This window comes from Ambystoma mexicanum, chromosome 1q (assembly GCF_040938575.1).
Source record: "Ambystoma mexicanum isolate Mex_15411 chromosome 1q, UKY_AmexF1_1, whole genome shotgun sequence".
In the NCBI taxonomy this organism is placed as follows: domain Eukaryota; kingdom Metazoa; phylum Chordata; class Amphibia; order Caudata; family Ambystomatidae; genus Ambystoma; species Ambystoma mexicanum.
The window spans coordinates 462063422-462135510 of NC_090922.1; the positions used below are offsets into that span (position 1 = coordinate 462063422).

Here is a 72089-nt window from a genome sequence, read left to right on the forward strand (position 1 = left end):
ATACGATAAAACAAAAGCCACCCTCGTTTGGTCATTAGGGAAGGCCCCAGGTCTACATAAAAAGTGTAAACAACATTGGTTCATGAAAACAGCGTATTTCTTGGGGTCCCCCGCAAAACGATCAGGTGGGGCCAAAGGTGTGTTTCCCGGCAGGTTAATTTGCACCGGGTTAGTGGAAGCCATAGGAGTGGACTCTCTCCCGGAAGCAGGTAATGGCGTTTGTCCAGCCTGATTCTGCAAAAGCTTTTTAGCCAGGTCATCAGTTCGTTCTTTGGACAAGATCAGTTCTCTTTCGAAGAACGTTGGTTTCTTGGCTGGTGGCGTGAACTTCTGCCCGTAATTCCCCCAATAGTTGGGCCAGTTGGTCTGTTTCGGAAGTCTCCATGGCGCCTGGGTGGGTAATTGTGGGTAGGCTTCGCGTTCTGTAGCGCTCACCTGGTTCCCACGGAGGCGCAGGCGTGATCTGGACGGCAGTGGCCTCTTCAAAGGAGATGTTCAGCACCCTGAAGATGGAGTGGGCTGGGTTCCCAAATCCGGCTTGTCTGGCTCGGATGAATACCCTTCTGTGAGCGAAAAGGAAGGGTTAATACTCTGCGGGTTTTTTGTTGATCTCCCGTTCCCCTTCTCACCCTCCTTACAACCCTTCTGTAATTCCCTGTGGAGACTCACCTTAGGGATTGAAAAGGCGAGCTCTCCATCCTGCTTCTGATGCAGGGGCGCGTTGGGATCCAGTTACGTCACTGGATAGTAAGTTCGAGTTTGCTTGTCTGTTCCTGTAAGTACCGTAAATGTTTATGGCAAGCTTGAGTCTAAACTGTTCCTCTTCTCTTTTGCAGGTAATGGAAGACTCCGGGCTGAGGGCGGTTTCCGTCGAAAACCTGATTTCAGGTGAGTTTTGGTGTAGGCCCACTACTGTCTTTTCCTGTCTCTTTTTCCTTAGGGGCCAGAGTTCGAGAATGCCAGAGAAATGGAGCCGGTACGAAGCAGAAGCTGAGTCCAACCTGTAAGCAGGTAAGTTTAAAATAGTTTGTTTGCTACGGTTCTTGCATTCACTAATGTGATGTTTGCTTTTTCCCCATAGGGGCCGGGGTGCTGAAATGCCCAAGGAATGGCATCGACCTGAAGGTAAGAAGAATTAGCTTGGCAGGTAAGTGCTTCTTGGTTATTTTCCCCTTCTCACCTTGCTTTCTTCTCTTCGTCTCCCCGTAGGTGCTGGGATGCTGCAGGATATCCGGATGGGCGTCGCAGAGCCGAAGGCGCCACGTGCAGGTAAGAGAAGTGCGCCGAGATGTATGCGATGCAGTGAGTATTTAAAATGATGTCTTTTTGCAGGAACGTTGGCGCGCTGAATCCGGAATGCAGCTTTAACAGGTAAGGTTTGTTTTCACCTGTTTCTTCTTCCCTTTTCTATCCTTAGGTGTTTCCAGGATGCTGGCAGGCGTGGTCGAGGACTGGAGCAGGAGCAAGCACGGTGAGCGTCCAGCTGCTATGAGCAGAACAACGCGAAGCGTGGTTTGCTGTCTGGGCGTGGCTTAAATAGCCTTTCAATTAGTCCCAGGTATGTATCCTTCCATTGAAGGTATGTATCCTGCCACCAGCCACACCCGTGTGGTTAAGTAGTTCCTTTTTCATCTGGAAGTTGTAGAATGATCTGCCAGGTAAGGAAATTGCAGCATGGTCTGCCAGGTAAGTTTGCACCAAACACATTTCCTTCCATATCTTGTATGAGCCTGGCGCCGATGATGCCAGGACTGTTATCCCTTATGAGCCTGACGCCAACGGCGCCAGGACTGAGTCCAAAGAGCCCCTATCTGGGGTGGCTGGGACTTCCCTAGTATACATGTTGCCTGCCTCTGAGGGTGCCGGGCCCTGTCTGGCTCCTTGGAGGTAGGCATCATGACACACATAAAGGAGAAAAGAGTCAATCCAGGCTAAGGCGTTGTCACTAAAATTGGCGACTTTGCAAAGTCTTCGGAGGAGCAACAGGTGAGCAACCAAATCAAATACCACAGACATATCTAAGGCCATTAACACCGAATTATGTCCTTCATTAATCCTTCTCAACATATTGGATTTAAGATCCAAGAGTGCTGTCTACGTACTAAAATGCGGACGAAAGCCTGATTGATATTTATTTAGGATGGAATTGCCAACTAAGTGAGCCAGCACCTGTTCGTAGGGAACCCGATCCAAAATCTTGAGAAGGAACAGGGAATTCGTAATAGGCCTATAGTTGGCCAGACACAGAGGGTCAAGGCCTTGTATCCTTAAGGGAGGAGTCAACCATGCTTGTTTAAGGCAGGTGGGAACCTTCTATGAGCGAGGCATTCACAATTTTGGTCAAGGAATTAACAAGAGAATCCAAGCACGATTTCATAACAGTAGCCAGAAAAATATCTCCTTAACAGGAAGATGGTTTGAGCTTGGCCAGTATTGCCTTCAGCTCTGCTACTGAGACTGGTCTAAAGTTAAAAACAGGGGCTTCACAGGGTGTGTCCATCTCAGAATTATATGACAGGGTGGCATCAGTGTCAGGCGGTGGAGTACATTTTAAGATTTTCTCATTGTCAACAGTGCTTCGAATTTTTTCAAGCTTCTCTAACATAGCTTTTTGAATTGCAGTGCACGAGTCTACATCTTTAATATTACTGTCCACTTGGCCAGATTCTTGTTGTGCTTTGTCATTTCTACCATTGTAAATGGTTTTTTTCGCTGTGATAATTGCAGTTCTATAGTTTTTAGCTGAGACAATGTACCTTTGTTTGTCAGAGATACTCTGAGACGATTTCCAAAGATAAAATTCTTTCCTTTTCTGCATCTTAAGGAGTCTGAGTTCATCCGAAAACCAAACATTATTCGGTCTGTCAAGAACCTTTCTGGCTTTGACCAGTGCCAAACGATTGGTTATATCATCCAATGTATCCAAAAAGTGGTTGGTCATCTCCTCTGTGGAGACCAGCCGTGGGATTAGATTATTAGTTAAAATCATCAGCTCCTTTATTACATTTGGGGTTAATTTCTTCAAGCTTCTAGAAATGGCTAAATGTGCTTAACCATCTTATTTCTCAGTGGTGGTAATGACATGATGGTTCCATTTGTTAATTCCGCCACAAAAATATTGCAATGTAAAAATATCACCATATTTTTGCAGCGAAAATTCACACATGGACCCAGCGGGGGACACCCCGCAACCCCCGCATAATTCTTTCATGTGCGGTTGTTAGGGCGAATTCTTATAAATGGCTGACTTCCCTTACCTAATGAGTCCCTCAGCAGCTTTGCTGGATTTCTAGGGTTTATTTTTTTCACCTGGTAAGAGTGTGAGCCTTTTTTCCCACTCTTACATGTGTTTTGCTGTGTGTGTTTTCACTTTTTGTGAGATCTTGGGCACTGGAGCCTCACCTACTCCATGGCCTCATTTTTTTCATGTGTGTTACATAGCACCTTCAGGGCATTGACACAGGGTTGTCTTTGAGACTTCCCACTGACTCCATTTTCTGAGGCTGACTACTGTCCCCCAGAAAAGGTAAAGTTACCATTAACTTTATTTTAGTCACTTTAAACCACAGACCCAGTACACCCCATCTTACATGGAGTATTGGAAAGGGTTCATTCTTATCCCTTTTTGTCCTTGTCTCTTGGAGCATTGTTTCGCTCCCTTTACATTAAGACTTAGCTGGTGGCAGTGGTAACTACCCTATTTTTTATACAGCGGTTAAATAACCATGGTATTGTTTTGGGCTATTATATTAGCTTCAAACATAAACCAGCTTGACCATATATATTTTATTATGGTTCCGGCTAGGTTTATTCACCATTTCTTTTTGTAAATGTCTTTCTCGTGTTTTACTCTGCGCGCCAAACCAGGTTTGGTCCCTTTGTTCGCCGTCTTTTCACGGGCTTCTGCGCAGAAGCCCTCCTTAAGGCGCCTGAAAGTCTGGGTAGGATGGATGTGAGGGAATGGTCTTCAGACCCCTGCCATGGGTTCCCTTGGTAACCCAAGTCGCACTCCTGTTTGATTGGCTGGGTGACTGTCCTTACAAGGACAGCCACCCTGCTGTGTGATTGACAGCCAGGCTGTATGAACGGGAGAAAACTGCATAAAAAGCAGGTGTCTGGGACTGGAAAGGCAGAGTCGTCACTGGAACGAAAGAACCAACGAGGAGCTGATGGAAGAGGACCCCTACAATGCCTGAACCGCCCGGTGAGGACCTGCTGCAGGTCCGAACCTTCAGAATCCGACAACAGAGAAGATCCTCCAGGAAACTTCTTCCCTTGAGCTGGTGGGACCAACCAGTTTTCCCAAACTGCAAGCCAGGACCCCTCCTCTGGTTGAATTCGCTGTACAGAGCTACAGTGGGCCGGATAGCCAGGAAGGTCAGACCCTGCTTGGGTTTTAAGGAGCGCACCTTTTATTCGTTGCTTTGCTCTGCTGCTGGTTTCTCCCTGGGTAGTGCAGGACCCTCAAGTCTTCCTACTTCTTGTCAGTCCGACAGTCGCTTCAGGAACTGTGAGCCTGCAGGAACTATCAGGAACGTCGGCCTCAGCTACAGCGTCCTCTCCGTTTTAAGGTACTGTGCAAATCCGGTTGTTCGTTTTGTTCAGCCGCAGTGAAAGTGTTTGAAATCATTCTCCAAACTGAGGGCTTGTCCTTCTCTTCTCTTTGAACTAACTTTTCTGCCAACCAACCTCGTTCAGAATCCCTGGCACGAACTTTACCGCAAACTACCCTGAACTGTGTGATCTTGAGCAAAAGAATTTTGACCCATTGACTTTGGCCCTAAGCCTTTGCTACCTCATTCTATCACTGTAGTTCCTCTTGCTCAATTTCCCTGAGTACTTACCTGTTGGTGTGGTTCAATTTCTATTAATTCTGTTTTTCCCTCCCTTTTAAATTGCTACAGTGCCATTTTGCTCCCACTTCATTTTGTCAGCTTAACTTGTCTGGAACTTATTGGGAGTGGTGTGGTGTATTAAGAGTGTGAATTTTAAACTGCTTATAATAGTGTAATGTTATACAACTGAAGAGTGAAATAAATGTATATTCTTTTACTTGACTAAAGTAGACGGACATACCCATGAAGAGGTCCCTTTTTATGACTATTTGGGGTTCAGGTTAAATGAAAATGGATCTTGGTCCTCACAGGTCACGAAGGCTTGTGCACATTTGGAAAATATAGTGGGGGAGTTAGGTCTTTTTTAACAGGCATGGCAGAAGAGCAATTGCTCCAGCAGTAAATGTGTACAAGAAGCAGGCGGTCATGTCAGCTTCCTTTGGAGCTGAACTATGGGGTTATGTGAAGGCCCCTGAGTTAGATAAAGTTGAAATCAACTTCTTGAAAAAACTTACTATGTCTAACCAGGCGTCACCCAATGCCACAATGCATATGTATTTGGACCTGTGTCCAATGAATATTGAGCTCCAAATGAAACCAGTATTGTAGTGGCTGAGATTATGGTCTACATCATCTCTGACCCAACATCATGATGTTCTTGTCTATCTGTTAAACCTGGATGGGGGCAAGGGTCTAATGTGGGTCAGACAAATGAGGAGATTGTTGTTGCATCTAAATCAACAAGCAATATGGACAGATCCTATGTCCATTAATAAAGCTGCTCTTGCAAGTTTAGGAAATAAATAAAAGTGTATAGCAGGAGGACCATGGTAGTGAACTGCAAGCAACTAAAATGGTGGCCTGCCTATCTGCGCCAAAAAGATGATTTTGGTCATGAAGTGCATTTGGATTTCATGTAACCCTCATATGCACGTGCCCTGTACCTAGATTCTCATCTGGGGACGTTGAGAGGGGTGTCATTCATGAAATCCTGGAATAGTTGAGGAACAAGTATCTGTCCATTATGCGCCTTTGCCATAGAAACTGTGTGTCATTTATTATTATTATTTTGTGTTCAATTTAAAGCATTTCGAGCTATGTATCTAAAGCCAATTTTGAGAGCAGCAGAGGTAATGACCATCTCAGATGCAATGTCCTGTTTGGCCAGTACACAAGGTCTGTTGCCACATGCATCCACGGGGCTTTATTGGTGAGGCAAACATTTTAGGGGGACCCATGTTGTTAGAGGGACTGTGCTGTATGCATTTTTAGAATAGTGGAAACTGTCATTCTAAGTGAAGGTGTTTAGATAGATTGCCATTCAGGGATGCAAGTCATTCTCTCCCTGTAATATTTTGTTTTGATTATGAACATTGTTTTTAAATCTTTTCGATTTTGTTTTGTTTTTATTATGTCTTAACTGTATGTTGCCTTCAATTATTAGGCTTAGATATTACCTGATTTCTTTATGGCTGTGAGTTGAATAAAGATGAACAGCTTTACTTCCCCCAGTTTTAACGTGCACCATTCATATATCCACAGATCCTCTGAGAGACTGAAGCATCGAGTCTCCTCTAGCTGCCTGCTCATCTCCATGCCCAGCAGGGCAGCCTGTGTGGACCGGGCAGGGCTCTTCCATCAACGGGGGTACCTGCTGACCCTTCTTCTGAGATGTGCATTTATCTCCACTGTCCACAGACCTGCCACCATGTGTTGAGGAGGTGCAGAGGCTCACACAATCAGTAAGGAAAAATATGCAATGTTGCAGGACTCAGGTGCTCATCAAAACCCAGCTTTATTCAGGCAACAAACCTAAGCCAGGCAGTGCTTTAAGTGGGCCGGGGCCTGCCGGGGCCGGGCCCCGGCAGTCTCCAAAAAGTGAGGCTGATCCGGGGCCCTGCCGGGGCCGCCCAGACCCACCACGCCATGGCAGGACGCATTATCCTGCCACGGCCGCAGCCGCAACGAGAGATGCGCCCGCCAGTTTAACGTCAGGCAAGCTGACAGAAGTGCCCGCCAGCCACAGCGTCGCTGTGACTGGCTGGCACTTCCGTCAGTCTCTTACCCCACTTAAAGCACTGAAGCCAGGACAACATAAACACATGTCCTGGTTTAGCTCTCGTATTCAAAACAATTACAAGCTGGATTTGTTAGACAATTACAACAAAAATGAAATCACATTACATTATCAATTTACAAAACCTACTGGAGATTGGGGTAGGTTAGTAAGTCAAGCTGCATATAAAATGTTTAGGGATTAGTCACTTAATTGGGGGATACTTATCTGATTGCTCCACCTGGGCTCATCCTACCTACAGATACTATTTGTAATACATCCCTATAGGGCTTATTGATTGGTTGGCGCTATTCATCATGGGCGGTGTGATAAGGAGGCTTCCTATTGGTTGCCATTTAGCATGCCAACCTTGGAAACATTTACAGGACATCAAGATACGAGTGAGACACAAGTGGGGGAAGAGACTCCGATGGTCTGGCATATTTCCGATTAAAGAAAACCCCTAATCATCCCAAGGCAATGAGGCCTTCCCTTACCCTTTGAACTTAGCCTTGTGTGCCATCTGGTGTCTGTGTGCATGCTGAGGGAGTTATGCATGTGGTTTATCTACGTTTGGCACATAATGATTAGGCAGTGCTTTTCATATCTGGGTAACATGTTAGGATAAGATGTTTGAGAGTGAATTTCCTTCCATTTATTAAGGTTTTAGATAATTCTAACCTGCATAGTGTGTTCTTTGTGGCCACTCATGGCGCTGGTTAGTTACTTTCTATAAAGGCTTTTGGTGTGCTCATCTTGTGCCCCTGGACATCAAAGGTTGTTTTTGTGCTCTTATGAAACTTTATTAACTGGGGAGTCTTCCATGCCTCTTCCTGGGAACTATCTGGTGTCTGTGCTCCACTCATCCATGACTCCCTTCCTTGTTCCTGACCTTGGCTCTTGCTGAAAGCTACTGTCTTACTCTGCACGAATGTGTGTTTCTGTGGATTGATGCTTTTCAGTTCTTTGAGGCCTTGAGGCCTGTGTTCATTCTGAGACATGCTGCCGCTTCCACCATTGTGAAGATGGCTGCCCAATTGCACTCTCGATTCCATTTTAGCGAACTATATTTGCATGTCATTCATGTTGCATTCACTTTATTGGTCATGTTAATGTTCTTCATATCTTATGGATGCTATATTAGTATTCTTCAAATCTAACTGCATATATTACATATTGTACTTGTTCTTCATGTGGAGTGCATATGTTCTTCATGTCTAATGCATGCACCTCCGATGTGTGTACTTTGTGTATATGTACAGTTATATATTTACTCTCTATATCTCTATATATAGTAATGACTACCTATCACTCTACTAGTCAACTAATCTGTCTTTTTCATAACAGTGTTCTGGTTTTAGTTGGTTTCATCTTCCAAATCTAGGCTCTTGGGGTCATAGGGCTGTCTCAGTTGGTACCATTTCTCCCCTCAATGATACTGTTGAGGGCCAGTAATTGAAATTGGTACTTTCATATTCATCTGAGTATGGACAGTGGGTATTACCAGTTTATTCATCTGCCCCCATTACACATGTTTGTTTTAAGCTCTGCTTCTTTGACAGAAATAAATGCTAGCTTTTTTCTACAATGTCAAAGCTTTTTCTTCACATCATGAAGAGCAATCTGTAAATCTGTGTCAAACAATTGCTACAAACTTGTAACATTGTTACAAATGTTGTTTTGCTGGGTGTGCTTAAATCTTTAAAATACAGTAGACAACCCAGAACATATCTTTTAGTTTCCCTGACATAGTCTTCTGATATTTGTAGTGCTTCCATTTATGACAGAGAAAATAAAGCTACAATCATTCTTCTTTTGAACAGATTTTAAATAAATAACTTTGTCATGTTGATTTATCATGTGATTTGTGTACCTTTCATGTCAAGTCTGCAAAACAGAGTCATATTTTTAGTTAATGAAAGGCAAACATTCACGAATAATGGCACCTTGCTGTTTGATAACAATTGGGAAATAATGTGGTCAAGTGCCAGGATTGCACACCCAGCACAAAGTGCGAAATCCTTGGCAACTCATTCAGTCTCAAGGTGTCTGACCTTTTAAAATTCCCTAACCCTAATATTTCATAATTTTCATCCCATAGAAGTAGTTTACTTTGCTGGGTATGCTCTTCAAAAAATCCTCATCCATTGTTTAAATGGCCTGATTGTTGCTTCAGATATAATAATAATGAACATTATTGCTCAGTAAAGGGTGTTTCTTAGCAACACTCATGGCAAACCACTGAAACAAACATGCTAATCTAAGTCTATATTCGGGTAAATGCAACTTCCCGGTAACCTCTCATCTGTATTCTCTCTCTATGCTGTGGTATGTGTGCATTAGTCTTTGCTTCCAATCTTTCGCCTTTATGAATCCTTCGGTCATTGTAAAATCCGTTAGGATGCTAATCTAAACATTCTATTTATGCTGGATTACGTGTATCATGGTCATACCGCCACTGATCTCTGCCCTGACTCTATGCTGCAGCCTGTGTACCTTCGTTGTGGCTCTTAATCTTGAAATGTGTCTTGTGCCTAGGCTAGAACACAAGTTGCCTCATCGCGGTTAGCTGATGCTGCCTTTGTAAAGGCACTTTATTTATCCTTCTCATTCCATTATGGATGATGGGGATAAGGTGAGTTCGAGTTCTCATGACTATTTTAATCTCTACCAAGGCGACCTATAAAGCTATGAGTTGTGATTGTGGCAAAGAGTGGGGTGTTGGAAGGCCAATTAGAAAGTTAAAAAGTCCCTTCATTTTATTTGTTTTTGTGGACCCCAAAGTTGTCTATGCCCGGGCCCCAAAATACGTTGAGAGGGCCCGGTCTTGAAAGGATTAGACACAAACTCAGAGTCAACAAAATACAGACCAGGCAGGAAATACATCACTAAACCCCATTTAATGTGCAAACTTCTTAATTTAACATGTTGAGTGTCTGGGAAATATAAATACTTCTGCAGTTTTAACTGTGTAACGGGACTATTACACTTTTATTGTGAAGTTACTAGGACGCTGCAGGTAAGCGGCTTGTCCTCTTTCTATTCCTGCAGTGGGCGGTCTTTGCCTCACTGTCAGCTGCTTCCCCGGCATATTATGTGCTGTGGCTTTTGCCCGCGCAGCGGACGGTCACAGCGGGCGTGCTGTCAGTGCGCCGAAGGTGCGCCGAAGGTGCACTTAAGGCAAGCCTGTCTGTGCCCATTCGCGCACAGACTGTGCAGGACGAAAAGACCAGGGTTAGTACCTGCCTAAATGCTAAGGTCTCAGAGCGTAGTGCACTACTGTCTCTGCCACCTCCCCAACACTAATGGCCTCCTGGCTTTCAGAACACCCCGGGTATTTTGGAAAATATGTCTATTAATGACCTTCACTGTGGTCTGCTCAATACCCGCTCCCTGCCTGCGCGCTCCATGGAATCCTATGGTCTTATTTGTAGCAAGCAGCCTGACTTTCTGTTTCTTACGGAAACATGGCTCGGAGAATTATCTGGTCCAGCTATTGTACAGACCGTCCCCCCAAACTATGAATTAGCACATGTGGACCGGATAGCCTCTCACTGAGGCGTAGGAGTGGTTATGATTTATAAATCCAATTATAAGGTCACTTATTTGGTTCCTAACCATGCCCTAAAAATGGAATGTGTTCTCATTCGCATTTCGGTCTCCTCCACACGCACACTTAAAGTCCTGTTAATATATCGGCCGCCGGGGACTGATAAGGTGTTTTGTGCAGATGATCGTGCCCTTGTACTGGAATTACAAACCAAATATCCTGACCTGCTCATTATGGGAGACTTCAACCTCCCTATGAATACTGCTAATCCAGGGCAAGTATCTAACTTTATGTCCCTGGTGCAGGATTTAGGCCTTCCCCAATGAGTTACTGATCCTACCCATCACCAAGGTGATACCTTAAACTTGATTTTTGCCCCTTTGACGTCTATCTCCTTAGCTTCTGTCAGTCCTGTGGTGTGGTCTGACCACTTTTTGGTATCCTTTTCCATTCCTGTTAAAGTCCCCTCCTCCCTTCCTTCCGAACCTGCTACTCCTAAACACAGTTGGTCCAGGGTGTCCAACCCTGAGCTGATTAATGCGTTACAAACCTACTGTAGTCAACCTGAAGACTGCTCTCTATCCGCACTGGTGACTGCATTTCTGGCAACTGCCGATCTGCTGGCACCTGTTAAGCTTTGCAAATAGAAAAACCGCCTCCCAGAACCCTGGTTTTAGCCATAAAGGCGAGGTGGCCCTTTACAAACCAAAGGCTCTTTTTGACCTCGTTCAATCACTATCCTCTCCTGAGAACGCAGGCATGCTGGACCCGCCCTCACAGGGCCTATGTGGCTCTCTCTGTACCTGGAGCGTCTGGTAGACACAGGGGGTGTTGGAGCAGTCCTTTCATTAGATCTTTCCGCTGCTTTCGACACTGTCGACCATTCCATCCTGATCTCCCGTCTCTCAGACGCTGGCCTGTACGGCTGGGTCCTTGACTGGTTCTTGGCCTTTTTGTCCGATCGGTCTCAGTCTGTCTCTCTCCCTCCTTTCCGCTCTGTCTCGGTCTCATTTTCCTGTGGTGTCCCCCAGGGATCTGCACTCTCGCCCATGCTGTTTAATGTCTATATTAGACCTCTTTTGCTCCTCATCCAGGCTCATGGGTTCCGCTATTATTCTTATGCGGACGATACCCAGATCCTTGTTTGTCTCTCTCAAGCCGACACAGCTACTTGGCTGAGGAACTGTCATGAGGACCTGGGGGCATGGATGATGAGTAACTGGTTAAAGTTAAACGGTAGCAAGACTGATTTTCTGATTGTGGGCACAACATCTCCCCATCTGTTCTGGACTGCTGAGTTCTGGCTGACCAGTCTGGGCCCCCTCCCTGTGCCGGCTCAATCAGTGAGGAATTTGGGTGTGAAAATCTCTGCTTCTCTTGTTATGGACAACCAGGTGACCTCGGTTTGCAAGACGGTCACTTTAACCTTTGCATTCTGTGTAAGGTTCTGTCTTTTATTCCAGCTGAATGTCAGGCTCCGGTGGTGGCTTCTCTGGTCTTGAGCACTCTAGACTATAGCAACTCTTGGTATCTGGCTCAACCGCGTTATCTGATTAACAGACTCCAGCTACTGCAGAATGCGGATGCCAGATCCATACTCCACCCTCCTTTTGGATCTCATATGTTCCCCCTGCTGAAGAAATTCCATTGGCTTCCCATTGCCGCTTGGATCTTCTTTAAATCCATGTGCATTGTGCACCGTGCTTTCTATGGCTTGGGAGCTGAGTATTTCAAGGCCAAATTCGCACACTATGTGCCGACTCGCTCCCTGAGATCTCAATCTGCTCTTGTTGTAGTAGTTCCTCGGTACCGACTGTCACATAAGGGGGGGGGCGAGCCTATTCGGTGGTGGCCGCAATGGCCTAGAATGCTCTTCCTTTAGCACTACTGAGCACTGTGGATCATTTCACCTTCCACAAATTACTGAAAACTACTCTGTTCTAGATTTGCCCTGGAGTTCTGTTATAATGCAACTTCACTTATTCATGCGACAGCGCCAAGATGCCCTTGGGCGAACGTGTGTTTTGACAAGTTCATTTAACATAACATAACCTTTGCACCAGGGCCCTGTCTGCAATTCGAATTTCACTATTAGACAAAATACAATCATTTCACCAATTTCTGTGCCTTCCGTGTGTGCAAACAGAACCTGGGCACAGGAGTAAATATCTAGTTGTGGAGTATTTCCCGCCTCTGACCGCAGGCTGTATGGTATCCATGCTGCAATGGACACGTTTGCATCGAGGCTTCACATCCATATTAAGAGATTACCCCTGTAGTTCTCAACCATTAAGGAAATCATTGGGCGCACCTGCAGAAATAGCACTTTGCTAATACTAGCTAACATAATGTCCAGTAATTTCTGTGATATTCACAGCTTTACCCCAAGCAGGAGGCTTTCACTGTTGGAAGGGATTGACCACCTGTAACTGCAGCTTTACATATGCCTATGCATGCGTGCTATGCCTTGTACCAAAATGCTTGCATGTGTCAATCCCTAACAAGATGCAGGTGACAATGACACAGACGCTTCTGGGTTGTAAGTCTGAAAGAAGCACAGCCATACATGGGGTAGTTTGCAGTGATCAATAGTTGTGCCATATTGCATGTCAAATAATAAACCGGTTCTGGCTTTAGGTTCACTTCCTGTTGCATTGTAGCATGTGAGCCGTGCATTTACAATAGGCACAGGCATTCAACATGGCATGTGGTTTAGATGCCAGGACTTCATATGTTTTGAGAGCTCTGTTTTGGCATATTTTTAAGAACCAGGATAGCACGTGATGGAATGAGTTTAGGTGAGAACATGGGGCTGTGTTTTTTTCTGTATTTCTACCTTTGGCAGGCTCGTGAATTTTCATATACGCCTATTACTTTACCGACATTTTTCTGACCCAGAAGAGAAATTATATGATATGATATTTTATTTATATCACGCTGATACACAAGTGTTTCAGAGCGTGAATATGCATTTGTTGAATTCTAACAGAGCCACCTCTTTCTTTTATCTTTACACAAGAAATTAAATTATTATAGTGCAGATTGGCAAAATAAGCAATAATGTATACATTTATTAATCTATTGGTTCTCACTGTAAAACAGTGAATTTGACTGCTTGCCTGTGACAATTCTTTCTGCTGAGTGTGAATGCTTGAGTTATTCACACTGCAATAGGTGCAACTCGTTTCAAAATCCTTTTGTGAGCAATAAAATAGTTTTATCAATACGCTCAACAGCTAGCAGCATGAACTTGTCAATGTCTACAAGCAAGTACTCTTATCACACACTGCCCCTTAATATGTTCCCCGGGCAGTACAGTGGTAAAACCAAGAAGACAATATTTTTTTGTTGGGGGGGGGGTCACTGTACTTTATGTTCTAGGACAATGGATTGGGCCTTTGGTTCATTTGTGTCTTTTAACTATTTCTCCCTATGCTGTAGCCTAGACTAGTGCAAACCTTTCCATGGTGCACAGGATCCTACGAACGAGAACACCCCTATAAAATGAATATATCTCCTTTAGTTGCGGGGGCCATTGCCCTGGGCCCACGTGTATCTAGCGTTATGATTTAAACTCTTCTGACACAAGTTGTGGTACAGGTTTGGGCACAGCACATAAGACATATGTTCTTGCCCTGGTTCTGTTCCTGGTCCATACGGGACTTCGTCACATGAGGCTATGGTGATTCTAAACCACATTGTCTGCTTTCCAACACACACATCAGCTGGGTGGGTGTGCACTCACATGAGGGGCTAAACAAAGAATGGTGTAGAAGAGCCCTTTGCTTCACCTTTGGACCCTGACTGCACCCTCATCAATAACCATTGAAGTGTGTTCTCACCTTTGGAGAATATTCCTTTAATGTTCTAAATACAAGATCATCTGCTTGGTGCAGGTATTTGCTTTAGAGCAGCACAATCATAATCAAACAAGAAGGTTTTATTCTTTTCAAAAATAATAATCTGAAAGGCTGGTCAAAAGAAATCATCACATGGAGGCCTAGATGTTGAATGGACCACTAGGCAAAATCGGTTCCATGCGATAATGTCCCTGCAAAAATGTCATCATGCAAACAATTCGCAGAAAAATCGTCCTTTTTTGTGGAGACATTATTACATGGAACATGTGGGGGACACCCCTACAACCCCAAAAACCTTTTTTCTTTTCAAGGGGAGCGGGGACACCACCCGCTCCCCTGTCCCTATATATATGGTCACCTGTATAATGTCACCAGAAACTTTTCCCAGTGACCTTATGTACGGCAACCATATATATAGTCCATATATATTACCTGATACCGCAAAATCGAGACGCATATACTAAATTATCTGAATATTTAGCCACATTAGCAGTGTGGACCGTGAGGCTTCCATATTAAATAGTGACGCTAATAATGTGCTCAAGATATATATATATATATATATATATATATATATATATATATATATATATATATTTTTTTTTTTTTTTTAAACAACCCTTTGGAGTGGAAACCAGGCTTGGACCAGGCCTCTGGTCACAGACGTGCTCGCTGTTTTAATGATGCCAGTTAAACGAATCTCGTGGCCTCCAGCCTTTGTAATGTATGCAAATGTAGAGGCTGGAACCTAGGTGGCCATTGTCCATGTTGCTTTTTTGCTTGAAAACTGAAAGCAAATACTTAGAAGGCCACTTGACTCACCCTGCCCCATCCCGTCACCACCTTTTGCAAGTCTTGGTTCGATAATAACGCTCATTGCTCTGCTAAATATTGAACCCCACGAAGAAATGTGTATGACCAGTCCTGCAATTCTCTTGTGACCGCCTAGCGCGTTTGCATGGCTCGCCACTTAGCTTGATTTGCCAGGGATGACTCCAACTGCCGCGGATGCTTTCTGGACGCAACAGTGACCGAATATGGCTGCTCGGGAGGTTTCCACACTCCAGATGCTTCTTCTGATATCAGAAGATTGCGAGCCTCGCTGCTTATCTGTGCTTTGAGAACATCCGTGGTAGTTGGCAGAGGACGTGGGTGGGAGCTCACACTATCGTAGCTGGCCCGGAAATGTGCTTTTGCTGAGCTTAACTAGGCATCTGGGTAACAAAAGGAGTGACACCGTATCCACGACAAGTCTTCCGGCTCGCCTCTGCTGCAGTACTGACCCATCTCTTGGGGATCACAGAAAGGTAAGAGTGAGCCCACACAAAACGTGTGCTAGCGTTATTCATATTGGGGAGCCTTTTAAATGTGGAGTTTGTTGGCTCCGAGGTGCGGGATGGCTGCACTGCCCGCCACTGTTACAGAATAAAGGCTTAGCTCCCTACTTTTCAAAGAAACAAATGTTTGGAAGGCAAACGAACTTGCACTGAATATCCAGTGTTGGAAAAACGCATGCGACCACACAGTCACAGTCGTATTTGAATGCCGCTGGATGAAGAGGTATCACGGATTTTGTCCTCACATGCACTCATTTTGAGGATGGCAGTATGAAAAGGAGTACATCTGTGCAGGAACGTTTCATGCTTGGGGTTGTCAAGTCTGTTTCCTATGCAACTTAGCAATGTCACTTATCTAGTGGTACCACCCAACGTTGCGTGGGTGTGTAGCTGACATGCGCATGGGGTTCTGCTATAGCCGTCTGTATGTTTTATTCTGTCATAACTTCCTATTTTTGAAAAATCGCAAAATCCTCAATCTCACAAAATCGCCTATAATAGTAGCACAGGGCCGGACCCCACTCCACCCCGTTGCAGGACGAATGAGTGCAGTAGGTTGAATTTCTTTATCTCCAGTACACCCTTGACTGGTATGCTGACCTTGCTGCGTAACTTCCTATTTTTGGAACAGTCGCAAAATCGTCAATCTTCCAAAATCGCCTATACTGATAGTACAAGGCCAGACCCTCCTTGTGCAGGGCGAATGGGTGGGTTGGACAGATTTCATCATCGCCAGTACACCCCAGACTGGTATGCTGACCTCTTGCCAAAATTTCAGCCCACCAACTTTGTGGGGCTGGAGCCAACAATCGGAAAATCGTCAACCTCTGGAACTCGCCTATACTGATAGCACAGGGCAGGACCCCGACCTGTGCTGGCTGAATGGGTGGGGTTGGTCAAATGTCACTATCACCAGTAAACCCTGTACTGGTATGCTGACCTTGCGTCCTAACTTCCTTTTTTTGGAACGGTCGCAAAATCGGCAATCTCCTGAAATCTAAAAGCTAAGGAGCATGGTGAGTTGGCGAGGCTGGGTTGCAGAATTGGGAAATGTTGTGAATCATTATGTGATGTTTGTCGTATGGCGACTTGCAGGCACGCAAAGGCTGCTATGGGACAGTTGGTCGGGTGCCAGTTTGAGTAAGAGGTTTGGAGTTTTAGAGTTAGCTCTTAGCAACAGGTTAGTTTCACTTATCAAATTGAACATCTAGTCGTGCAAAATTCCTTTGGCCAGTGATGAAGCTGATCTTATGTTTTTGAGGAACATTTTCCATTTCTGATAAAACATTAAACGGTTCCATGTGATATTTTTGCCGCAAAAATATCGCCATACAAACATTTTGCCATATTTTTGCGGCGAAAATAACACATGAATCCTGCGGGGGACACCCCCGCAACCCCCGCATCATTTTTTTATGTGCGGGGGACACCCCCGCAACCCCAGCACCTAATATTTTCGCCACCAAAAATATCGCCTATGGCCGTTCCCGACGACCATATGTACGGCGATATTTTTGGTGGCGAAAATATTACCTGATACCCATTAAACTAGTCCAGGAGCCAGAGAACTACCTCAATCAATCGTATACATTATTTTATGCAACTTCAGTGAAAAGGCACGATAGTATAGCTCAGCGGCAACACTCTCTTCTTGGAAGTAAGACGACGCAGAGCAACACACGTTCGAATCCTGGCTCGCGCTTAGAAACCTCTTCGGTATTAAGGGCGTTATAAAACAACGATGATAATTATAGACACAGGCCATTGATCAGCTCTTTTGTCTCCAATTTACCTCAGTTCATTCAAGAATAATGCAGCATGGACAGTCACTGCAGAGAATGAGATAACCCTTTAATCGAGAGATGACATAAATTGAAGTCTGTGATAGTTTGCATAATGAGGTGTATTAGGATGAGATGTATCACTGGGATCTATGCAGATCTTGACACAGACTAGCACAAAAGGAAATATCAAATAGAATCACAAACATCTTAAATACTGAAAGATGGCGTCCACCGACTACAGCACTTACAGTCAAGCTGCAGTCCAACAAGGCTATGGTGCTTATGCTCCTCAGCCAAACCAACCCTATGCACAGGCAACTCAAGCACAGGCTTATGGAGCGCCATTTTATGGCACATATGGGCAACCCACCGATGCCAGCTACACACAGGCTCACACTACTGCAACCTATGGACAGACTGCTGCTTATGGTGCTGCCTATGGACAACCTCCGACTGGCTACACCGCTCCAGTTGCTCCTCAGGCTTACAGCCAACCCGTCCAGGGGTATGGCACAGCTGCCTATGATGCTGCTGCCAGCAGCATCAGTGGCAGCCACCACCTGAGCACCAGCTACCTATACAGTTCAGACTGCTTATGCTGCCCAGCCTGCCTACCCTCCATATGGGCAGTAGGCTGCTATGACTGCTCCTGTCAGGCCACCAGATGTAAGCAAACCAGTAGAGACTAGTCAACCCCAGGCCAGCACCACAGGCTACAGCCAACCACATATGGGATATGGTCCAAGTGGCTACAGCTACCCACAGGTGCCTGGCAGCTACCCTGTGCAGCCAGCAACTGCCCCTCCAACATATCCACCAACCAGCTATTCCACAGCTCAGCCACCAAGCTATGATCAGAGCTCTTGCACTCAGCAGAACACCTATGGACAACCACCACCATTTGCATATAGACAGCAGCCCCCGCCGCAACAGCCACAGCCACAGCCAAGCTATGGTCAGCAAAGTGGCTATGGACAGCCTCCCCCCAGCTGTTACCCACCCCTAACTGGGTTCTACAGCCAACCACCAAGCCAGCACATCCCGTACATCCAACCTAACCAGCATAACCAATTTAAACAGCATGGCCAGCACAGTCAGCATGTCCAGCACTGTCAACACAGCCAGTATGGCCAGCACGGCCAGCACAACCAACATGGTATTCACGGTCAGCATGGGCAACACGGTCAACATAGTCAGCAAAGCGGTGGTTATGGGCATCAGAATGACTATGGACCTGCAAACCAAATGAGAGGTGGTATCAACAGGATCTTAATAGCAGCATGACTCACTCCCTGCCACCCTCAGAGCGGAAACCTCCATCTCTGTCTTCCGCAATAATCTCAAGACCACCTTCCTTAACTAACACTGCTATCTGTCTTCCTAACATTTATATTGTAATATAAATACAAATGTAATATAATTATAATGTAATGGTTGTACATATATTGTATTACAAATGTAATCCCACTGCACTCAACCTGCTCACTTTGTAACCAATGTCGACATCATATTTTCCTGTAACTAGGCCTTGCCTTGTAACAAGTGCCACAATGCTCAAGGGCTGTTGTGCGCTATATAAATACGAATAAAACAAACTGTTGCATTGTGTTGTAAGCTTCCTCTTTTTCAGGTGCTATGCAGTATAATGGTTGTGGGCGGGCAACGTAGCGTAACACTGCGTACTGTCAAATGGCAAAAGCTTTCTTCTGCTTTTCATCAAATGTTGTTTTCTGTACTTTTCCTAGTTATTCATTTGATATATATGTTTGCATTGCCATTGCTTTTCCAGAGTGCTGTGATGTCTGTCTTTTTGAGTGTCATAATCTTCTAGAATTTAGCTCTATGCTAATAGCCAGATTTATAGTGTTTTTCTGAGGGGGGAATTCTTTTCAGGAATCAGATTAATCTGGGTGAGGAGTAAACATGGGCAACAATTTTCTGGTAAACTCATAAGCCTAGAATTTGACAATTTTAGCCTAACAAGCTTTCACAAAATAGTTTCGGGGCGTGGTATGGGGAGTGTCGGGAGTGCACCGAGGGGACTCAAGCCACTGAACAAAAATAATATGCCAGGTAAACTCTGAAAGGGTTTTCTTGGATGGAACTTGGAAGAGGGTACAGCGGAAGAAGGATTCTCCTCTGCTCTAAAGCAATGTGGGTATTTGTGTTGCAAAGGTATCAGGCTTAGTATAACTACAGGGTTCTTGGGGCATTGTCACCTCCACACATGGGACTATATTTATTGTTCCGGTATGGGAAAGGGACTTAAGGTAGCACAATAAACCTTGTAGTCGAGAGCTCTGGTAAGTATGGCTTAGGCTTGCACTATGTCTATCTCTCTCCCTATTCCTCTATGTCCCAGAGGTTAGATGAAACAGTCTTTGCAAAAATGAGTCTTCCTGGTTCTCTGCGTTACCCTCCATAAGACCCCCTATGGAGTGACAGTTCAAGAATCACAATTACTAAAATGACAATGGTCTTTTGCCAAGTCTTTGTGGGGTCTTGCATCCAGAGTTGTGTATTTTGGGGTCTCCGAACACCCTTCAGGGAAGGCTGGTCCCATAACTTTCCTAGCTCGGTGGTATGAAGATCGTGACTCCTGCTTTGGTTGGTGGGAAAGTGCTCAGCACGGTTTCTAGATCTCTGATGCGACGTGTTAGTGGCTGTCTCCTAGCTCCAATCTCGAGGGTAGTCCACACGTCTTGAGTGGGTGTGGCAGTATGGGCTGATGACATTGATCCTTGGCTACTCTCTGCTCTTTGGATCTGGTCACCAGGGTTCACCCCCTTATTCGGATTCCTTCTTTGTTATCTCTGATCCACATTACAGATATGTGCAACCCCCACCTCTGATATCTACCCAGGAGTAGACCGGTGAACTGTAACTTCTCTTCCTTCCTTTCCTTTCCAGAATCACGTGACTATCACCCCCACAAGCACGTTGTTATTTCTGCCAGATGTCACCTGCCCCCACTATGAACCCCACCTCCAGGGACCTTCCTCTCAGATGATAGTTCTTTCTTAGATGGCAGCCTCTTCTAGTCCAGCAATCTCTTTCTGATAAGCCTCACTGTTCGGTGGTCATTTTATACCTTCCATGAACTCTTTCCTAGATGGTAACCCTCCTCTTCCTCTTCAAATAAAAATATTTGTTGCAGCCTCCAGCTGACTCGTCCAACCTCCCTTCATCTTAGTATGCTTTTTGATTGCTTCTCTCCTCCAAATACTCATCGTTAGCTCCTACTTCAATACACCACACAAGGAGGCTGACCATCTTATCCTTTACATTTTGCTCTCCCACCCCCATTAGGGGGGCTTAGGGCAAGTAGTCGCACCTGGGAGAAATAGGCTGCCCTGTTTAGGGATTGGTTCATTTGCCTGAGGTCACAGATTGCCTGTGCAAGTACTGGCCAGAGATAACATCATGGCCTGCCGCCATTCTGGATTTCACAGTGGGAATGGCCATATCCGAGAGTTCTCCTTTCTCTCTAGGAACTGTGATTATATTATGTTATACGTTTTTTTTTTTTTTTAAGTGCAGCACTCACCAGAAGGCATCTCAGCGCTGTATAGAAATCATAAGTAAACAATCTGATAACATTGTGAGCTAAGTCAGGCTGAAAAGAAAGGTGTTATTTTTTTTTCGAAAGGTCAGAAGATCGAACTCTCTACAGGTAGAGTGTTCCAGATACAAATAGCTTGGACCAGGAAGGAGCGACCTCCAGATCCTTCCCTTCTCTATCAAGGGGTAGTCAACTTTCTGTCCTATTGCGATCTTGAGGCTCGCACGGATGTGTGAGAGGTCAACTTGAAAAACAGTGATTTGGGGGAATAACGTTGAAAAACAGACATCTACTTTTAAAGATGATCCTGTCCTTCACCAGGATCCAATGTTATGTATGGAGAGCTGGAGCCATGTGAGGTGTTTAGTATATTTCGTTGGGATCCTTGCTGCACTACCTCGAACTCTTTGTAGTCTTCCAATCATGTATTCTGAGAGGCTTAAATAAATATGTGTTCTATCTAGCAGCGTGAATGTTGTCTCTGGTCCTCCTTGCCTGCTGCTAGTACCATGTTGGTGCATGTGGATGACTAACAGCTCAGAGGATGTTGGATGAATGCGATGCAAATATGGTTCTATGAATGTCAGTTCCACCTGAGCTGAGACGTCTGAGGATGGACCATTGAGTGTCTCCCGCAATTGCAGCTCTTTGTTGTCACACAGCAAAAGGGCAGGGACCACACTACAACAGAGCATACAGTGTATAGGCAGACTGCTGTGTCTGCTCAGTTTGGACGATGTGTACTGAAGCTCTAGTTTGCTGTATGCGCGCTGCATGGCAAGGAAGACAAAAAGGGCACTCTCAGTACTTGAAGTGCGACAGTTATCACTGAAAAAGTTCCATGAGAAAGCACTTCATTGGAATTTAACCTGAGGAAGGATATAAAGGGTAGGAAGCCTCTGATTGTTTGTTAAACTGTTGTTTACTTATGAACGTTCTGCTTCAACTCATAATTGTAACCCTGATGGTGTCTTTGGAGGGTTGGTGGCTCTTGGAGATCTGTTAGCTGCAAAGTCTTAAGGCTGGCTGCAGAAGTGAGGTGGAACCTGAGTTACTTCAGGTTGTGTCCGAGCGTGTGTTTATTCTGAATGAGAACCTGGCCAGGGGGTGTGTCGGCTTCCAGCCAATGAGAAGGCTGAGAACAGGGGCATTACCACATGTTAATCCTGCCGCTCAAATCTCCTCATGGTGGGATGCCGCCATCTTCGCCTGCCGGGTGCTCAAGAAAGTCCTGCCCTACATCCCCTTACCCCACCCCACTTTTCCACATATTTTCCCCTTTCCATCCCTGCTCCACTTAACTTGTGCTGCCTGTTCCTTCGCTGACGCAGAGAACCTCATTGTTCGTGGCGCATCTGCGCAAATGACCATCATGGAAAGGGAGAAAGGACTACGTAGTCTCGTCTCTGGATTCATGGGGGTCATCTTTTATTTTGTATTTGTTAAAGTTAAGAAACGGCAGCTTTCTTTCTCAACTTAACAAAAAAAAAAATTAGTATCCCTTACATCGTGCTAATAGCAATATCACCCTCAGAGGGGGGGCATTACCGGGCCTTGTAATGCCCCGGCTAATGGTAAAGACTTTGCTTCACCATGGCTTCTACCTGGCCCCGGGCATTACCTGGTCCAATAATGCACCCCACTGCTCAGGTAAAATTGCTTAAATAAACATTCAGTAACGTACGTTGAACACGTCATCACGTCAATGCGCAATTATGGCGTGTTACGAGGAGAACTTAATGGCCGACGGGATGTAATGTGGATGCCATGCCAGCACTTCCAGCTAGGAACTGAAGAAAGGGACGCTGTCTAGGCTATCTAGGTCACGAAGGGCAACTGCCACGGGATGGCTGGTTATTGAAGGCACGGGACACATGTGTTGCAGCTGCCAGCCAAGCTGAAAGCACGGTTTCGATGCCAGTGATTATTCGTGGAAGAATTTGACATTTCAAAAAAAAAAAAAGAAAAATACTGTGATTGGTTGTAGCATGTGTGCAGGTGGCTTAGGTTTAAAGGGTGTCTATCTTCCAGGCAGCGGTTTGTAATGAGGGACCATATCCTCTGGCTTGATGTGGATATATGTTGTGGCCCCACGTTTAAAAAGTCATACGTATTTATTTTTCCATCACTTACAGTTCTTGCAGAGGCTAGTGCTAGCGTTTTGTATTCTGTACCATTGTCTTGTGATGAAGAGTTGATTTGTGGCGTGGCCCTGAGTTTAGTAAAGCGCTAGAGTAAGAACACCAATGTTCGATTTAAGGAAGTATATTCTGATGTACATGTCAAGCGTGAAGCCTGATAAACCTGTTTTAGTTTAGACATGTGAATTTGAAAATGCTATCAAAATGTATGTCACCTGTCAGGAGGAGCTATGTGTGGTGGGACGATTGTAGGTAAGCAAGCCTACCTGTGTGTCTACCTTTATGTATGAAGCTATGGCGGAAAGGGGTTCATTGTTAGCAGGAATTGCCATTGTGTGATCTTGTGTCCAACATGTGGTGGTGGTGCTGAGTGATCCGCTAGAATGCGGGTTGGAAGGGTGGGAAGTATTTTTCATCACGACATATTGGTGTAGTGGTGCGGAATACGTCAGTGAGATGACTGTAGGAGGTATTTTGGGAAATGTTTAACTTTCGGTACGAATTTTGAGGAATCTGACAGTGCATGGATTGGGGGATGTTTTTCGGAAAATATTCAATGTTCTGTTAGAACGATGAGGAATCCGTCAATGAACGGATTGTGGAAATTTGCGGTGTGCACCATATGTGGTGTGGTTTGGCTATTCAGGTAAAAGGTTGTACACTACATGTTTTTTGGTGGTTTGTGAGTGGAAAATGTGGTCCTAGCATGCATCTGATATTCACTTGGAAGATGCGTCAGGGGGTCACCCGAATAGTTAAGGGGTGTGTTCTCCGGCAGTTCTCTTGCTCAAGGTCTGGCGAGATCCCAACAGTGATAGAGCCTACACCTGCGACGGTGCCGTCTTGGTTGCCTCAATATAGAGGTTCTGTTTTTTGGGGAGTTTGTGGCAGAGCTCTGTTTGGAGTTGCATGTATAGGGATGTGGAATGCAGGTGAATTGACGTTCCTGCCAAGTGCTTGCAGGAGCCAAAGTACTTTCCTGGCAAAGCTGTAGAGAGCTAGGTGCAAGCGCTGCCCAGTGGGATGTGTATTTTCTATTTATTACATTTGAGCCTCCATCTGTCAGGAAAATTGTACTAAGCAAGGCCTGTTTTTTTGGGAAAATTGTAGGTAGAGTGTTTTGTGCCCTAACATGCAGGGTAACATAGGTGTTTATTTACACTGGTGTGGGAATATGTTTTTTCCTGTTGAGGTACCATAATCAGAGGCCAGTTGGTTTTAGCCAACCCTTGTTCTGGTGTCCCACAGCGGATTGTAAGGAATGTGGTTGTGTATTGGTCTTTCTCATCTGAATTTGACCCCATGGGTTTGAGTCTGGCTGGTCTCCAGACACCGACTGGAGTTGAAGTTTATTCTCTTCCTGTTTGGGAGATGGTGGTGATCTGCCCACGTTTGTGTCTTTCCCTGTGTGTTGTGGAAGAGAGGGAGGTGTGTTAATTTCAGCGTGGTTGTTGTGTGTGTGTTGTGGTGGTACAGAGGTGAGGTTTGTCATCGCTAGCAGCAAGAATTTTGTCATTTTGCCTGCTGCTAGTAGAACATTGGTGCATGTTGATAAATGACAGCGCAGAGAATGTTGGGTGAATTTAAAGTGTGTGTGCTTCTGTGAATGTCAGTTAGACTTCAGCTGAGAGTGTCTGAGGATGTACCGGTGAGTGTCTCCCCAATGTGCATGTGAAGAGAAACTGGGACCTGGAACCTGGAACTACAAGCAATAAAGGAACCTAAGTGTACCTGCAGACTCTGGAGTTATGACCTGTGTCTTGAGAGACTACAGTATGATCTTGGTTATAATAATATTAAAATCCAACGAGAACAGACTAGGGAGTTCATTACTAGAACCTGGTGGGAGAATGACAGATATGGGAGATGTATTTTTATTTTCCTCATCATAAAAAAAGCAGAATTTAGTAACCACCACTACTTGATTATTCAAAGTTAGATTGCTGTTCAGAATACTATCTAGGTTCTCAACCTCTGAACTTTTATTGGGACATTGGCCAATGGTGCTTGGCCAGTACAAAGGCATCGAAGTGTTAGGTTTTCCGTTTACAAATAAGATTTCTGTTTTATCAGGATTTACTTTTCCATCCAGACCTTGACGGACAATAAGCAGTTTCTGACCTTATTGTCTTCCTCTTTGAGGTCCACCAAGATCTGTGTATCGTCAACAAAACTAAAGAAAGTTTCACCAGAATGGTGCAAGATCTCCATTAATGGATGAAGATACAGATTAAAGAGAGGTGACAGGGCAGAGCCCTGAGGGACACTAGCGTTCAGGTGCTGAGGTTGGGAGAAAAAAGGATCTAGGTGCGTTCGCTGTGTACATTTTTCCAGGAAGGATTTAATCCAGTTCACCACAGTACCTTGAATCCCCAAATTATACAACCTCTCAAGGAGAATTCAATGGTCGACGTTTTCAATCCCGCGGACGGATCAAGACGTATTAAGGCAGCCATTTCGACTTTATGTACGTTTCCCCTTAGATGGTCCAGAACTGAGGTAGTGGTAAGTTTAGTGCTGCTTAGGCCGTAGGTGCCTAAATCCTAGCTGAGCACAGTCTAGTATGTTCGAGGTTTTCAATGAATTTTGGAGCTGGGTGACAACCTCAATTTTCTTTTTAAATAGAAAAGGTAGTTGGTGGTGAGACTCTCTTCCTCCCTATACATCCCTCTTTCTCCCTTGTATGTGTAAATGTAGTTTGTCAACCAATATCCGAGTCAGAGGAGGCCTTCTGTGTCAGATATATTTTGTTGGAGGAGAATTAGCACTTTTAACACCCAGGATACTAGTTCAAATTATGCAACAATGGGGAATATATAAAACATCAACCTGGTTCTAGACCACACTCAGAGTTGTCCCAGTCAATGGGCCTCATTACACGGATGGCGGTGGACCAAAGGACCAAGGTGCTATTTGCACCTTGGTCCATGCCGGTCGGCACCGCCTTGGTGGAAAGGGGAATTACCGCCCTATTCCAAGGTTGGTGGGGCGGTAATTCCCCCTTCCCCCATTGCCCTTCCCCATTCCCATTTTTGCCCCATAGGGCTCTATGGGAATGGGGAAGGCGCTAATTACGGCTCCGCAAATTGCGGTACCGTAAATAGCTCCCTGGTCCCTTTGCGGTTTGGTTTTTAACGCCTGCAAAAAGCAGGCGTTAAATTCCCCAACCCGCAAAGGGACCTCGTAGTAGGGCGGTAAGGGTTTGCTGGTACCGGTAAAATACCGGTACCGGTAAACCCTTACCGCCTACCGTGTAATGAGGCCCAATGGCTGGTTGTAGACTGTATCTGCTCCTGTCACGTGCACCACACTGGTTTGTATACTCTGCATGCTGTTTTTGGCAGCAATGCAGGAGGATTAAAACTAATAAAATGTTTCTTTCACATCACTGCCAGAGAAGGTATTGTCAAAATCACTGCCAGCACATTTCTATGTACTCAGTACCAACACTAATAGTAACATTGAACTCCTGCAGGGTATGTTATTTCTGAGAACTGTTGCAGCTTGGCTCCCTTAAATGGACAGTCACTTTTTGGTAAGTTGAAGCTTTGTCTAGCATGAAGAGATTGCCTACCTTTGGATAAGGCAGGAACGATAGAGCTGTCCTTAATGTTTAGATAGTGTAACCTCTTCCCATAGATATCAATTAAGTCTTCAGGGGGCTGCTGCTAGAGCTTTCCCCAATAGATATTAATGGGGTCCTCATGAGGTTTCATGTAATGTTTCCCTAGCTCACCCTGGGGCAAGGGTGTTCTAGGGCATTCCACATTCACCTCATCTGAGTCCATCATCTCCTAGCTCTGGGTGCCACCTGCCCCCTATGACTAACCTGCCTGCTGTCAATACCCAGGGACAAACAGGAGGTCGTGTCAAAGGAGGGTGATTCCAGTTTGACCTGAGGTGGTATTCATTCCATTGGAGCTCATTTTCAGTCTTGCAGATGGAATCTGGAGGTTAATGGCTGCTTGGATTCCGCCAATGGATAGGAATTAACTTTTACTTAGAGTTACATTCGAGAGTTAGAGGGAAATGATTTCCTTCATTTCAATTTTTCCTACCCTTAGTTATTTGCCTCACCATAAATTGCTTCTTTCCTTTCTATCAACTGTCTTTCTTCTTTCAGTTACATATGTTTTTCCTCAGCTGCCCTTCATTCTCCAGCATCTTTCCTTTTTTTAAATGTATTCCTACTCTGGCTGCCCTGCTTTCCCTGACCTATCTTCGTTCCCTGGCCTCCCATACTTACGTACCATTCCTTCTGTTCTCCATCCGTCTGATTTAATTCTTTGAGTGAATTTCCTTTTTTCACTCTTTCATCCTGACCTTCATTCTTTCACCACCATACTTTCAAGTATTATCCTCTCTTTTTTCCCTATGCATTCTTTAAATCTGCCTTTTTCACCAACATACCCTCTTCCCATGTCTCTCCTAAACGTTCTCTTCTTTAGACTACTCCAGTGTTTTCCTAACTTCTTTCAGACTTTCCTTTCTCTTTGCCAGAAATAACTTCTTTTACCAACGTTTCCCCTTCCCTTGGCCTCTCTTTCCTCAACCTGTTCACCTTACCCTGAAAACCCTTAATTTTTGAACTTCCTTTCTTTTGAAAACATATTTTCTTTCCAGATCCTCTCTTCCTACCCTTTCCTTACGGCAAACATCTTTCCTTCAAACATTCCACTGCTTCTTTTTCCTTATCATGATCACCTTTTTGTTCCTCTATTTTATACTTTCCTTATACTGACCCTACTTCATTTCTTTTCATTTTTTCCCTGACTTTCCTTCATCGCTGATCTGTTCTCCACCCCTTCTCTATTTCCATTTCCCTTCACATTTGTTGTCCTATCGCCCTTCATTCCTGTTCCTATTTCAGACCTCTCTTTCCTCCCCCCCTGTCTTTTCTGAACCATTCGTCTTTTCTCAGTCTCCCAATCCACAACCTTCTTTCTTTCTCTCATGCTCTCATTTCTCTTTCTTTATTAGAGGTTCCTTTCTTTCACTGACCTTCTTTCTTGAACCTCACCTCTTTTTCCAGCTTTCCTTCTTTTTATTAGCTCCTTCTTTCTGCAAGCTTTCTCTTTCTCATCTTCTTTCTTTCACACACCTCCATAAGTTCTGCCCACAAGACATGAAAGTCAAACTATAATTACAGTTTGAAAACATTCAAGAAACGACACATTGGGGACCAAGATCAAGAGAACAATAACTGGCGCACAAAAGTAGTCGAAAAGTCGGAGTTATGTCCCATTGAAACTTCCAATGAACAAATAGAGCAACAAGGACAATTGAATACAGCAGTCACATAAAACATTCTAAGAAGGAACGCCATGGATTTTCTATTATGAACTTATCATTACTCCTTTACAAATGAAATGAAATGATATTTTATTTATATCGCGCGTGCACACAAGTGTTTCAGATGCGACCAGGCAAAAAGGGAGGGGAACAAGGGAGAAAAAACCCAGAAAAACAGTGATCGTACTAGGCCCAGTGACATTTAAGAACGCGCAAGTGCATGGGAAAGGAAAATGGGGGAAAAGTGCAAGGAAAGGGGGGAGTGGAAAGTGCGAAGCAGAGAAGAGAAAACATAAATATTAAATAGAATAAATAATAAAAAGGACTTTCAAGCATGGCAGTTCAGCCAGCAAGTGGCAGGTGAAAGTTGGTCAGAAAGGTATATCTGATAAGTGCAGAAGAAACGTGGGAGGGGGACTGTATGGGTACAGATACATAAACCTAGTGCAGATGGTGGCCTGGAGGTAGTGCAGGAGGGTGGCAGGGTGAGCAGGTACCTGGGCCCGAAAGAACAGAGGGTGGCCAGGTGCACAATGCCATGAGAAGAAACAGATCAACAGGGGAGAAGGGGGGCAAAGGCAGAGGAAAAGAGGAAGGTCTTGAGAAGTTTCTGGAACCGAAAACATGTTTTTTCTCAAGTTTCAAAGAGGCCGGAGGCACCAGCTGAAGACAGAATTCTACCCCCAGCTCGTTTCTTTGCAAAATGACTAACCCTGTGGGAGTTAGAGGTAGAGGAGCGAAGGGCTCGAGAGGGGAGGTATTTACGGAGGGATAGTTGAAGGTATTTTGGACCCAGGCCCCAGAAAGCCTTGTGGACAATGCAGAGGGTTTTAAATTTAATTATTGCATCCACTGGGAGCCAATGAAGGGATTTCAAGGTTGGAGAGATATGATCCCAGGCCTTGAGGCCAAGGCCAACCCAAGTCTTGAAGTCCTTGGCCTCAAGTTCTGGATTAGCTGTAGAGGGCGGAGAGTGGAGGCAGGTAGAGTTAGAAAGAGACTGTAATCCAGTCTGGAAAGAACCAGAGCTTGGGAGACAGTAAGCTTTTGAGGGAAGGAGAGGACAGGCAGAGTACCTCTAAGGAGGTGAAGTAAAAAGTTAGATTTTTTGGAGACATCATGTGTGTGGAGAAGAAAAGTGTAGAGTCAAAGATAACCCCAAGGTTCTTAGTCGCGCAGGTGGGGGTGGGAGGAGGGCCAAGGGAGGCCGGCCAGAGAGTGAGAGGAAAGGATGGAGATGGTGTACCAATAAGGAGGGTCTCAGTCTTCTTGCTATTTAAACATAGATCATTGGCGGCACACCAATTTTGAATGGCGATTAGACAATCAGAGATGAGGGAAGGAGAGGAGGAGGCTGAAGGAAGCCTGAAAGTGAGTTTGGTGTCGTCAGCATATCACTGGAAAGTTGAGCAGAACATTGAGATGCAGTAAGCGAGAGTTGCCTGGTATTGGTTGAAAAGCCAGAGCGAGAGGATAGACCGCTGGGGGACACCACATGTGGAGAGGGAGATAGAAGATAGGAAGGACCCAAGTTGTACCTGGGAGGGTCGATCAGAGAGAAAAGAGGTCAGCCAGGCCAGAGCCTGATCAGTGATACTGAGGTTGTCACAAAGACGAATGAGCAGGGTGGTATGGTTGACCGTGTCGAACGCAGAAGAGATATCAAGTAGGATGAGGACAGAGGGAATGTTAGAATCGAGATTGGAAATCAGGTTTTCACGGATGTCCAGGAGAGCAGTTTCCGTACTTCTGGCAGCTCTGAAGCCAGATTGGTGGTCATGGAGGGAGCCAACAGAGTCGGAATGGAAATTAAGCTTAGAGATGGCCAGCTTTTCCAGGAGCTTGCCCAAAAAGGGAGTAATGGAAATTGGGCGGTAGTTTGCCGGACATGACGGATCAGCAGTGGATTTCTTGAGGAGAGGATGCACAAGGGAGTGTTGAAGAGGGGTGGGGAAAGAGCCAGAGGCAAAGTAGAGGTTGCAGAAATCAGCAAGGGCTTGCACAAGGGTGTCAATGTGGTCCTTAATGATGGACCTGTTTTGATGCAATTTTCATTGTCTAGATGTCTCATCAGAGGAGAAAAGAGGAAAGGACGAGAAAGGGAGATGAGGGGTAGCAGAGGGAGGGTCAGCAGGCCGAGAAGGAGAGGGAGGAGGGGGGGAACGGAGGAGAGAGTGGACAGGATGTCCTGGGTTTTTGAGATAAAGTGAGAGGCAAGGGCATTGTAAAGATCCTGGGAGGAGAGAGGAGGGGTGGAGACTGCAGCAGGGTTGGTCAGCTCCTTGCAGATTTTGAAAAGTTTGGCCGAGTTGTTAGATGCCGCAGAGATGCAGGCTTGTATGTGGACTCTCTTCTTAGTGTGGACAGCAAGTCGGTATTGCCTTTGGAGCAGGCGACAGGCCAGTTTGTCAGAGGATAAGAAAGAAACCCTCCATTTCCTCTCCGTTGACCTACACTTCCGTTTAAGTGTAGCTAGGTCAGAGTCATACCAAGAATTGCACTTGGCTTTGGTCTTCAAATGGATCCTCATGATGGGGGCAAGAGTATCAAGAGTAGCAGAAATAGAGGAGTAGAGAAGAGAGAGGACTGTGTCAGGACGTGAGTCAGCCTGGGGTGGAGGAGGGGGGGAGAAGGTTTCAGTGAAGGCCTCGACTGTCACACACTTCATGGGCCGGATATCTGAGAAGGTGGGTGGCAATCTAGGAGTGGACTTGGCTTGGGGGGAGGAGATGGAGAGATGAGAAGAGAGGAGGCAGTGATCACTACAGGAGAGAGATGTGGTAAGGGGGGTAGAGAGGGGGAGGCCAGATGAGATCAAGACATCAAGTGTGTGGCCAGCCGAGTCGGGCCGGAGGGAAGGATGGGAGTTAGAGTGAATCGCAGAGGTTGCGAAAGAGTGAAGATGAGGGACAGGTAGAATCAAGATGAATGTCGAGGTCAGCAAGGAGGAGAAGTTGAGTGGTTGAGGCCAAGAGGTAAGAGGAGAGGTCAGCCCATTCAGAGAGAAAAGAGATGAAATGAAAAGGGGGCCGGTAGAGATTAGCTACAGGAAGAGAGTGGCTAGGAGAGAGAGAGAACCTGCAGACTAGGCATTCAAACGAGGAGTAAGCTTGAGTGGGAATGAGAGAGGCAGGGTCCACTCAGGGAACATAAGGGCTACACCCCCTCCAGGCCGATTGGATCTGGGAGCTGGGAGGATCTTGTAGTCATTGGAGAGGAGAATGTCAAAACTCATGATAGAGCTGGCTGTGAACCATGGCTCGGTAAGACCGAGGACATCAAGGTTGAGTTCTTCTAAGAGGTGACAGATGTTAGACAAGTATTTAACGGTTGAGGGAGAATTTAGTGTGGCGAGATGGAGACTTAAAACCTTCTGGGGAGGGGTACATATTATAGGTACGCCCTGCGTAGGTGTGGAAGGAGCTTGAGATGCGGCAAAGGAGGGGGCGGAGGAGAGCAAGGAAGCCAGGGGAAGAGAGTAGGGGACAGCTGGAGATGAGAGGAAGTTGATGAGGTGAGGGAACTGCCTATCAAAGAGGAGGAGGTTAGCCTGAGAGCCTTGCACCATGACAGTACCATATAGATAGATGTTAATAAAGACTCTAGAGGCGTCAAAGAGATCCATACATACCTCCCAGCGGGTGCCACCATTAATGGGAGAGGAGGAGACAGCACAGAGCACAGAGATCATATGAGGATCCAGAGATCTTGTGAAGGAACGAAAAAGAGGATGTCAGTGAGGGTTTGTCTGGCAGAGTCGCTGGAATAGGTATCAGCGATGGGGAGACCAGGGTTAGAAACCAATATATCCTTTTTGAATTTCTTCTTACCAGACTTAGTGAGAAGGGAAGGAAAGTTGATAGAGAAACAGTTGGAAGAGATAGAAGAAACAGATAATGCAATGGGCAGGTAGAGAGAGGAGGCAATAGGAAAAATATACAAGATTAGAGGTATGGAGCGGTCACTGGGCTAGGAGGTAACAATTTAGGGCCAAAGTAAGGTGAACAATAACACACCCAAATTTCCAAAACACCCACATTTGACTTTCTCAAACCACACCCAAATTTGACTTTCCCAAACACACCCAAATTTGACTTTCCCAAAACACACCCAAATTGGACTTTCCCAAAACACATCCAAATTTGACTTTCCCAAACACACCCAAATTTGACTTTCACAAAACACACCCAAATTTGACTTTCCCAAATACACCCAGATATTGAAATTCAAGGCAATAGCTAAGGCACCAATTGGTAAAAGAAATGAGGTCAGATTATAGGTGAGTGCTCAGACAAGAGCATGAAGGGAAGACCAGTTAAAAAACAAGAAGAAGGTAGAGTGAAGGTCAGTAAAGTGAAAATAGAAAGGGTAGGCAGAAAGAGGGAAACTAACCAATAGATGGGGAAGCAGGACAGTCTTGGAAGTCCAGGTTCATAGTTGAAAAGAGATGACAACCCCCGGGAGGGTCAGTCTGTTGTATTAGCATCCCAGAAAGTGGACAGGGAAGCTGACAGGAGCCTTGGAAGCGGGCCTTGGGTAAGGGGGGCGGCTAAAGCCTGCTGGTCCCTCATTGGTCAGGAAGACAGAGTCCCCAGCCCATGGCACAGCACCATAGAGGCAGCCAGGAAGGCACACACAGTCTAAGATGGAGATGAGACCACGGTGGCCATGTTGAAAGCACTGCATGGTGCACAGAGTTTGTAGGGCGAAGTCCAAAAAGTTCCCAAATTCGTGGCAGGATGTTATAAACACTGCCAAATGGCGCAATGTGGAAGTGCTTCAAATAATGGCATTTAAGAAGCAATTTTCTTTGTTTTTTGAATTTTCAAAAATGCTCCCACAATTCCCACGAGGTGCAGAGGGCAATGTATAATTGCACCTACCCCAACCAAGTGGCTTCAACAGCCCTGCACAGACAAGGAGACCAGGAAAATGAAGATTGGGAAGGTGAGAGGCTGCAGGACCTCGCACTCCGGAGCAAGGAGGAGGAATGGAAACAGCTGAGTCAGTGGGCCTTCGTGAGTCCCTCATTGGCCAGGAAGAGAGAGTCCCCAGCCAATGGCAGAGCACAATAGAGGCAGCCAGGAAGGCACACACAGCCAAAACAATTGTCGGATCTTTTACTTTTTTTGAATGACTAAATCACGAAATTCCACGTGTGTGCTTCATTTGAACACATAAGACTCTGCCTTTATTTAAACTTTGTAATTTAAATGAAGTTTTCTCCGTGTTTCACAGGATCATTGCAAACTGCAAGCAATCCAAAAAAGCCACGGGCACCCAATGAGATTGCCATTTTTTCAAATAGATATGAGTAGGGCACACAAGCAGTCGTATCCTTGTGAAACCTTTGTCCTGCGAAAGCATACTAAGAAAAATAAGGTAAGTTGATACTCTTTACTAACACTATGACCAAAATTGAGCACTCCTGGTAGAAATCATGTACTTTTAAGGGATTAGCCTAATTAGTAATATTTCTATATAAAGGGCACTTGAACAGGAACTCTTGGATAATACAGACAGCAAACTACTAAGGTATGATAAATACCTAACTCTTCATAATGTATAACATTTGTATTGAGATAATTAAGACATTTTAGGAAATTACAATATCAGTGAAACACAAATGTATTACAGATATATCCAAGGGCTCCAGATCAGAGAAATCAATATTTTGGTCAATGCCAAGTTAAGAAACAGAAGCCTTTTAAATATTAAATATGAGTCTATAACCAAGAATTAATGTATAATATGTTTTTAAATGTAAACAAACAACATACATTTAGAAACATGTTTAAATTAAATATGTTTTTTTGTACATGTCTTTTTCTGTTTCTAAATAGTCAGTGATGATGGTCATAGTGACCGAAATGCATTGTACAAACATTTTAACAGGGCTTTTCTTTACCTTTCTGGAATAAAATACTATACAAACTTTTGAACTACTTTGAATTTCAGTATTATTTTTCAACATTTAAAGAAGAGAACACCACAAATCAAAACTAGAAGAATTTGAAGTGGACATCCACGCAGGTCCTTCCAGCTGCCTGTGTTACCATACAAAGTCAAACATTTGGCTAATCTCAGTAAATCATGCACAGAACTCTGAATTCAATATGCTCTAGTTTGTGTTGCTTTTTGTTTCAAACTACATACATTGCAGAAATGTGAACAAATAATACATGTACAAAAGAAGTGTGAAAAACCGCTACAAGGAGGGTTGCAAAGGTGTAGAACCTCATACAAAACTAAGCCAACAGATTAGATCTCCTCCACTGGGAGGTTGAAATGTGAGGTCACACTCAACCTACCTCAAGAGTACAATGAATTAGATGAGGAAGAGGTTGTGCCAGTGATAAATTACAGACGAGCAGCACGGACCCTCTGCCTGATTTTTATGGGAGGAAAGGGAAGAGGCAGGTCTGCGAGGCAGTACAATTTGCCATTGATTGCCTGCACCAGGAGTTGATGAACAATCAGTACAACAATTTGTATCTTTAAATTTATTGAAGTGACCCTTAATTAACACTGAAATGTTCCCACCCCTATATTTGTCATAGTCGTTATCTTTTTGGGTCTGTTAATGACTCCAATCAAGCATTCCCACTAAGTCAGTGCCTTGTCTGGGATTGCTCAAGGGAAGCCCTTATTTATATATTTTTATGACAAGTTATAATCTGGATGATGAACCCTTGTATAACGCCCCTCTCTTAGAATCCCCCTGACCCCACTGAGCAAGAAGTAGGTTTGTTTTGCAAATTAAAAAGGTTTATTTGAAAAAGTAAACAATAGATATATATCACACTTTTATAATAAATTAATATTTGATATCACACTTAAACATATGACAATGATCAACAATGGATGATGTTATACTAGCACACTGGTTTAATTACTTATGAGTAGTATAGAGGATAAGGTAGATGAGAATGATTTATGGTTTCAAGGAGATGCAAAGATGAATAAAAGGCAGTACAGAAATAAACTTGATATGATTTCAGCAAAAGATAATATGATCACTTTTTCTCTGACAATTCACTCCCCCCCTATGCAATGTAAGGAGATGGAAGTAACAGACACAGGGCCTCATTATGACCCAGGTGCTAATGGGTTAACGGCGCCGTAAAAGGCTGCGGCACCGTTAACCTATTAGCGCCTAATTATGAGGTCCCTTTGCGGGACCCGACCTTAACGTCTGGTGTAGACCAGCCAATAAAGTAGGGACCAGCAAAGGGATCTTGGTGCTAATTATGGTGCCGCAATTTGCGGTACCGTACATAGCGACTTCCCCATTCCCGTAGAGCCCTATGGGGCAAAAAAGGGAATGGGGAAGGGCCATGGAGGAAGGGGGAATTACCGCCCTGCCAACCTTGTAATGGGGTGGTAATTCCCCCTTTCTCCATGGCGGAGTCAGTAACTTACCAGCATGGACCATGGTGCTAATAGCGCCATGGTCTTCCGCCAGGGTCGTAATGAGGTCCACAGTCTTCAGGAATACAATCACAGTACAATACGAATTCAGTTCCCCCGTAGCAAGCTTATAGCACCAGGGATGATTTTGAAACACAGGCAAAAGACTTTCAGGTGATTTGCAAGTGAGTGAAATATGCTAAAATTTTAATTCCCTCTAGAGGTTCAGGGTGAGTGAGAGATACTTTAAATCAGTTCAGGTCCACACTAACAATGATTAATGAGGGATTATCAGGTTGAAAACGGATTTTAGGAATGGAATCAAAGGACAGATCTTTCTACACGTGGTTGAAATGAAGCAAAATGTCACATCGCGGCACTTTCTTTCGAGTGCATCGAGCGCAATTACGGAGGCGCTATAAGGAGTAGAAAGTCAGTTTAGAGCTTTTTGGAAAGCTGGGAATCTTAGCTTTACAATACATGTTCCTAAGATGCACAGTTCCAAAGATACAGACAATTTGGTAAAGGTAGTTTTTCAGAAATGAAATTACAGTTTCAGAATGACAGATGCGCTTTGAAAGGTTTGAATCAACAGGAGGAACACCCGATTTCTTATGATGCAGTTCTAAACAGGTTCAAATGTTTTGAATCAGATTATTTTAAGCTAAGAGATGGGTTCTGCACAGTTCTAGTGGGTACTCAGACTATAAATTTGAAAGGAATGGCCTCGTCACGGATCTGGTCAACAAGTTTAGCTGCGGTTCCCTCTGCTCATCGGGTCAATCAGGCACCGGTTCTGCTCACAGTGGTCTGGTCTGGGTCTCTGGTTCTGCTGGTCTGGATCAAATGGATTCTGGATACTGCACTGCTTTCTGGGTACTGGTTCTGTTCTGGATACACAGGACTCTTAGCAAGCAGCAAACCGCACAGCCCGGCGGTTGAATAGTTTGGTTTGGTTGCTAGGTTCTGAAGGCCTGCTGAAGAGTTCAGCTCTTTCGAGTTTTTGTTCTGGAGTTAGTCTGGATCTCTGGAGTTCTGGATTTTGGAGTTCTCCTTCAGCGTGCTGTGCAGGAATTCAGTTGACGGTTGGAAAATGAATGTCTCTGTCCGGCATCCAGTGGCTCTTTTTATGTCTTTTGAAAATGGGTGTGGATGCTAACTTTCTATGCCCAACCCACTCATGATTTGATAGGTCAAGGATTTCGCTTTGACCTTATTTGAGAAGGGAGCAGTGAGTCATCCTATGTCATCAAGTGTCATGTTTATGCCTCAAAAGAAAGAACACTCCCCTTTGCTTTTACCTTAGAAAATCATTTTCATAACTAAACATATTTCCCAAATACACAAGTGGTTGACATTACATGTACATATCATATATTACTTCGGGTAGGTCTCTGTTCCAACTCTGATGTTTCTAAGAGCCAGGGTACAAAATTGGCAACTTATTTTCGTTTTTAGTTGGTTTACCAATATTGGATTTTTACCAAAAATTACACAGATGTACACCGCCTTTCTACACATATTCCAGTAAATTTTCATTTTTCTAGCATGAACCCCGTGTCTGCAATCTCCATAATTCATGGGGTTTTGCCTCAGAACATGGTACAGAGTCCTAACACCTCTTAGAATGTGTACAGAAAAATCACAAGAATAATGATATTAATTATATAATGTTGACAAGTCCGTACTATGAATTATCCATCTTTTTAAAATTATGCTCTGGCCCAGATGGGTGTGGTTTCCCAAAGCACATGGTGGAATTTCTGGTTTGTCCACTTCCTCCAACTCAAGTTGCTCACAGAGGCACTGCCCCTCCCAGTTTCTCTCAAGAGGAAGCCATTTATGAACCCCCCTAATTTAACATTTGCCTGAGCCAAGGAAGGCTCATTATTCTGTTTCCCTCCAGTCCTAGGTGCTCCTCCCCTGATTCAATCAGGGAGGTGTCCTCTCCTTTTGGTGGGGGCAGCAGAATTCAGCCAGGCCTGGGAACAGTGGCTGAGCAAGTTTCAACTCCTGTCGGGGGTAGTTGCCAGGCAGAATTCACTCTCTCCAAGCCAGGCTTCAGCCAAATGTCACTTTTGTTCCCAGTTTTTCTTCATTCAAATCAAACTTACAATTTTTACACATGTAGCTAGAATGCTGATTCTAAGCTCAAAACTATGACATTTAACAGTTGCAAACTATGTGACACTCAACAGTAGGTCACTCATGTATTTTAAACATTTAGATTGTAGTGGCTTTCAGTCCAATTTAACTTAAGCTGCTGACATCCACAGCTTAGCCAGTTTTGTTATAAACATTGTTTTGGGCTCTTCATCTTTCCAGATTTCGTATGCACACAAGACTACTTTCTGCCAAATGTCTGCTGGTGTTCATTGAGATTTTTGAATATCTTGCAATGTTTAAAATAGGCATTTTTAGCTTGCATTTCAGAGAAACAAAGGTGGTTTCAAAGCGTTTTTTGAGCTAACAGGCACTGCTGTTTTTCCTTTGGCACCACGTTTCACTGATGGCACTTCAGGCCCACCATGCTCGCACTGGTGGGTGGCAGGTTAGGCGACCATTTTGGTGTGCGCAAAAACTGCACGGTTTTCCTGGATTCTGGCGCAATGTGGGCTTTTTCGGCCATCTTGGATTTTCTGAGCCCACAGCCCCAAATATTGCAGCATAATAACTTGAACGTGGGTCTAGACACTCAACAAGCCCCCCCGCCTGACTGCGCTTTGATTACGAGTCGAGGGGGAGTCGGGTGCAAAGGATGTTTTGATCCACGCGCTTGGATGTCCGCATCATCTTCTTCCGATTCCGCAGATGACAAAGTTCAGCATCTTTTCCTCCATCAGGGTGGATCGATCAGTTCTCCTCGCCCGTCCTGATGGGAGTTTTGGGCGGTACCCCGGGCCCCTCGGATCTTTGCTCCCGGTCTCCAGGTCGTCTTCCGTGGTCAGTCTCCAAGTTTTCTTTCTCCTAGGATGACAAAGCACAGCGGCAATACCTATTCGTAGACATTTCTCCCCCACTATTGATATAGTGGAGCGGCATATACATTTTATAAATCAATAGAAATTTACATTCTTATTTTTAAAGAAAACAATATATAATTATAAGACATTTTCGTTCAAGAAACATAATATTTTAGAGACTATATGTGGGATATTTTAGGGTTAGAACTGAATTACTCTGGAGCGGCCCCCTCTGGTATTGCAGAGGACTCCTCCAGTTGCTGCAGAGTGTGCCTGGGATGGCAACACTTTAACTGATTTATATGGACCCACTTGTCTTCCCCTTCTGCCACACTACCTTTGGGGATGCGGATCTTGTAGGCAACTGGGGAGATCTTGTCTATAATTTCAAAAGGTCCCTTCCATGTAGGCAAAAATGTTCGCTGTTTGGCCTGGTTACTTTGGAAATTGTATAGATAGACCTGGTCTCCCACATTATATACTTTCCTGGAAGTTTTCAAATCGTAATGGGTCTTCATGCTATCAGCTGATCTTTCTAGATTTCGCTGAGCATAGGCAAAAGCATGTTGAGGTGTTTCCTTAAATTCTCCACATACTCATGAGGTGTGGAGGCATTTATCAATGTCTGCTCTTGGGTCCTGTAGAGCAAATACTGGGGAAGCACCATCTTGCATCCAGTCATCAGCTGAAATGGTGACATTTTAGTTGCAGATGAAGGGGTAGATCTGATGGCCATTAGGACCAGAGGTAATCGGATATCCCAACTTGGCCCAGAATCTGCCACAAACTTTTTTAATATGCTCACAATGGTTCTGTTGTATTTCTCCACTGCACTCAGAAGAGGCTGGCCGGTAAACAATATGGAGCTTCCTTTTCATCCCCAGTATCTCCCACATAATAGTCATTACTGCACTGGTAAAATGGCTACCTCTGTCTGATTCATTCCTTTGGGGTAGACCAAAACATGAAAAGATGTGGTTGATCATCAGGGCAGCTGCTGCTTCTGCCTTGCAGTATGGGGCCGGGAGACATTCCAGCCACTTGGTAAACAAGCATGTGACTGTCAACATGTACTTGTTTCCCCTAGAGGAGCGAATCACAGGGCCTATGAAGTCGATTTGCAAATCTGACCATGGCAGTGTCATCCCCCTCTTTTGGGGAGGTGCCCGGTGTTTGAGGGATGTTGGGTGAAATTGTGCACACACAAGACACCCCTTCAAGTATTGGTCGATGTCCTGCCCCATGTGTGGCCAGTATGCAACCTCTCTTAAGATCTCAAGTGTTGTATGAAACCCCCTATGACCGGCGGTGGCCGCATCATGGGTGTGACTTAACATCAGGCTTCGGAATGAGGTAGGGACCACCCACTGATCATGGCCAGCTTGGGATTTCCTTACCAACAAACCGTCTTGGATTCAGAACATTTTTGGACATTTCATCAACACTCTAAAGTCCTCTTTCCCAATGTAATCAGTATCCGTTAGGGGTCAGTTTTCCGGGTCCTCAATGTGTTGGTAAAACTTACCAATTATTGGATCCCCCTTCTGAACCGTAATCAAATCAACATTTGGGGTCTCCTTACTCCTTTGTGCAGTTGAAAGATCATTGTGAGCATTTGTCTGGGTCCTAGTGATAGCAGTGACCTGGATTTCCCCCAACAGGGACTCAATTTCTATTGGATCCCCTTGGATAGCCCCGGTTTTGGCCAGCTGATCAGCTAAGTAATTTCCAGTTTTGTCTGGTCCCTCTACTTTGGAATGACCCTTGATCTTTATCCAGTAGATGGTCATCCCATTCAATGTGACCAGATCATCAATATTTTGGATTAACTTCCCATGTTTCAGGGGTTTGTTATTAGCATCCATCCACATAGACAGTGGGCATCCCCTCACACTTGTCTTCTTCAAAGACTTTGTGTGGGGAATTAAGGTATGCCTCCATGTTGTCCTTGATTTTTAGACTTTCGTCCCCGAGACAGTTTTCTCTGGCACAATCATGCAAGTCAGCCAGACCTTGCGCAAGGGGACTCTTCTTGTTTTGGCCATATCTGACCTCCACAGGAAAGCCTTGCATTGACAGAATCCTGGAAGTAATTTGGGAATTACTCACATTTCCGGCCCAGATTCTGTCACTTTGGAGATATTGCAGAGGCTTCTGTGGAGTCTCCACTATGATGTGTTCCCCCTGGATGAACGGGTGGTAATTCTTCAATGCCCACACCGTTGCCAGGAGTGCCTTCTCACAATCGTTGAATTTTTCCTCCGCAGAGGATAAAGTTTTGCTCGCATAGGAGATTACTTTATTGACCTTGTCATGCTTTTGGCATAATACTGCCGTCAAGCTCGTATTAGAGAACCCGGTCTCCAGGAAAGCCTCCTTGTTTCTGACAGGGTAAGCTAGGCAGGGTGCTTGTGAGAGGCTTCTTTTGAGCTGTCTTACTGCCTCGGATTGTTCTGGAACCCATTCCTACTTGACCCCCCCCTTCAAGAGATGAATCAGGGGTCTGGTGATCTCTGTGTAGCCCTCAATGAACTTTCTGCTGTAATTAGTCAGTCCAAGGAGGCTCCTTAGTTCCCGCAGAGTTGTGGGGTCTTTCAGTTTCTGAAGTGCTTTCACTTTCTTTTCTTGGGGACAGAGACCCTGAGGAGTAATCTCATGCCCCAAGAAATTAACACGGGTTCTACACCACTGTGCTTTCTGAAAGGAAAGTTTGGCTCCGGCCACCCTCAACTGTGTCAGAACATAACGGATCTCTGCTATATGTTCCTCCACAGATGAACTTTTGATGAGGACATCATCTACATAAGCCAAGTTACCCCTTGAACCCAGGTCAGGCATGGCCTTGTGTAGGAAAATGTTGAACTCATTGCCGGAGTTGAGGTATCCAAAGGGATTCCGGGTCCATGTGTACTGCTGGCCCCCAAAGGTAAAAGCCATTTTGTATTGGTCCTCCCTACTGACAGACACGGTCCAGTATCCATTGGTCAGGTCTATTGCAGTGAATACCTGTGACCCCTGAATCTGGGCCAGCCCTTGGTCAATGTAGGGCAGAGGCCATCGGGAGTTATGGACCCGTTTGTTGAGCTCCCTAAGGTCAGCACAGAGTCTCCACTGGCTGTTTGGCTTCAATATTCCCAGCACCAGATTACTGAAGGTGCTGTGTACTGGACGGATTATTCCCCAGGACTCAAGGTTCTTAATTATTTCAGTAAGGGACTCCATGGATGCGAGAGGCAAACGATATTGCTTCACAAACACTGCAGTCATGCCAGGGTCCGTGGGAATTGTTGTTGTGTGGATGTCGGTGTGACCACAGTCATATGAGTCTACCGCAAAGAGATCTTGGAAATCCAAGAAAACTTGTTTCAACTTTTGCTTCTGTTCCAGAGTCACGCAGGCATCAGCTAGGTTGACTCTCTCTTCCACCATCTGCTTGAAGCCTGGAAAGACTTCTGGTTTTGCTATCTCAGCGGCCTCCTCCAGCTGGGTGGAGAAGTCCTTGGTGCTGATTTGGACTGCAGGCTTCAGGTGGGAAAGGCAACCCTCATGGACCTGGAAAATCACCTCATCCCTTCTGAAGTCACAAGTCACATCTTCCTTACCATAAGGGCAGGAAGTGTATACCAGGAAGTTCCCCCCATGCCAGGTAAAGATCCTGTCTGGTGTTGTATTGTCATCACTGTCACTGTCAAAACAGTCCTTGGGGATTGGCCCTTACAGTTAATTTCCTAAATCAATGGAGAAATGTCGGTTATCAACCGCCATTCCAATAATGGTGCCTGCGGCTAGAGTGATACTCTTTAAGTCACTGTTATCCACCTCTATTGGTATGGTGTCATGTTCTATGTTGACTAATGGTGTTGGGTTTACCCCCAACCCTTGCTGTTGGAGAGAAGCATTTAGATGAATATAAGCATCAGGGTTTTTCAATGTTTGTCCTCTTTTAATTTTCACTCCCAGGGAGAATTGTCGGGTCCTTTCTGGGATGGTGACTTCCTCTTTAATCTGAACTTCAACTGCATAAGGTAGCAATTGAGCTGCCCCAAAGGCTTTTTCTGGATCATCAAAGCCCAAGGGATTATTTGCTAATCGGGACCAAGCTTTGAAGTTTATTAGGTCCAAACTAATGGCAGAGCGATTGAGAATATCACTGCCTAAGTAAAAGGCGGCAGTGACGTCTCGCATGACCCAACAATTACGGACTATGCTCTTGTTGCCAATGGAGATTTTGAGCATACACCTGCTTGGCAGGATATGTTTGGAATTGGGTGCTTCCAGGTCCATTTCCCATTCGTCTATCAGTTTGAATGTGGGAATGGCTGGATCTTTTGGGAGTTGGCGGAACATGGCTTCGCTGATGAAGCTCTTACCGTTGTTCAAACACACTCGAGCGAGAACAGAGTCCTTCCCATCATTTAACTGAACAGGGATGAACAACTGCTCTCCAATTTGCTGAATATCAGCCAGGCTCTGAGCTGATTTCACATCTTTCTGGACTATCCGAGTGGGAGTGTCTGATTGTGGATTAGTAAAGAATTTCAGAGTGTTTCCTTCCAGTGTGGAATACCACCTTAAACTGGAGGGAAGGTTGATTTTCAGAAATAAAGAGGACCCCCCATCACCAGTCTGTTGTCCTACTGCTATTACTGTCACATCTGGAATTTGGTTGTTCTGGAAGTGAAATTCTACTTGGTCAGATTTTTGTTCAACCATGTGGCATGTGCCGTTTAAACTAATATGGTTGACACTCTGTTTTAATTTTATTGGTCGGCTAGTCTGGGTCCAGAGGACCTTGTTTAATCAAACTATTAGGGGTGACAACCTTCTCAGGAGGTCATTCCCTAGGAAACAAGGGGTGCCCTCTGGAGTCACTACTATGACAAGGTGTTTCACCTTGTGTCGCCCAATTTTGATGTCCAAATCTGCAGTACCCTTGATGGGAATTTCCTTCCCGTCAAAGTTCTGGAGTTGTCCTGGAAGAGAGTTGAGAGGAATACGGTAATTCCCCCTCACCCCCTTCCTGCGTTTAGTTCATCAAAGGCCCTTTTGGACAGAAGAGTAGCTTGGGATCCAGTGTCCACCAGTACCAAAATTGTACACTGTCCCTGTACTTGAACCGGGGCATAGTATCTTCCCTTCTTCTCTGTAAGGGGGCACAGATAATTCACATTTTTGGACAACTGGGGGGCTAATTTTCTGGTTTTGGACATTGAGAGAGAAGAGATTTGGGCAAAATTCTGTGGAGAGTCTCGGGAATCTGAAAGAAAAAGTTGGCAACTTGAAAGAGGATATTCAAGTTCCCCTGGTTCCGGTCCTGGGCTGCCCCCCCCCCCTTTTTGGAGGCAGTCACCAGAATGGGTTTGAAACAGGGTTTTTGGTATTGTTGGTTCTGGGGTAGGATGATGGGCGGCAACAGCTCGATCCCCACATCTACCCAGTCTGTTGATTCGGTTTTAGGTTCCCCTGGTTCCGGTTCTGGGCCGCCCCCCCTTTTTGGAGGCAGTCACCAGGATGGGTTTGAACCAGGGGTTTTTGGTATTGTTGGTTCTGTGATAGGATGATGGGCGGCGACAGCTCAATCCCCACATCTACCCAGTCTGGGTTGGAATCCCTTGGGACTCATTTTTCCTTGGGAGGAGTCCCCCCATCTCTGAAGGAGAAGATCCTTTTCCCAGGATCCTCTGAGGATCCCTCTCCCTCAAATTGGAAGACCTGTACCTCCTCCACAAAATGGGTCTGTTTGGGTACTTTGTTTCTCCTACCTCCTCTCTGCTCCTTGGGTGGCAGACTTCCAAGGGTAGGAGATTTTGTTTCCAGTTCCTGGGTTTCCAGGGGCTGTTTACAAGTGGGGAAGGAAGCTTCCTCCAAGGCTTTACACCCCCTTCCCCTTGTGCCTCCTCCCTGGGAACCGGTGGGTTATCGGGGTGCTGCCCCCGTCATTGTTCTGGAGCACCAGGCCCAGAGTTTGGGGCATTCTGCGCCAGCATTCTCATCTGAGGATTCTGCTGAGCCCTCAGCACGTGACCCAGCTCCTGTGCCAGATTTTGGACCTGGCGCTGTAACTGTGAAACACGCTCAGGCTGATACAGGGTTCTATTTTCTCCACGGGGCTGATCCCGGGAAAGGTAGCTGTCCCTTCTCTGGTAGTATCCTGGGTTGGGAAGATTTGGGTACCCCTCCACCCTTGGCCTCCCCTCTCCCGGATTCGGTTGTCTGGGCTCAGGGAATTGGGGATAGAAGGATGGATGATTTTGGGGCTGGAAGTTGGGTGGATACCTGGGGAACAAGTTCTGCCCAGGATTTGGTGAATTTCTGCCCCCCTGTGGGAAGTTAGGAGGGAAATTCCCTGGGTCAGGTGCTTGGCTGGATCCCCCCCTTGGGCTGGAGGAGTCCACACGTAACCCAGGATGGGTCTGTTTCCCTTGTAGCGGGGACTTACGTAGTCAGGGGAGCGAGGGACCCCATTTGTGGGATTACCTCCTTGACTCCCTGTCTGTGACTGGCCCGAGGGCCTTCTGGGCTGTGAATTGTTCAGTGCAGGCAGGTTTTTAGGCCCCCCATCTCCAAATCTAAAACGGGGGCAACCTTTACCTCTGCCACCTTCGCAGCAGCAGGGGTGCTATTGGTTTTGGGGTTTTTGGGCTGATTCTTATTTTCCACCGGTTTCTGCACCTCACAGATGTGGGTGGCTTGCTCAATGACCCAGTCTAAAGATCTTTTCACGTGAAAATCTCTCACGAGCTGGGTCATCATGTATTTGGGTAAGGCATGGAAAAATGTATTAACAAATTCCTTACTGTCGGTGCGCACCGTTTTGGTAGTCTGCGCAAAAGCACGCTTTAACTCCTGCACAAATTCTTGTGGGGCCTGATCCTCCCCACATTACAAATTGTACGCCGCCTTCCGCGGCTCTCGAGGATTTCTATGAACAGAAAAATGTTTCAAGATGGCCGCCCTATAGGTGGACCATCTTGAATGATTTTGGTCCTCCAGCCCCGCAAAGAAACTGGAGTATTCTGGGGAGAATGTCCATTTGACGTACTGGATGCAGCTACTGCTGTCCTTCAAATCAAAAGTCTCCATCATTTGCTCAAAGAGCTCCAAGTGTTCCCAAACAGAATACTTGGAGTTCTTGTGATAAAGCGTGATGACACTCCTGATTGCCTTAATCTCTTTTAAGGGGTCATTAAGCAAGGCCCTTTTTGCCTTATTGGCCTTTTGGTTCGGGTAACCCTGGTCGATTCATCCTCCGACTCAGAAGCACTGCTCCCAGAGGTGGCCGTCTGATCTTCCAGGTTTTCCTGGATTCTGCGAGCCTGGGAATGGCTGGCAGAATGTGGGGACCTGGTTTCCTGTGTCCTGTGACGCTCAGAGGAGTCTTCAGATCCCTCCTTGCTACCAGGATTTGATGGGTACCCCCCCCCCACTGACCTAACTGGGCAGAGGTTTTCAGGATGCCCTTAGTGGGCCTACTCTCCTGGGGTTCCCCACTAAATTGCACTGTGCTTGGGTGCCCATACCCGGATGCCCGCCCCTCCATTCCTGGGTGGTACTGGCCTATGAGCCCCATACTTTTGGCTGGATTGTAATCTGCCATCCCTCTGACCCTGTGCTCATGTGCGCCAGGGGTTATGGGGGTGGCAGAGTCCAGGGACTAGGAGAGATGAAGGGCTCTGGTACTAGGGCTCCTGAGGTTATGCTCAGGTGTTTCCCTTTCCAAGCGAACTTCATCTCTATCAGCCCCTGCTCCCTGTTGCAATGCAAGAGCCTGGGCTTTCAGTTCCTCAACCAAGGCCTTACTAGACTCTATCAGTCTCTCCTGCATGGCTGCCTGTGGCTGGAGCCTATCATTGTGTTGACAGAGAGCCTAATTTTCCATCTGTGCTTCCTGGTTTGTCCTGGAATACTGGGCCAGTCTTTGCTGCAGGAGGTTTACCTCCTGAGTCCCATCCCTACTGGCCTGCTCCTTTCTTGCCAGAGCATCTTCCACCCTCCGGGTGTGCTCTAACAAGTTCTGATGCTCTTTTTGGAGGTCACCCAGTCCCTGGAGGGCCAAGTGATTTTCTTGAATTTTTCTTTTTAAGTGGCAGACTTCCTGGCCTAAGGTGTCCCTTTCCCCTGCATCTGTGCCGCCAGGTCGTCCCTCTGCCGTTGAAGGGCACCAGCTTTCTGGCGCTCTTCATCAAACTCTGCCTGGGTATCCAGGTATTTCAAAATCAATTTGTTGCTTTCCTCTTTCTCTCTATCTAGTTGGATTTGCAGGGTGGCTACCTGCTCTGTGTGTGCCCTGTTGAAATTGATCTGTTGCTCCAGATTTTTCTGGCACTGCAGTAAGGAGTCCAAACTGTCTTGGTGCTGTCTTGGTGCTCCTTCTGCAAAGCCAGAAATTGTATCCTGGTCAGCCTTTTCCTGTTGCAGGATATCCATATCCTCCTTTATTTTAATGATGTACTGTCTACTATCATTTTCTGACTCCTGGCTCCTGTGCAGCCTCTGCTCAGAAGAGTCCAGATCAGATTGGGCCTTCTCTAATGCCAACAGTTGTCTACTTGCCAGATCTTGGCCTTCAGCACATTTGTCCTGCATGGCTCCCATATATAGATACAAATATGCCGCTATCCTGACAATCTTGTTGTGTTCATCTTTAGCTTTAGGAGCCATATATAGTTCACTCAGGGCCACATGTAAGGGACCCTGATCTCTACAGATATCTGACCCAGTTGTAGTGACCTGTTGTGTGATCGCCTGCAACCATACATTTTGGTCCTGTTTAGACCATTCACCTCTCACAAACAGTTTATGTAAGAGGTGCTCTCTCGCTATTTTGATGTCTACCAGTGTCGTCATTCTGGAAATTGATTTACCGAAGTTAGTATTTTATTTTGCAAAACAGACCATTTCTTGAGAGCGTTCCTTTTTGAGGGGTGTTTTCACAGCATAGCACCGCGTGGTGATCCAACAGGATTTATGAATCCTATCAGTTAGTACACTGTATTAAGCTACACAAGCGGTAGATCTAATCCAGAATCCCAGACAAGCCCCCACTCTGTTAATGACTCCAATCAAGCATTCCCACTAAGTGAGTGCCTTGTCTGGGATTGCTCAAGGGAAGCCCTTATTTATATATTTTTATGACAAGTTATAATCTGGATGATGAACCCTTGTATAATGCCCCTCTCTTAGAATCCCCCTGACCCCACTGAGCCAAGAAGTAGGTTTGTTTTGCAAATTAAAAAGCTTTATTTGAAAAATTAAACAATAGATATATATCACACTTTTATATTAAATTAATATTTGATATCACACTTAGAAATATGACAGGGATCAACAATGGATGATGTTATACTAACACACTGGTTTAATTACTTATGAGTAGTATAGAGGATAAGGTAGCTGAGAATGCTTTATGGTTTCAAGGAGATGCAAAGATGAATAAAAGGCAGTACAGAAATAAACTTGATATGATTTCAGCAAAAGATAATATGATCACTTTTTCTCTGACAATTCACTCCCCCCCTATGCAATGGAAGGAGATGGAAGTAACACACACAGTCTTCAGGAATACAATCACAATACAATACGAATTCAGTTCCCCCCGAGCAAGCTTATAGCACCTGGGATGATTTTGAAACACAGGCGAAAGACTTTCAGGTGATTTGCAAGGGAGTGAAATATGCTAAAATTGATTTTAATTCCCTCCAGAGGTTCAGGGTGAGTGATAGATACTTTAAATCAGTTCAGGTCCACACTAACAATGATTAATGAGGGATTATCAGGTTGAAAACAGATTTCAGGAATGGAAGCAAAGGACAGATCTTTCTACACGTGGTTGAAATGAAGCAAAATGTCAAATCGCGGCACTTTCTTTTGCATCAAGCACAATTACGGAGGCGCTATAAGGTTTAGAGCTTGTTGGAAAGCTGGCAATCTTAGCTTTACAATACAAGTTAAATTTTGTTCTTAGGATGCACAGTTCCAAAGATACAGACGATTTTGTAAAAGGTAGTTTTTCAGAAATGAAAATACAGTTTCGGAATGACAGATGCGCTTTGAAAGGTTTGAATCAACAGGAGGAACACCCGATTTCTTATGATGCAGTTCTAAACAGGTTCAAATGTTTTGAATCAGATTATTTTAAGCTAAGAGATGGGTTCTGCACAGTTCTACCTGGGTACTCACACTATAAATTTGAAAGGAATGGCCTTGTCACGGATCTGGTCAACAAGTTTAGCTGCGGTTCCCTCTGCTCATCGGGTCAATCAGGCACCAGTTCTGCTCACAGTGGTCTGGTCTGGGTCTCTGGTTCTGCTGGTCTGGATCAAATGGATTCTGGATACTGCACTGCTTTCTGGGTACTGGTTCTGTTCTGGATACACAGGACTCTTAGCAAGCAGCAAACCGCACAGCCCGGAGGTTGAATAGTTTGGTTTGGTTGCTAGGTTCTGAAGGCCTGCTGAAGAGTTCAGCTCTTTCGAGTTTTTGTTCTGGAGTTAGTCTGGATCTCTGGAGTTCTGGATTTTGGAGTTCTCCTTCAGCGTGCTGTGCAGGAATTCAGTTGACGGTTGGAAAATGAATGTCTCTGTCCGGCATCCAGTGGCTCTTTTTATGTCTTTTGAAAATGGGTGTGGATGCTAACTTTCTATGCCCAACCCACTCATGATTTGATAGGTCAAGGATTTCTCTTTGACCTGATTTGAGAAGGGAGCAGTGAGTCATTCTATGTCATCAAGTGTCATGTTTATGGCTCCAAAGAAAGAATACTCCCCTTTGCTTTTACCTTAGAAAATCATTTTCATAACTAAACATATTTCCCAAATACACAAGTGGTTGACATTACATGTACATATCATATATTACTTTGGGTAGGTCTCTGTTCCAACTCTGATGTTTCTAAGAGCCAGGGTTCAAAAATGGCAACTTATTTTCGTTTTTAGTTGGTTTACCAATATTGGATTTTTACCAAAAATTACACAGATGTACACCTCCTTTCTACACATATTCCAGTAAATTTTCATTTTTCTAGCGTGAACCCTGTGTCTGCAATCTCCATAATTCATGGGGTTTTGCCTCAGAACATGGTACAGAGTCCTAACACCTCTTAAAATGTGCACAGAAAAATCACAAGAATAATGATATTAATTATATAATGTTGACAAGTATGTACTATGAATTATCCATCTTTTTAAAATTATGCTCTGGCCCAGAGGCGTGTGGTTTCCCGAAGCACATTGTGGAATTTCTGGTTTGTCCACTTCCTCCAACTCAAGTTGCTCACAGAGGCACTGCCCCTCCCAGTTTCACTCAAGAGGAAGCCATTTACAACACCCCCCCCCTAATTTAACATTTGCCTGAGTCAAGGATGGCTCTTTGTTCTGTTTCCCTCCAGTCCTAGGTGCTCCTCCCCTGATTCAATCAGGGAGGTGTCATCTTCTGTTGGTGGGGGCGGCAGAATGCAGCCAGGCCTGGAAAGAGTGGTTGAGCAAGTTTCAACTCCTGTCGGGTAGTTGCCGGGCAGAATTCACTCTCTTCAAGCCAGGTTTCAGCCAAATGTCACTTTTGTTCCCAGTTTTTCTTCATTCAAATCAAACTTACAATTTTTACACATGTAGCTAGAATGCTGATTCTAAGTTCAAAACTATGACATTTAACAGTTGCAAACTATGTAACACTCAACAGTAGATCACTCATTTATCTTAAACATTTAGATTTTAGTGGCTTTCAGTCCAATTTAACTTAAGCTGCTGACATCCACAGCTCAGCCAGTTTTGTTATAAACATTGTTTTGGGCTCTTCATCTTTCCAGATTTTGTATGCACACAAGACTACATTCTGCTAAATGTCTGCTGGTGTTCATTGAGATTTTTGAATATCTTGCAATGTTTAAAATAGGCATTTTTAGCTTGCATTTCAGAGAAACGAAGGTGATTTCAAAGCGCTTTTTGAGCTAAGAGGCACTGCTGTTTTTCCTTTCGCACCACATTTCACTCATGGCACTTCTGGCCCACCACGCTTGCACTGGTGGGTGGCAGGTTAGGCGATCATTTTGGTGTGCGCAAAAACTGCACGGTTTTCCTGGATTCTGGTGCAATGTGGGCTTTTTCGGCCATCTTGGATTTTCTGAGCCCACAGCCCCAAATGTTGCAGCATAATAACTTGAACGTGGGTCAAGACACCCAACAGATCATCCTTGTGCCTTTCCTTGCCTAAATGAGCCAGTGGTCCTATTTTGCATGATGAGTCTGGTGATTCGTCTGTCGTTGGATGAGGCAGGTGTTCGCCACTGTGTTGTCCATCTCTGCTTAGATGACAATGCTGGTCCTTTTTTTTAGATAAGGTTGGTAATGCTTCTCTGCCGCTTTCATCTGAAGATCCTCCTTTACCTAACTGCGCATTGTATTCAGTTCTGCTTTGATGAGCCTGGTGGGCCTTCTCTGATTGAATGAAACTGGTGACTCTTTATCTGACAGCCCTTTGCTTGAATGAGTCTCCCCATTCCATTTTTGGATGAATCTCGTGATTCGTCTGTTGCCGGATGAGTCTGGTGGCTTTTTTGATTGGATGAACCTTGTGGTACTTCTCTGTTTTGATGAGCCTGGCAGTAATTCTCTGCTTTTATGAGTGCAGTGGTTATTTGCTTCTAGGATTGGCCTTGTCTGCCCTTTTCCACCAAGACGAGTTGAGCAGTCAGTGTCATCAAATCATAGTGGATGTTCTCTCTTAGCATGTGTCTGACTGTCCTTTGCTTTATTGATGCTGGAGGTCCTGGGTCTAGCAGTTATAGACTGTTGAGCGAACCTAGTGCTTATATGTCGTGGCAATACCCCTTTGTAACGTACGTGTTTAGTTGCCCCCAAACTCATACTCAATCAGTGATACATAGCAATGGAGCTGTTGCATGAATGCTAATGCTTTGTAGAATCTACATAGGGTGTGCTGGGTGAAAATGTAACTGCTGTTTTTATTTTCATTTCTATGTTTTCAGTTGGCTTCATAACATGGTCACTGATCAACTCACTGCTTTTCTTTCAGGTACTGAAATTATGAATGGCACACTTCTGACGGAGAATGCTACCATAAGGGTCTTCTCTCCAAACACCACCACTCAGCCATTGAAAATGAAGAGGATCAACTGCGAAGACTTCTCAGATTTCAGGAAGTCAATGCAGACATTGTCCCTGTTATTCTACAGTCTGGCATTTCTTCTCGGGGTAACAGGTAATGGCCTGGTCATCTGGATCACTGGGTTCAGGATGAAAAAAACTGTCAATACAGTGTGGTTCTTGAACCTCTCCATTGCCGATTTCATCCTCACCTTCTCCCTCCCCCTCGGCATTACCTATACTGCTATGAACAACCACTGGCCCTTTGGGACAATCCTATGCAAGATCATCAGCATGGTGGGAATTTTGAACCTGTATGCTAGCATCTTCTTCCTGGTAGTCATCAGTGTTGACCGTTGTTTGATGGTGGCCTATCCGGTGTGGTCTCAGAATAATAGAACTCCCAGAATGGCTAGGTTGGTAGCCATGACTACCTGGATTGTTGCTCTTGCCTTCAGTTTACCAGCACTTGTATTCCGTGATACTCTTACAGGCAGAGGGAACACAACCTTCTGCTTCAACAACTATAACTTCACTGATCCACAAATAGTGTCCCTGGCACAGATGAGGAAGATGGCCATGTCCTTAACAAGCTTCATATGCGGATTCCTCATCCCATTTATCGTGATCTTTTTTTGTTATTCTGTCCTCACCTGCAAGTTGAAGAGAAGTCAACTAGCCAAGAGCAGTAAACCATTTAGAATCATGTGTGCAGTGGTTTTGTCTTTTTTCCTCTGTTGGCTCCCGACCCACATTTTCATGCTGATCGAAATGGGTTTAAAAAAAGAGAGCAGCTGCCTTATGAAGCGGGCCTTCCTGATTGGCTCGCCAGTGGTATCTAGCATTGCCTATTTCAACAGTTGTATCAACCCAATAATCTATGTCTTCATTGTGCGGGACTTCAAGGAGATGCTGAGAACATCGATCCTCTCAGTGCTAGAGACAGCATTCAAAGAGGAGCCAATCACTGCCCAAAGTAGGTCTACATCTGTGCAGCAGGAAGAGAGCAACATGAACATGATCCTGCCAACTAGATGACTGGAGAATGCCAAAGTATCACACACAACCAGATCGGTCTCCTCATGCAGCATGTGGGTGTGCTTTGAGGGACCTTGGTTATTGGGCATATCGTGTGTAGCCATGCTTGCTAACTAACTCACAGTCAATTGTTTAAGAACATTAGACCTTTTTCAAAGCACCTTTCACAAGGTTTTGTAAAACTTGCACCAGTGTAGGTATGCTTTTGGGGGCAACAAGTCCTAAATTCCACAATGAGAACAATTCAATTAAAGTTGAGCTGGCAAAGGTATGTGCTGTAAAACTTGCATTGGGATGCTTGCAGATACACTCGTTACCCCAGGCTAGAATAGTTTTGAAGACCAATTAAACTATTGGAATAGATTTAGCAGAGGGTAGTGCATGCAAGCTTACTCTAATTTATTTTCGAGCAATTCAAAAATTTTGAGGGGCAGAGAGATATTTATAATCTGGGTCAAATAGCAAGAACAATAATTGTATTTGTGTTTATTGCTGTGTTTTATATAGTGCTCTAGGCAATGGACGGCCGATTCAGATGCCTTATGTTAGTGAGAGTGATCCAAGGAGGACAAGAGAAGGCATGACAATGGCTCAGACATCAAGGTTTCTAGGCAGAGGATATGTGGTAGGGCTTGAATGCTTCTCTCAGCGTCATTAACTTTGATTCTAAGCAGAGATATCTAGAAAGGACATTCCTGTGTATGGAGTCCTTAAGTACAGCAATTGGATCCTAAAATATTTGAATTGAATGTTAAAATCGACAGAAGTTTTGGGAGGTAACTCTCGGTCATCTTGGTGGCTGGTAGAATTGCCCATGGGGCAGTGCTGTTGTCACTTATGTGGGCCAGTGTTGAAGTCGATGCAACATTTCTTTGGAAGCCATCGCATTAGGCTTTTCACACATGTATTATGGCCTGAGAGTTTGGGGTCAAAGATCATGCAAATTTAATGAATACAAGTTCCCCACTCTTATTAAATTACTTAGACTGTATTTTAAAGCATTTGACTGCTCAGCATTGTGTCTGCCATGTCTTACACCCAGCAGTGTACCAGTTTGTGTGTTCCATAGGGCTGACCCTCATCCTCTTGTGAGCAGCTCCCTTCTCGTACGTCGTTGACCTTCTAGTTGATACCTTGTCTGAATCTGCCTCTGACGTTGGCACACCCCTGGACACGTGATACATTCCTTCCTGTCAGGCAGAGTGGTGAGTTAAAGTCAGTCAGAGTTCTGATTACACACCTCATTACAAGTTTGGAGGTAGCCATGAAGCTATTAGCTCCATGGCTGCCTCCAAACCGGGCTCCTTTACCGGGTTCCTGCAATGAGGAGTAACCGGATAATTCTGACATAGGAGGACCCAGTATTTCCTCCTTGCAGGAACCCATCCCCATTTGAGCCCCCATAGGGCTCAATGGGAATGGGGAGGGAGGTAATAACGGGCAGATTACATCTGGCCTGTTATTACCTCCCTCTTCCCCTCGTGGGACCCCGCAAAGAAATCTGGTTTACCAGACGTCTGATCCGGGTCCCGCGAAGGGAACCTCGTAATACGCGCTCCCAGAATGAAGGGGCCGATCCCGTACCGGCCCCCTTCATTCCGGGAGCGCCAGGGTCGTAATGAGGCCCATGGAGATCAGGGAACATCTTTTAAAAGGCCACAAATTAACTTTTCTGATAAAAAATGATCTATTGTAGCATCTGTTTGTGTTGTGTGCACTATTGCAGGAGGCAGTGGAATGCTATGAAGTTGTATGGAACCTTACAGGTCATCAGGAAAAAGGCAATCGGGTTTCCGCCCGGGACATGGGACCGAATCGGCCCTACTAGATCTCAAAATCCAACTAATTGACATCATGGACAAAGGCAAACCTGCACTCCTGCTCCTGCTAGACTTATCTGCCGCCTTTGACTTGGTCAATCACGATATTCTAGGCACGCAACTCAAAAATGAAGCCCACTTCTCACCAGAAGCCATCTCATGGGTCAAATCATTCCTCGAGGGTCGACTCATGAAGGTCTTTTCTGACTCGGCCAGCGCTACCGCCGCCACTATCCATTGTGGCGTCCCACAAGGGTCCTGCACCGCCCCTACCTTATACAACATCTTCACCCTCCCACTCTTCAATGTCCTGGACCGTTGTCACATAGCCTACACAAATTATGCTGACGACACCCAAGTCCTGCTCCCTCTCACAGGGATCTATGAACATGACGCAGCAGCATTAACCAAGATCTATACAGCCATCCAAACCTGGATGGCAGCCAACGGCCTCTGCCTAAATGGGGACAAAACAGAGATCCTACTAGTTGGCACCATAGAAACTCTAAACAAACTCCCACCGCGGTACAAATCCTTTAACATAGACAACTCCACCATCACAGTCACCACTGCAGTTAAAACGTTAGGAGTATACCTTGATTCCACTCTTTCCATGACACGACAAGTCAATGCCATAGCCTCCTCTGCTGCTCTTACCACCAAAGTAATCAACGCTGTCAAACCCTTCCTATCCACTAAAAACTGCCTGGCCATAGCCAGAGTCACAGTAGGCACCAAATTGGATTACTGCAATGCTCTCTTCCTAGGTACGTCTGCACAAAACCTAAAAAAATGCAAGTAACACAAAACAACGCCCTAAGAGCAGCCCTAAGCATCCCTAAAAGGGAGCACATCTCTCAAGCCAGGAAAGAAGCTCACTGGCTACCCATAAAAGAAAGGATACTATTCAAATCCATGGCCATCACCCACAGATGCCTCTCCGCCAAAGCTCCCCCATATCTTTCTGAAAGAATCACTCTTAACTCATCCATCAGACCCACCAGGTCACATTTGACGAACCAGATATATGTACCCACATTCAAAAGAAGCAAAGCCGGTGGGTCTAGCTTTCAACACCTAGCACCTAAAAATTGGAACGCACTCCCTACCGTGCTAAGGAACGAAAACACATACCAAGCCTTCCGTAAAGTACTTAAAACCACGCTGTTTAACTAACTCCATCCTATCCTACTGTACTTAATTAAGCACAACTGTAAGTATACATGCATGAATGCTCTGCACTGTATCTGTATTTACTCCATGTACGCCTGTAACAAGTAAGCTTGCTTTCAGCGCCACAATGCCCATGGGCAGATGTGCGCTATACAAATCCAAATAAATAAATAAATAAATAAATAAAATCAGGGTTCCAAGAATGCCAGTTGGGATTCAGGATGGGAGATTTAGCTTGAGAGGATGCTTGTTACTTAGCTCCTGCCTCCCTTACCCCAACTTGCCCTGTAACTTAAATAAAGCAACTCACTTTTAAATACACCCGCTCCAGCGTCATCTCTACCTTCCTGCTGACTTCTCCAGTATCCCCAACACTACATCTACCTACCTGGGATCCAAATGTGATCATGTCCACCCCCAATGGCAAAAGCCAACTCTAGTATCTACCGAAAAAGAAGTATATCATTAGGCACTATCATTTTACCCTTAATGTTCGTCTCTAACTAGCACATTTGGGTCAATGCCGGTGACGTCAAACAATCAGCTTTGAGGAAGAATGTTTGCATTTCCTGAGCACCCACAGGTGCGCAGTGCCCCTAAAGATGCTCAAAGCCTCTTTCACGTAAGCAATGGCCACGGTAAACATTAGACGACTGAAGCAGCATTGTCCAGAGTACACAAAATACACGCAGTGTAAGCACAGTGTTATTATACAATGCAAGGCCGCTACCTTTGCACGATTGTGCTCCTTCATTTTTGCCGAGCTGTGCAGAGGCAGGCTGGCAGAAAAGGTTAAAATGGCTGTGAACATACGGGAAGTGCTGCCCTTTTTTCCTCAGCACTTTGGGCCAGAATGTCAAAACTATTTTGGCACAAGTGAGGACATGCACTAGCACATTTCCTCACTTGCGCCCCAAAAAAATAGGCGCCCAATTCAAAAAGGGCATCAGAAAGAGAGTGCCTGGTGTGTGCTTTAAAATGACCAGAATCGAGGGTCACCCCCCCCAGCCCCTCCCCCCGTGTCTGTTAGGACAGGCGCCCGGGAGACGTACATCATCAATGGGTTATTACTGAGCCTGTAAACATTTTCTTTTGAAGTGAGACAGCCTCGGTAAGCCTGGAAGTGTTTTTGTGCTGGGGAGTGGCGTGCAGGTGACACGGATGGATGACAAGTGTGACAAGACAGGCAATACAGTAATGACAGTTGTAGGAATGAGGAGACTGACGACCAGGATGTGAGGTGGAAAAAACTTTGGCCACAAGCTTTATTTTAGTACCAGCCATGGTGCAAAAGAAAAACCAGCCATAACATCACATAAGGATAACAATACTATATTTTGGGGACAGAGGGAACAGGTGAGCGGGGGGCCCTAATCCCAATTAGGGGCCCGCTCGAGGCTGATCCCCGCCACCATTCAAATGAAAGCTTGTGACAATTGTTTGGCCCCAGCGTGTGAGCTGTGACATGTTCATAATTGCTTGTCTTTGGAGCAGGTTCATCCTGCTTTCTCTTGTCCTTTCCAAGTGAGGTGGGGAGCTGTGCGCTTGTGTGCCTTTCATTGCTGTCCAATCTGACCAGGTTTAGCTCTTGCGCCCTCTCTTGCTCACAGGGTGATTTTCGCTGAAGTTTTGGCTCTTGATCCGTATTTCTTGATCAAACAAAACCCCGCGTTGTGAAGCCTTTCACTTGATCCTCCGTAGGATGTGTTCTTGGAGCCATTTTGATTTATTTGGTCATGTGTTTTGTACTTTTCCATGGATGGAGGCGTTTTAGCCTCTTGGTGCACGGAGATGAATTTGGAACTTTCTCCACACATGACCCACTTGTTTTTGAAGCCCCCACGCTCCGTTTGCGGGCTAGTTGTTTCCTCGGGGGTGGGTTCTAGGAGTCTTACTAGGGTATTCCCTGCTCCTGATCCACTTGTGCTACGAGACCCCTTCTGCGCATTAGGCTGCTTGTTTTTAAAACGGGGTGGGTTCAAAGAGCCCTACTGGGTTTTTACCCTGCTCCCGATCCACTTGTATTGTGAGACCCCCTCAGCGCTTAGAGCTGCTTGTTTTTACAGCCGGAGTGGGTTCAAAGAGCCTTACTGGGTTTTTACCCTGCTCCCGATCCACTTGCATTGTGAGACCCCTCAGCGCTTAAAGCTGCTTGTTTTTACAGCCGGGGTGGGTTCAAAGAGCCTTACTGGGTTTTTACCCAGCTCCCGATCCACTTGCATTGTGAAACCCCCTCAGCGCTTAAAGCTGCTTGTTTTTACAGCCGGGGTGGGTTCAAAGAGCCTTACTAGGTTTTTACCCTGCTCCCGATCCACTTGCGTTGTGAGACCCCCTCAGCGCTTAAGGCTGCCTGTTTTTACAGCTGGAATGGGTTCAAAAAGAGAGCCTTACTAGAATTTTCCCTGCTCCCGATCCACTTGTGTTGTGAAACCCCTTCAGTGCTTGTGTTGTACTATTTCGCTGCTGGGGTGGGTTCTAAGGGCTTAGCTGGGAACTTCCCCTGCCCACGATCCAGTTGCGTACCCCAGTGCGCTTATCTTGCATAAAAAATGCGAGGGGGTGGGTTCCGGAGCCTTACTAGGAACTTACCCTGCTCCTGATCCACTTGTGGTGAGACCCCCCCTTCTGCATGCATGGAGGTGGATACTTGAGGCTTGCTAGTACATGTTTCTGCTCAAGTTCCTCTCTCCTTTTCAGTTTTGTAATACCCCTAGAGCTCCCACCTGTATTGATGTTCTCTGGTGGATTCTGAGCGTCTGGGTCTTCTATAACTGTATTTTCCTAGAAGATTAACTAATAGACAAAAGACCCCCCGGTATTTTTAAAAAAGGCCCCTCTTGGAGTTGAATTTTTATGTTTATTTTTTAAAATGAGGCGTTTTAGCCTCCCCTAATGATATGCTTGTGTTCCATCTTCTACCTGGCCCTCGCTATAGCTTTTCCTTACAGGTATTTGCAGGGTGGGAGGGATGGTTTTTTAGACCTGCAGCCGTCCTGCTACTGTTCGTGGCTGACGGGGAGGAAGCATGAGAAGGGCCACCTTGCCCCCGCCAGATAAAGGCAAAATTCGGCCTGGGGACAAGGCAGCCCTTTCTTTGAACTTCAAAAGGCCCCCGCTCAGCATCCGCAGGATGGGAAGGGGGGCCTTTGAAGTATGGAGGGCAAGGTGACAGGGGGCAGCGACTACCGGTTGTCACCTGCCCCTCTCACCTCACCCTCCTGTCTTGGAGACGCGCTGTCTGGGTTCCCATTGTTAAGGGACCCAGCAGCCCGACCCCACCATGTGCATGCTAAGTGGGGCAGCGCCAAACAGGCGCTGCCCCACCGGACTTCGCACAAATCCCCCACCTCCCAGCTTACGGCCCCGGGCCTCCCACCCGTGTGGGCCCGGGTGTATAAGCCTGGAAGTGTTTTTGTGCTGGGGAGTGGCATGCGGGTGACACGGATGGATGACAAGTGTGACAAGACAGGCAATACAGTAATGACAGTTGTAGGAATGAGGAGACTGAAGACCAGGAAGTGAGGTGGAAAAAACATTGGCCACAAGCTTTATTTTAGTACCAGCCATGGTGCAAAAGAAAAACCAGCCATAACATCACATAAGGATAACAATACTATATTTTGGGGACAGAGGGAACAGGTGAGCGGGGGGCCCTAATCCCAATTAGGGGCCCGCTCGAGGCTGATCCCCGCCGCCACCCTGAGGGGATGCTGACCGCCGTCTCCCAGGTCCCCCCAAAATACGGGATTGTGAATTAAGTACAGCCTCTGGCTGCTAGGGTCCAGAAAATATTCCTGGTGAAGATGTCCATACCTTCAATGGACAGGTGAACCCCGTCACTGCAGAACATGGCCTGGTTGTGTACCGAGATCCCATGTTTAATAAATTTGGGGCCTGAGAAAAGGCAGAAATTGGCCACAGCTTTGTTCAGTTTGCGCCTAGAAATCTCCATGGCTTTGTTGCACTCTGCCCCATGCCAATGTTGCCGAGGGATGATTTCTGACATCATCACTTCTGTTCGAAGTCTTAGCATGTGTGCCAGGGATCTGAGGGAGGTGCAGATTTCAGCCAGGAGAAGCTTCCTGCCCAGCTGGGGCAAGTCATTGCCCCGAGGTGTATGATGAGAAAATCGGGGGGAGGTGAGCAGGCCCCCAGTAGGCCAGCCAATTTGTCGTGTAGGTCTCCCCAGCGCATGCCTGGCTTGCCCCACCAGTAGGTGATGGTGTCCTGGAAATGAATGCCGTCCTGGGTTTCCTCCAGCCATCTGCTGGCCCTGGTAATGAAAGAGTGACCCACGATCCACGCCGTCTGGGATGGGTGGTAGCCTGTGGGTAGAGGAAAATGGGGGGGACGGAAGACGGAGGATACTATTAGATCAAGTCTTTTCTGATGTATCTTTTGTAAGTCCCCGATTTCCAACCCCCAATCCCTTTTATGGCTTTCTCTTGCAGCCCCCCCATCCAGGCTGAAGTGGCTGCTCCTATCCTGAAGGAGTGGGATCCAAACTCAGTAGGATTCCATCCTATAGCTATTATAGTCTTCTTGAGGACAGACCGCACCTGGAATCTACTGAGGGCAGACCCATTTTTGTGTGTGAAAAATTCCCCCCCCCCGGCTGGGGCGCTTGTTCATTAATGCCCTGGTGGTGCAAATGGGGCAATATTCTGTTTCCTCAATGCAGTACAGGTTGATGATCCTCCCTTTTCCTAACTGGTCGGTTTTGGACCTACACAGTTTCACAGCCATGGAGTCCTTCCCCAGGTGTATGTCGCCTATATCCAGCCCTTCCTCTGATCCTGTGTTTTTGGAGGCTATCTCGCTGATCCTGAACGCCCCAAAGTAGTTTAGTGTGAAGGCAGCTCTAAATAGTGAGGTCTCGTAGGCATTGTTGCATACTGCAGGGAGGGTGTCTAGCAGAATTTTTAATTTAGCAAAATTGAGGGGGCGCCTGGTGTCTGTTTTGACCCCTTCCATTTTGGACCAACCCTTGAGCGCAAATCTGGTTAGTGCGCCGTGGGTGGGGTTGGGTGCCCCCGCTAATCTAGTGTAATATGAAACTGCTGCCAGATGGGATGAAGCCCATGCCTTCTTTTTGCTTTGTTTGAAAGCCCACTCCATAAAGTCATTGACATGGCACTCCTGTATATCCCTGATGTTGGTGATTTTTGTGATCCTTCCAAAATCAGTCAAGCACTTATTGTACATTTTGGCAGTTTTCTGTGCCAACGCCTTTTTGGCCAGTTCCCCTAAGACACCTTTAGGCTCACCTGTAGGAGTGTGGTGCCGGGAAGGGCAACCCCTCTTGTCCGGGCCCGGGGGTGAGGGTAGAGTTGGGCGCGGGCATCTCATGGAAGAGCTGTGACCGGCTGGCTGGCGGGGGCTGTCTTGGATGTGTCCATGATGGCCCACACCTCTTCTGGAACTGCTGTCCTCCTGGCTTCTGCCTGTGGGTTTAGTGCCTTGAAAGTGGAGAACTGAAAACGGGACAGAGCGTCAGCGGCCTTATTATCTTTGCCTGCAATGTGCCGCCCAATTATTACAATGTTATTTTTCAGGGTGACTTTCGTCATTTCTCTCAACACTTTTAGCACCAGAGGGCAGGAGGCAGCACCCTTGTTTAAAATGTGTACAACCGCCATGTTGTCTGACCATGTGTCCAGTTCTGTGTTGGCCAACAATTCCCCCCATAGGTAGAGTGCCAGCCATATGGGGAATATCTCTAGCAATGTGATGTTCCTGGTCCAGCCCCTCTGCTGCCAGCAGGGCGGCCAGTGGCCGGCGCACCATTTGTTACCAAAACATACCCCAAAGCCTCTGCTGCCAGCCGCATCCGTGAACAGGGACCTTTTGTCTGCCCCATTCATGGGTTTGCGCCATATCACTTGGCCATTGAAGTTGTTAAGGAATGATTCCCACATGGCCAGGTCTTGTGTTATCTCTTTGCCCAATCTGATGTGGTGGTGTGGCTTCGTAACCCCCCTCATTTTTAGTTCCAGGCTCCTGTGAAAAACCCAGCCATGGGGCATGATTCTGGTAGCAAAGTTCAGCTTCCCAGCAAGGGACTGTATTTCACAAAGCGTTGCCTTGTCCCTGCCTGTCATCCGCCTTATTGTCTGTAGAAGGTCCTCTATTTTCTCCCTGGGCAGGCGGCACTCCCCCATGGAAGAGTCAATCTCTATTCCTAGAAATGACAGGGTGGTGGTGGGTCCTACAGTCTTCTCGGGTGCCAGCGGAACCCCTAATTCCTGCATGGTTTCACTGAATGTTTTTAGGGATGAGCTGCATAGGAGAGACCCTGCTGGGCCAGTGAAGAAGAAATCATCCAAATAGTGTACCGTCTGGCACTGGGCATGGCCTGTTGGAACGCCCACTGTAGGAAAGAACTGAACTGTTCAAAATAGGCACACGCGATGGCGCAGCCCATGGGCAGGCATTTGTCAAAATAGAATTTATTGTCAAAGTGGAAACACAGCCACTGGTAAGTGCTCTTGTGCACGGGCAGCAGCCTGAAAGCTGACTTAATGTCCGCTTTTGCCATGAGAGCGTGTCTACCTGACAGTTTTCCTAAGTCGGCAGCATCTTGCACGCAGCTGTAAGAGACAGCGGCATCCGTGACAGGGATGCCGTCGTTGAAAGAGCTACTAGGTGGGTGTGATAAATGGTGGATCATCCTGAACTCCCCCGGCTCTTTTTTGGGCACGATGCCCAGGGGGGAGCATAAAAACTCAGTGAAGGGGGGGTGCTGGAAGGGGCCCTCAATACTCCCTAGTCGTAGCTCTTTATCAATTTTTTCGCTTATTATGGTAGCTAGGGATGAGGCAGATTGTAGGTTCTTGGGTATGGTGGGAGATCCCTGGCCCTTGAATGAGATCTGAAAGCCATCTTTGAAACCCTGAGCCAAGAATGCTCTAGCTGCTGGGTCAGGGTAGTTCTCTAACATTTTTAGCAGTTTGTCAATTTTTATTGGAGAGGCCCCTATTCTGTAGCTAGTGCATGTTTTTGCCCTCAGTGACTTTTGGGCTGGGCCTGGAAGGAGAGGCTTTTGTGCAGTTGTTGCTGCTGTGGCCACCACTGCATGTGCTGCATTGGTGCTTGTATCTGCACTCGTTGCCCTTGTTACATGACCCTCTGTTGAAGTACCAGCAGGCCCCCGGTGTGCTTCCTTTTTCCCCCCCGTTGCTGCGGTTGCCAGACTGCCCCTGATTATGCCCTGTTTTTTGCCCTCCTGGGGGCGTTCTTCGAAAGGGGGGTTTGTTTTTGTTAGTATTTATACTGTCTTGTTGAGGCCTGCGCTGGTTATGTTGCCTGTTTCTACCCCTTCTATTATACTGATGCTCATAGTCCTTGCTGCTTTGGGCGCTCTTAGCTGAGTTTTCTTTTAATACATGAAAAAGATACAATTTAGGGTCTTCCTCCTCCCAGCCCAGGTCAGGGAATCTCTGCATCTCCTTCCTGAACTCTCTATCATAGTTCAGCCAAGACTCCCCCCCAAAGGTATTGTGAATCTCCAAAATTCTGTGGTGGTAGGCAATCAGTGCAGTGCCCTCTTCTGGGAATTTTTCTAGAATTATTGTGGATAGGATTTGAAAAGAGGCCTCCGAGTTCTGAATATTCTTCTCCAGTGTGGGCCTCTTTGCTCTCTCTTTTTCTTCCTCTTTCTTATCCCTTTTTGAAATGCCAAAACCTAATTCTTCATATTCCAATAGGCAGAAAATGTCAATAAATTGCTTTTTCCAGATCTTTCTCTTAATTTTCCGCTCAATGTGCCATGCAATGGTCTTTTTTAGGCTTCTATTTACACTTTTGCCGGCAGTGCGCCTCCCATATTTAGTCATATGTGGGGTTGGAGACGGTACATCATTGCTAGGCCCATGCTTTAAGGTGGCCCTGGTCATCCTCGCCCCCAGATTCCGACTCTGTGTCTGTGCTGTCACTCTCGCTGCTGGAGCTGCTCGAGTCATCCCTGTGCCTCCTCTTTTTCCCAGCACCCGCACCCTTATGCCATTTTAAAAATTGTTCAAGCATAGGCCCCAAATCATTGCTTTTCACAGTACCTGATTTTGCTTTCCTTTTGGTGCCTGGGTGGGTGTCTGAAGAGGCGGGAATGCTGCGGACGTCAAGGCGCTGCTTCTTCCTAGCTGGCTGCTCCCTTTCTGCTGGCTCCTCATCGCCGTCGACCTCCTCTTCCAGGGCGCCTGCGTCATCCTGGTTGAGGCCGGTGGATGCGAGCTCTGCCATTCTTTCCTGCACCACGTCCATGCCATGGACGGCTTCCGCTGCTTTGGCCCATTCCAGGAGTAATGTTTCTTTCAGGGATAAGGCGTTGGCCATCTCTTGCCTGTTTGGGTCTCTGCGTGCTGGTTCGTAATGGGTTGTCTTTGTGTTTCCCAACTTGCTGTGTGGGTCAGGGTCCTCTTCCCCCCCTTATTGTAGTTCCCAGGCGAAGTGTGTCTGCCTCCTTCCAATGCAGGTATGCCGAAATGTGCGGCTGGGAATTCCGGCTGTCCTCTGTCCTCTGTGTCCTCCCTGAGCCTGAGAGAAATTAAAAAATTTTGCGCCCAAATATAAATTCTTGCGCCCTCTCCGGGGCTCGAACCTATGTCCTTTTATGCTTGAGACTGACGCTCTGCTTGCCGTGCTATGGAGGCTCTGCTGCTGCAGCCCTGCTCACTCCTTGTGTTGTGCTCGAGGACCCGCCTTCTTTGGGCTCTGCGAGCTCTGTGTGCGGCCGTTCGCCGCCGTGCCGACCTCCTCGGGCTCTTCGGAGACCTGCCTTCTTTGAGTCCTGTGTCCTCCCTGAGCCGGAGAGAAATTAAAACATTTTCGCCCAAATATAAATTCTTGCGCCCTCTCCGGGGCTCAAACCTATGTCCTTATATGACGCTCTGCTTGCCGTGCTATTAAGGCTCTGCTGTTGCAGCCCCGCTCACTCCTTGTGTTGTGCTCGGGGACCCGCCTTCTTTGAGCTCTGCGAGCTCCGTGTGTAGCCGCTCACTGCTGTGCCGACCTCCTCGGGCTCTTGATGTGCGAGGTCCGTGTGCAGCCGCTTGCTGCAGGCTTCCTCGGGCTCCTTGGTCCTGCCTTCCTTGCGCCCTCGGAAAAGACCCGAAACGCCCGCCGCTCCTGCTTCCAGACCCTCCAACCGTTTCTCTCCACGTCGCTGGTCCCCTCAGCTGTGGGGAAAAAAGGGGGGAAAAAACACGAAAAGCCCGCAAAAGGCGAAACGATCTTTTCTCCCCTTAATCCAGGTCCTGGGAGCCTGCAGCCGTCCTGCTGCTGTTCGTGGCTGACGGGGAGGAAGCATGAGAAGGGCCACCTTGCCCCCGCCAGATAAAGGCAAAATTCGGCCTCGGGGCAAGGCGGCCCTTTCTTTGAACTTCAAAAGGCCCCCGCTCAGCATCCGCAGGATGGGAAGGGGGGCCTTTGAAGTATGGAGGGCAAGGTGACAGGGGGCAGCGACTACCGGTTGTCACCTGCCCCTCTCACCTCACCCTCCTGTCTTGGAGACGCGCTGTCTGGGTTCCCATTGTTAAGGGACCCAGCAGCCCGACCCCACCATGTGCATGCTAAGTGGGGCAGCGCCAAACAGGCGCTGCCCCACCGGACTTCGCACAAATCCCCCACCTCCCAGCTTACGGCCCCGGGCCTCCCATCCGGGTGGGCCCGGGTGTATTTTCCCTGCCGTTTCACCGAGACGGGCATTTTAACAGCCCGTCTAGGTGAAATGTGCTCCCACGGAGCCTGCCCTACACACGTGTAGGGAGTGTGCTCCGGACACAAATGTATTTCAAGGGAGCTGGGCAGTGAATCTTTGTGCTACAGTGCAGCCCCTCCAGAATTGCTCAGGGCACCTTTCTGAATAAGGCAAGGTGAGCTTTTCTGAAAATAGCACGAATGAAACAAGCACATTCTCTGCGTTCCTTTCATTTGTACAGTTTTTTTTGTGAATCTGGCCCTATGTGTCAGCTTATTAACAGCATTTCTTAACAAGGTTGGGTCACAAAGCCCTGGCTGCACCCCAGTGCACCCCACTCTGCGCTGTTAGAGGGCCATTTAGGGAGTTGTAAATCCAGCCCCATATACTCTAAACCTAAACATTCCATGCATACTAATGAAAGGCTTCTGCAATCCGCCCATCACTTCTTCTAGTCTGAATCTTCTGCTCTCTTCACTATCAGGGCTGTCACGAGGGGGGAGCAGGAGGGGGCAAACTGCCCCGGGCCTCGCGCTTGCAGGGGGCCTCGCGGCCCCCTCTCCTAAGGAGAAATCAGCACAGTCTCCCGTGTACTTTATCCACAAGGGGAACTGTGCTGTCTGCTCTCTGCCCTTGAAATGATGTTGCTGTTTGTTGCGAAGCCGTTTGGCTCTGCAGCAAACAGCAAAATAATGGGAGACAGAAGGGCTCAAGGGCTCAGAGGTGAGCTCTGCTGTCTCCGTTATTCAGCTGACAACGTGGACATGCTGAATGACAAGAGAGGACTCCTCTCCTGTCAGTCAGTGTGTTCACGTTGCTCAGCGTGAACACGCTGACTGATAGGAGAGGAGTTCTCTCCTGTCAGGCAGCATGTCTACATGTCGCAGTGAGGGCCTTCCGGTGCATGTAGGTAAGGTAAGTGTTTATTATTTTAAATCAAATGTGTATATATGGGTATTTAAATAAATCAAATTAGTATGTATATGTATGAATTCATGCATGCATGGAGTTGTGTAAATGGTAGATGAATGCATGGGTGAAAGTTTGGAGGGGGCGGTGCCCAAGGAAGCAGGGTTAAGGGGGCAGATGTGGCAGTTGACCTCTGATCAGAGGAAATGTCAAAAATAATAGTTTAAAATGGCCCAATTTCTTTCATGTTGCTTCTTTTCCAAACTATATATCAATTCCATTTTAAACCACTTCCATGTCACTGGTGATGAGTAACTTCACTATGCGGATAATAGTTTTGACCAGTGTTGCTGAGTAAATATTCTTTAAAATGCACAATTTGCTTCCCATTTTATTTAAAAAACTCCATCTTGGGTACTATACAAACAGGGCGATTTCTGTTCGCCATAAGCAACATTTTCTTTGACTTGAACCCCACCTGGTACAACTCCTGCAGCTCCCCTCTGAAAGCAGTTGGGTGGCTGCATCGTATGTGATCGTTTTAATAGGGGTATTTATTTATGTAATGTGTGTCGGATACCTGTGTATTTATTTATTTATGCAATGATTGTCAGATACAGGTATCCGACAAACTTTGCATAAATAAATAAATAATCCGGGTCCATGTATCCAACAAACATTGCATAAATAAATGCGTAAACCGGGTCGTGGCTGAGGACTGTAACTTCCTCTTGTGACCTCTTACATGGGGTCACTAGAGGAAGTTACAGTTTGCTCCAGGCATTTTTTTCCCCTTCTCCCCAGCACAGAGCAGGGATTTAGGGCGGCTGACACTGGCGGCATCCCGAGATCTGGCTACACATCTGGTGCCGAGTCCCGGATCCGGCCAGAGCCGGCCCAATGACCAGCAATGGGGGTGGGTTCCTGGCATCACAGTGCACCTAGGCTAAAATGTCAGGGGGAGGTGGAGAGATGGGGCGTGGGGACTAACACTGCAAATGTTGGGAGAGGCGCTAACTTCAGAGGTTGTGAGGGAGGAGCAAACTTACTTGTGTGTCGGCATCTAACATCTTTTCACATTCAAATTAGACTTTTCTGGTGAAGCTTCAATGTTACAAGCAGCTACCTCTCGCCTTCATTTCTGAAACATCATACTTAAGGACTGCTGTGAGAATGAGATGTTTCATGTCACCACTTCCCTTCTAATGACTCCCCTGGCATGCAAGTTCTAACCCCACATCACGATTTTAATTACCTAAACATTTATGCATATGAATGCAGGTGCTAACAGTAAAATGTTTTATGTTAGTATTTGCAGGGCCTTTGTTAACAGCAAAGCCCAGGCACTGTTTAACATTTGTGTCCTATTCCGTCTGGCCAAGGCTCTGTCGGTCAACCCGGCAGGGACTAGATGACAATTTTGAAAGCGGATAGTGAGTGGGGCCAATAAACCCATTGCACTTTCGGTCTCCCCCTGAGGAATGGCATCTGGGCCTTTCACCTTTTACAGTTGAAATGGGCCCCCAAGTAGTTGCCATGTTGGCAGTCTTATGACACAGAAACCTACTGCTAATCTGCAGCTTTGAACCTCCTTGCTGCATTATTTTGACTTCATTATTGATTTAAGCACTCCACAGGTGCCTTGGACCATTGTTCCAATCAGTAATGGGTGCCCCAAACATCAAAAAGAAATGAGACCCCACCAGCCCTGACACATCTTTAGCCAGCCTTGCTCCCATTTCCCTCTGAATTCCCTGAGGCAAGCTAGGAAGTTGAAAAGCTATTTCACCTTCCCTTAGGCCACTAGTCGTACCTTTCATCCCAATTCAGAGGCTGTTTACTTTCATAGTGCTATGCTAATCTTGGGAGAGGTGGGAAATCTAAAAGCTGAGACCAGAAGTTAAGACTGGCTTTACCAAAGTGAGTCTGTTGATATTGCATGCATAGGTTTTTATGCTCTGCATGTTTGATGCTGATGCTGCTCCTTAACGAGTGCTATGGGCTGGCGACACATCGAAAGAGGCCTTCTGCCTCAAAGTGGCCAGGGGCTGGCGCCGCCCATGGTGCCAGGTTGAGTCAACCAAGCCCAACATTTCAGGAAGGAGCTAGAGCCCGATCTGCTCAATGGTGTTGCGCCACTGCATGGCATTCTTTTTGTTTGGGTTATTAGGTGTGCCACCAATAAGCCAAAACTATTGCTTTAGGGAACAGACAGTGGTGGAAATAGACTTTTTCTACGGGCATCCCTCCTACCGCAGTGAAAGAGGCCAGCCCAGTGACGGGAGGATTAGGAGGGTGTAGGGCAGGTATTTTAGTCATCCCATGAACATTTGTCTCTTCCACTCACAGGATTTATCGTCAGCAAAGTTCAAAATCTGCACCGCTTTTAAATCTACAAAATGCACATCAATATTTTCAGTACAGTGCAACATTGACAAGGGATTTCACAGGGCTCCTGCTCAGACCCTCAAGTGGTCTTGTGGGGAAGTGTCTCACTTTGGAACCTAGTGGCCACGGTTTATATCCCTGCCCTACATAGTTTAAAGCATGAACACACCAGAGCATTCTAAAATAAACATATAGTGCACAGATTTCACAGATTGTGTAGCTGTATTTCTAATCCGATGAGTAATTATTTGCCAGATCCTGGGTCTGGAAAGATCCATCCCAATGATAGCATTGAGTACAGGTAGGAAGAAATACAATATGAGGAGGGACTTGTAGATGTTGTTTAATTATTTGGCCACCCATTGACTTCTCATAGCCATGCTAATCCCTATGGCAATTCTCACCCAGTTCCTGCCCTCCCCACCTTTAAACACCTCCTCACTGGAACTCTTTGAGCTAGCTTTAAACACGCCTTGTCATCAAACTTTGCCCTCAATGTGCCTGCAAGTGTTTTCTCAAAGGAGTCTTTTGAAAGTTCATGACTTCATTGGAGTTGTAAACACAGAACTGGTGTAATAAAAATGTCTTAATCAGGTCTGCCTTTGGCCACTCGATTTAAAAACACCCTGCATGTCTTTCGCTGAAGTCCTGTTAAAAACAAGCGTTGGCAAAGCCAACAGTTTTGGCTTGTGTATAAGTATTAGGCATTTGCCAGGCACTGCTATTAGCTGCTCAGGTACTCAAACCATTTTGCACCGGCACTATTAATGGCCAGCTAATACCAATACAGAAGTGCCTTCTCCATGCCTACACAAATGCCCAAACTGTTAGCATTGCCAATGCTCTTTTTTGCTTTACCCTTGATGCACAGGACTATGCATCAAGGTTAAAGCAAACATACTACTTGGCTAAATTGGCCCACATTGAATGTAGGCCAATCTAGCCAGTAATAACACTTATGGTACACAGTCAGCCTGGATATACTTTCTGTGGCATGGCATTTTTACTGGCTGAGAGTCCGTACATGGTAACAATGGCATATATCGATGCAGCCTGCATGGACATGCATGAGATAAACCAGCATGAATACATTTTTATACTAGCATATCTTGTGTGGAAAGGCGGCATGAAATGTATTGAAAAAATGTTCCTGTGCACGGTTTGTGATTTGCAACTATTGGGATTTTCCATGTGCTTCCATACAAAACCAATTGCAAATTGTATGGATTTCTATACAATTTTGCAAAGAAAGTGCTGTAAAATGCATAATTTATCCCAATGTTTCAAACATGTTCTTGGGAGTGAGAACCCCCCCTCAAGGAACCCTTGTTTGATTTGGGCTCCCTCACTGTGCTCTGTTGATCCTGCCTAATTGGCACAAACTTTTAAGCCTCTTAAGTTCAGAAATGTACCGGCCTCCACTGTACATCATTTGTCACTGTGTATGATGTGTGTTTTAATGTCCACACAGGGGCAGTGTGCTCCTTAATGATAAGATATATCATTTATAATGTGCCTGTACACAAGTGTTTCTAGGTGCGACAAGGCAAGGAGGGGGAAACAAAAGAGTAGGACAAAACACAGATCTTACTAGGCATTGTGTCATTCAGATCACGCAAGAGCAGGGAAGGAGGGAGGGTAGAAGTGCTGAGGGTGGGGTAGGATGCATAAGTGCAGGAACAAAGGAGAAACAAGAGTAAAGCCATCAGGTGGCAAGTGTGGGTACTCATAAGTACAGCCAAAGAGTGGAGAATAAGTGCAAGAGAGAGACTGTAGGGTTACAAATACAGACCACAAGTGCAGGGGAGCCAAGAGGCAGTTCAGGATTGCAGCTGGACAGGCAGGGACCTGAGCCCGAATTCAGAGCTTCACCAGGTGACCAGTGCATCAATCAGGAAGCTGATCAGCAAGGGAGAGGAAGAGAGAAGGCAGAAGCAAAGTGACAGGTCTTGAGTTGCTTCCGGAACCAGAGATGGTTCTGCTCAAGTTTCACCAAGGCAGGGAGGCTGTTTTCAGAGGGAGGTCACAGCCGAAGTAAGAGATCTGCCCTCAACTCGTTGCTTAGAAAAGTGACTGACCCTCAGAGAGTTGGAGGTGGCAGTGTGGAGAGCTCATGCCATCCTATATATATTTATGCATATGATACAAAAGTTAGTCCGGCATAAAGTTTTCTTCAATAGAGAAATCTAACTTTGCTGTAGTTGATTTGGAGTTGTATTAATAAGCCATATTTGGGAGCCTGCACACAAACTCAAAGGGAGATTTCTCGAGTCTCCTGTTTGCAGAGGTGCCGCTGCTGGCTGAGTGCAAAATATTGTAAGGGTGCCTCACCACATTTTTTGCCCCGGTCCTCACCACATCTTCTGACAGCCCTGTTCACTATTAGTGTGACGGCGCCACTCATTTGTGGAATAGCTCAATTAAGCAATACAAATGCAGGTGTCTCCAAAGACCGTATGTTAAAAAGTGCCCACAAGGTACAACAAGAAAGGTAAACTAGTTAGTAAAACATTGTATTTGTGGCTTTCACCTTCTGTTTGCACCAGAGTATGTAATTCATACTGCTATAATAATCATAAGACCTTTTTTATGTAGTGTTTTCTGGTGCATCCCCCACTTCTAGGCACTGTAATCCTAGGTTCTGCTATTGACCCATTTAATAGCAATATATTTATCAACCCCTGAAGGATAAGGGGCTCAGTAGGCAATGCCAAGTATGGAACCCAAAAGTGCAGATTCCAACCAGATCGATTGTGCACACACTTATGTTGCTGACTTATAGTACTATGTACTATGACTGAAATGCAAATTCTACTGCACGCCATGACCAACCATCGACAAAAGGGGGTAATTCATGGATTATTTGCGCCGAAAAAAACGGGATTTGTGCTCTATTCTGCCCGCAAATCCCCATTTGTTAAACAGGGATTTGCGGGCAGAATGGCATACAAATCCCGTTTTTTTCGGCGCAAATAATCCATGAATTACAAAATGTTTTAGGTATTCTGTTGCGAAAATACAAAGTGAGGCACCCACTCCATGTACAACGAGATGATGTAAATATTCCTTGGTAAGCAAGAATATCAGTGCCTGCACTGAACTAAGAGCACGAACCAACCATCTTAAGAAAAAAGGTGACACAAACGCTATTGCATCTCCCACCATGACTACCACAAC

The 72089-nt window shown here is 45.9% G+C and overlaps 1 protein-coding gene and 1 pseudogene across 1 annotated transcript; both read left to right on the forward strand.

Annotated features, from left to right (window-relative positions):
* The first annotated feature begins 15478 nt into the window (after positions 1-15478).
* LOC138528696 (chemerin-like receptor 1) lies at positions 15479-53199 on the forward strand. The gene is made up of 2 exons (XM_069640555.1): positions 15479-15608; positions 51820-53199. Exon 2 carries the CDS (start codon positions 51831-51833, stop codon positions 52926-52928), a length of 1098 nt encoding a protein of 365 aa, XP_069496656.1. The 5' UTR covers positions 15479-15608; positions 51820-51830; the 3' UTR covers positions 52929-53199.
* Positions 17642-18706, forward strand: LOC138556632 (RNA-binding protein EWS pseudogene; annotated as a pseudogene).
* Positions 53200-72089: the final 18890 nt, after the last annotated feature.

Excerpts from the sequence above, each read along its gene's own strand:
- LOC138528696 (XM_069640555.1), top strand. The coding sequence starts at position 51,831 with ATGAATGGCACACTTCTGACGGAGAATGCTACCATAAGGGTCTTCTCT.